The 71,777-nt window shown below is 37.8% G+C and overlaps 6 protein-coding genes across 9 annotated transcripts in view; 2 read left to right on the top strand and 4 right to left on the bottom strand.

The window, feature by feature from the left end:
- Nucleotides 1-3,402, top strand: part of LOC107706221 (polypeptide N-acetylgalactosaminyltransferase 1-like) — a 111,930-nt gene extending 108,528 nt beyond the window's left edge. For all 3 annotated transcript variants that reach the window (XM_016509856.1, XM_016509874.1, XM_016509865.1), the window contains one exon: nt 365-3,402. In XM_016509856.1, the coding sequence (XP_016365342.1) occupies nt 365-511 (147 nt within the window). In that variant the 3' untranslated portion in view covers nt 512-3,402. The remainder of the gene's footprint in view (nt 1-364) is intronic.
- A 3,650-nt stretch (nt 3,403-7,052) lies between these two features.
- LOC107706205 (transmembrane protein 245-like) lies at nt 7,053-24,490 on the bottom strand. Its single transcript, XM_016509833.1, has 18 exons — nt 23,821-24,490; nt 22,215-22,332; nt 22,014-22,109; nt 21,804-21,926; nt 20,441-20,632; nt 20,190-20,359; nt 18,635-18,658; nt 14,387-14,491; nt 14,184-14,266; nt 13,983-14,073; nt 12,653-12,751; nt 12,436-12,567; nt 12,232-12,354; nt 12,003-12,148; nt 10,456-10,556; nt 8,697-8,871; nt 8,281-8,475; nt 7,053-8,180 (listed from the first exon to the last, which is right to left on the bottom strand). Exons 1-18 carry the CDS (start codon nt 24,412-24,414, stop codon nt 8,135-8,137), a joined length of 2,613 nt encoding a protein of 870 aa, XP_016365319.1. The 5' UTR covers nt 24,415-24,490; the 3' UTR covers nt 7,053-8,134.
- Nucleotides 24,491-26,405: 1,915 nt separating this feature from the next.
- On the bottom strand, nt 26,406-30,229 carry LOC107706214 (DOMON domain-containing protein FRRS1L-like). The gene is made up of 5 exons (XM_016509845.1): nt 29,865-30,229; nt 28,616-28,700; nt 28,226-28,364; nt 27,902-28,148; nt 26,406-27,054 (listed from the first exon to the last, which is right to left on the bottom strand). Exons 1-5 carry the CDS (start codon nt 30,052-30,054, stop codon nt 26,882-26,884), a joined length of 834 nt encoding a protein of 277 aa, XP_016365331.1. The 5' UTR covers nt 30,055-30,229; the 3' UTR covers nt 26,406-26,881.
- An 18,065-nt stretch (nt 30,230-48,294) lies between these two features.
- On the bottom strand, nt 48,295-50,071 carry LOC107706481 (alpha-1,3/1,6-mannosyltransferase ALG2-like). Its single transcript, XM_016510204.1, has 2 exons — nt 50,046-50,071; nt 48,295-49,716 (listed from the first exon to the last, which is right to left on the bottom strand). Exons 1-2 carry the CDS (start codon nt 50,069-50,071, stop codon nt 48,858-48,860), a joined length of 885 nt encoding a protein of 294 aa, XP_016365690.1. The 3' UTR covers nt 48,295-48,857.
- On the bottom strand, nt 49,798-55,394 carry LOC107706186 (alpha-1,3/1,6-mannosyltransferase ALG2-like). Of its 2 annotated transcripts, XM_016509807.1 has the most exons (4): nt 55,150-55,394; nt 54,826-54,927; nt 52,062-52,387; nt 49,798-51,137 (listed from the first exon to the last, which is right to left on the bottom strand). In XM_016509807.1, exons 3-4 carry the CDS (start codon nt 52,368-52,370, stop codon nt 50,238-50,240), a joined length of 1,209 nt encoding a protein of 402 aa, XP_016365293.1. In that variant the 5' UTR covers nt 52,371-52,387; nt 54,826-54,927; nt 55,150-55,394; the 3' UTR covers nt 49,798-50,237. The 2 variants fall into 2 exon arrangements, with proteins under 2 accessions (XP_016365293.1, XP_016365284.1); XM_016509798.1 differs by lacking the exon at nt 54,826-54,927.
- Nucleotides 55,395-55,515: 121 nt separating this feature from the next.
- LOC107706198 (protein transport protein Sec61 subunit beta-like) lies at nt 55,516-58,995 on the top strand. Its single transcript, XM_016509820.1, has 4 exons — nt 55,516-55,629; nt 56,335-56,432; nt 56,727-56,831; nt 58,717-58,995. The coding sequence occupies exons 1-4, from the start codon at nt 55,627-55,629 to the stop codon at nt 58,802-58,804; spliced, it is 294 nt and encodes a 97-aa protein (XP_016365306.1). The 5' UTR covers nt 55,516-55,626; the 3' UTR covers nt 58,805-58,995.
- The last annotated feature ends 12,782 nt before the right edge of the window (nt 58,996-71,777 follow it).

Raw genomic sequence — 71,777 nt, 5'->3', positions numbered from 1 at the left:
TTGATGTCCTCATTTGTTAAAAATGTTAAAGAAATAAATAAATCTTGAATTTTTACAATATTTATTATAATTTTTTCTTTAATTATTTTACTTTTGTATTACTCTTTTTATTTTTATTTTTTTTATTTTAGGAATATACACTACAGTAATTATACAGTAAAGTATGTAATTCAACAAATGTGGCATTTTGTGACAACTGCTGGGTGATGATAATTGGGATGCCATTTGTGGAACTTAACATACAGCATAGTGAGATCAATGTGTATTATATAGCAATATATATAGCAACAATTCTGTTCTAAACATAGCCGGTGTTTTTGCTCTGTCTCACTCACAATGTATGTCTGTCTCTCTCTTCCTGCAGAAGCTGAGCCTGGTACACGTGAACAGTAATCAGTGTTTGGATAAGGCGTCTGAAGATGACAGTCAGGTGCCCAGCGTCAAGGACTGCACCGGAAGCCGCTCGCAGCAGTGGCTGCTCCGAAACGTCACACTGCCCGAGATATTCTGAGCTCGCACACGGACGGACAGATGGACAGACTCTCACACCGTCGCTGATGGAGAGAACGTGAGAGAAAGGACTGCTTTCCTCTCAATCCTGGTGGTCTGCCTTCAAATGATCTCAAAGAACAGAACCGCATACAGTATGTATATGAATCTCCCCATCACTCCACCTTTGCAGAGGAAAAGAACGAACGATGGAGAGAAAGACTCGTGGAGAAAGAAACTTGAGTTTGATGCCGTTATCCTCGTTCGAGGGGCAGCGGGCATTTTGGTTATGTTTACGAGAACGCCTCCCTTTTAGAGTATCAGTGTGTGTGTGTGTGACGGGAATGCGCGAGTCAGTGTTTTCCACAGGAGTTTCGCCCTTTTTTAAGTTAAATATTTTTCAAGCCTTGTAGAAATGAAGGGTATCTAGCACATGAAGGAGAGGCTGAAGTGTGTCTGAGTGCATGTGAGATTTCAAGTGTGTCACATCAGGATGGATCTTCTGTCTGTGGACGTTACAGTGATCTGCCATCCGTTTGAAGCAGGGGCTCCCCCTACTGGCCACCGACACACACTGACCTGTCTATCAATCTTCATCTCAGCCAGTGGACTACCTACAATCAATCACCGTATAGAGCTATAATCAATGAAAAAAGGATGACTGTCTGACCAGGATGTTTTTCATATCATCAGTGTTCATGTAACTTTTACACCAGAGGTTGATACTTTTTTTTTGGTTTCTGCATTTTTGAGTGCCACGTACAAGCACTTTTCACTTGTTTGGTGTTGTTTTTTATGTCAAGTCTGTCTCTTAAAGATATTATTGTAATTTAACACGCGATTTCAGGACAGTCCTGAACTCGCCCCGAATTTGGGTTCCAGCCCTCAGCTGACATGGTTTACCCATAAGCACGTGGGTTGATCGGGAAGAGATGGATCATCTTCTGTCATATCATCCAATTGTACAAGGGCTCGTTCTCACTGTGTACATGCACGAGAAAGAACTCTTTCATCTGATATCTTTCTTTGTTTACGTTCACTTTAAATTGTTACTGGCTTTTGTGTAGAATTTATTTATTTCATCACCTCATTTGGCATCTGAAGGTGAAAGAAGGCTGCTTGCCACATTTCAACTGATGTCTGATAGCCTAAAGAGATTGTCCTGCATTTCAGATTCATGAGATTTCATTCTTCTGATTTTATTTTCAAATGGTCTGAGATTTCATTTGAGCTGTGATGGTTGAAGATGGTTGGAAAATGAAATTGAACCCCTCTGTTTTGAGATTTGTCACGTGGAATCAGGATTTTTTTTTTCCCTTGAAAACTCTTGACCCGGTCTAAATACTTTAAATGATCTGTACTCTTTTTGTCCTACTGTGTACCAAAAAATTAATTCTGAATTGTAAGATTCTAGATTCTAAAACAAAAGATTCAAAATAAAGATAAGAAAAGGTCAAATGTGAGTTTCTAAATTGTAAATGCACATTAGAGATTCTTAAAAAGATTCAAGACTCTATAGATTCAAAATTTTAAATCTCTAAATATAGATTCTAGATTCTAAAAAAGATTCTAAATATAGTCTACATTCTGAAAAAAAAAAGATTCTAAGTAATGATTGTAAATTGTGAGATTCTGAATTGTAAGACTGTAAATACAGATTCTAGATTGTAAATAAAAGGGCAGTTTCCTTGCAGACTCAGAGGATGGGTGAGGATCTTGCGAGTATTTGGACAGGGCCTCAAGATCATCTGTAGAGATGTGTGAGTGTGAACAAGTGTGTGTGTTTATATTTGTCAAAGGGATTTCTTTTGTTTTTGTCTTTTTTGTTGAATTGATGAGGGTCTGGCCTGCTGATTGGTGGGTTAGAGAGCCCTGTGTTGAGATGATCCACAGGCTAGAGAAATAAACCACAGAAAGTTTACAGTCCAACTTCTCTATTAGCCTGTATGATCTTTGTTCATGTGCACACATGCAGTTTCATGGTTAAAAAAGTTGTATTGAGAACTGTGCAGTTGGTTTTAGTTCCTCGGCAGTGGTTAATAGGTTTTTGTTGCACAATGGGGCACCATGCAATGCAGGGTTGTTAAGGTATTGTGCTGGATTTTGTACTCTCAGGCTTAAGCATTATCAAAATTATCATAACTTTTATAATTCTTGTGCAAGTGCAAGGTTCAAGTTTCATAGTTAGAGTTTTGCCTTGCTTTGGTTTATCATTTGGTGGCACAGTAGATACTCAACACTAAGATCTCAGACCCCTGCACTCACAAGACTGAAGTACTGACAAGAACACTTGCAGTTACTCTAATGATCTAATTAGCCAGTGTTTGCCTTAGAGAAATAAAATTGGAGAAAGTCATTAAAATATATTGTATTTTCATATTTCATTGTATTTTTACTTGAAAGATTACTGTGAAAAATTTTTTTTTTTTTTTTTTTAACCAGGTTATATTTCCAAGTATATTTCACCAAAGCATTGCAAGTTGTTGAAAATAAATTCACACATTTAGTTTAGCAAATGAGTGATAAATGCTGATTATAATAAATTACCAGAGGAAACCTTGCTTTTGATAAACAGTATACCCCATTTCTGAGCGTGAACGTCTGGTTTCCCAGAATCACTTAATCTTTTAAAACTGCTGATTGTTCTCAGCAGTGCTTCACTTGTGTTTCGAGGCAGAATATAAAAGACTAATTGGCTGACGGAGACTAATGAGTGGTGTAAGGTTTGGAATGTAAGGTCATGTGGGGCTCATGCTATGCCTTTAAAATGTACAGTAATTTCAGCATACAATAATTTACCATGCATTGAGCATTTTCATATATTGGTCACGCAAGCGCGATCACATGCTAATATATCAGGTTTCATAATGAGTGAGCAGTATATGTTATTTATATAATTGCTATTATTCCATTTAAAAAATGCTTTGAAGCATCAACTTTGAGCACGTAGGAACTTGACTACAGATCTATGTTAGGAATTTAGAAAAGCATTAGGCTATTTCATTTTTAAACAGTTATTTCATTTAAATTAGTTTTTTATTTTGATGTGATAAAAATAGGGGGGAAAATGGAACACTGGAACCTTACAAACAAAAACGAAAGCCTCACAAACCAAAGCTGCACGTCTACTGCTCATTTATCAGATGACAGACTCAGCGATCAGGCCGCACACTCGGCCTTCTCACATTCACTCACACTGTACCTGAGATAGAGAGATAGTCAATAGCCCGGTTCAGTGTAATTGAGCAAAAGTGAATGGCAATCGATTTCAATCCCACCTCAATCCTTTCTGAGGTGGCGCAATTTATAGCTCTCTGATATGACAGTGTGAAGAATGGCAGAGAAAGTGTGAACTCATCAGAGGGCATCTGAGGCCAAAGGTAACATTGTACGCAAACAAATCTCGAGCTCATGGTCATTGTTAACTAATAACAGTTAAAAAAAAAAAACTAACAGTTAATTCCAGTCCTCAAATTTGATTATTTAAAGGGGTCATGAACTGAGAAATCAAAATTACAAGAGGTCATTGTGCAAATTATTATTATTTTTTTTTTTGCAAGTTTCAGAACTATAAACTTTCTTGTTAGTTTAAAACCCGCTGGAATGCTCTACTCTATGATGTGATAGCGTGGATAAGCACCACCTCCGCAGAAGAAGAAGAAGACTCCTACATCACTGCCTGTTTAGCCCCGCCCACCGATTTGCGCGTGTAGTGGGTAATGACAACAGCGACGACCGCAGGTCTACGTAGAAAACAAAACGACACATTTTATTTAATAAACTTTATATTTCAAGACCACATCAGTAAGGACTCGGTCCTTTGTTCACTTCACTTTACCGCGAATTTGTTTACAAACAAACTGAAATATGATGCTGTGCCGACTATATTGGATTCGACAGTAATGTCGCAACACAAGTGAGCAATTGTTTTTATTATGTGATCACTATTGCTTTGTCTGTTATTACAGATCGTTTGATATGTACTTAGTATTTATGCGTTTTTAACCTAAATCACAGCACCATCCATCTGAAGGGTTAGCCAATCATAGCAGCGGGTCAAAAACAGGACAGAAAATAGCTTATTACTTCTAAATAATGTTTTTGATGTAAAAATCTTGATAACATAAGTGGACCTCAGAGAACAGTACAATGACAGAATTTTCATTTTTGGGTGAACTAACCCTTTAAGCTTATCAAGGCTGCATTTATTGAATCAAAAATACTATAATATTGGGAAATATTACTACAATTTAAAATAACGGTATTCTATTTTAATATAATTTAGAATGTAATTTATTTTTGTGATGGCAAAGCTGAATTTTCAGCAGTCATTACTCCAGTATTTAATGTCACATTATTCTTCAGAAATTATTCTAATATGCTGATTTGCTCAAGAAAAATTCTTATTATTTATAAAAAAAAATACATATTTCCATGCATTGAGCATTTTCATATATTGGTCACGCAAGCGCGATCACATGCTAATATATCAGGTTTCATAATGAGTGAGCAGTATATGTTATTTATATAATTGCTATTATTCCATTTAAAAAATGCTTTGAAGCATCAACTTTGAGCACGTAGGAACTTGACTACAGATCTATGTTAGGAATTTAGAAAAGCATTAGGCTATTTCATTTTTAAACAGTTATTTCATTTAAATTAGTTTTTTATTTTGATGTGATAAAAATAGGGGGGAAAATGGAACACTGGAACCTTACAAACAAAAACGAAAGCCTCACAAACCAAAGCTGCACGTCTACTGCTCATTTATCAGATGACAGACTCAGCGATCAGGCCGCACACTCGGCCTTCTCACATTCACTCACACTGTACCTGAGATAGAGAGATAGTCAATAGCCCGGTTCAGTGTAATTGAGCAAAAGTGAATGGCAATCGATTTCAATCCCACCTCAATCCTTTCTGAGGTGGCGCAATTTATAGCTCTCTGATATGACAGTGTGAAGAATGGCAGAGAAAGTGTGAACTCATCAGAGGGCATCTGAGGCCAAAGGTAACATTGTACGCAAACAAATCTCGAGCTCATGGTCATTGTTAACTAATAACAGTTAAAAAAAAAAAACTAACAGTTAATTCCAGTCCTCAAATTTGATTATTTAAAGGGGTCATGAACTGAGAAATCAAAATTACAAGAGGTCATTGTGCAAATTATTATTATTTTTTTTTTTGCAAGTTTCAGAACTATAAACTTTCTTGTTAGTTTAAAACCCGCTGGAATGCTCTACTCTATGATGTGATAGCGTGGATAAGCACCACCTCCGCAGAAGAAGAAGAAGACTCCTACATCACTGCCTGTTTAGCCCCGCCCACCGATTTGCGCGTGTAGTGGGTAATGACAACAGCGACGACCGCAGGTCTACGTAGAAAACAAAACGACACATTTTATTTAATAAACTTTATATTTCAAGACCACATCAGTAAGGACTCGGTCCTTTGTTCACTTCACTTTACCGCGAATTTGTTTACAAACAAACTGAAATATGATGCTGTGCCGACTATATTGGATTCGACAGTAATGTCGCAACACAAGTGAGCAATTGTTTTTATTATGTGATCACTATTGCTTTGTCTGTTATTACAGATCGTTTGATATGTACTTAGTATTTATGCGTTTTTAACCTAAATCACAGCACCATCCATCTGAAGGGTTAGCCAATCATAGCAGCGGGTCAAAAACAGGACAGAAAATAGCTTATTACTTCTAAATAATGTTTTTGATGTAAAAATCTTGATAACATAAGTGGACCTCAGAGAACAGTACAAAATAATAATAAAAAAGGCCGTTCATGATCCCTTTAACAGCTCTGGGACTTTTACTATTTATATCACTCTGCTTGTATTGAGATATGTCCAGCTGCAGACCCACAGCGCCATACATGACAGCAATTTTAGACCACCATTTTATAGCAGTCAGTCCAGATACCTAAAACTCAAAGAAAAGTTACTTATTGATGGACACAATGTGCACTTTGAACGTCAATCATTTCAACATGACTGTGAAAATGGTTTAAGATCAGCTCAGGAATTGCAGTCTATAATAGCAAAAATATGTGCAGTGGGTTGCAACATCCAATTCCCTAAATGAGCCTGATAAAACAATTCAATTTTACACAACCAGAAAGACAGCGTATACAGATGTACCCAATTAAAAATTCAATCAGTTTTATTAAAACAATTTAATAGTGCTGCGTATGAACAAAAACACTCTGGTCTTTTTTGTATTTCACATTAAAAAAAATAAAACCATGCTTTTTTTCTTTCACATATAGCTATCACCACAATTAACTATAAATCATATTTCTCTTATTTGGCTTGAACCGAAAAAGTGCATACACTTTCACTCTTCAGTGACGTCTTTAACAGAATATTTATTAAAATAAAAAGGAAACAGCAGAGTACATTGTCTATTCAGTGCAATTCAAGCTTGACCTACAGGTTCTCCTATAAACAAGCTGATATAATTTCTACCCGCAGCATTTGGTCATTTAGCTCTATCTAAACTGTATCTCGTCTAACTGGTTAAAAGATGATTATTTATAATGTTTGAGCACTGAACAACAGTACTGTATTTACAAAGAGGAATAACCACATACATTAATACAAAACAGGGATTTTAACATCCTTCCTAAGCAGGAAGCTTTGCAAGAGATGTGAAATAAAATCCAAACTGATATAGAAATGCATATGTAAGAAAGAGTAGTACATAAACATTGCAATGTACTTTACGCAAATTCAGTCTATAGCCAACAGAAACAAAAAACTTCATGAAGATGCTCGAGGAAATATGAACGTAAGCTGGTAAAAAAACACAAAAATGACAAATACAGAACTGCAGAGATGCAAAACTCAGACTAGTTTAAGTTAGTTTCACATTGTTATTGTCGAGATAGAATTTGTTCATAAACAAAAAAAATCCTCAGCCTGAATAAGGATATTTGTATAGGTCAGCGCTGCTCAGTCCTACTCCTGGAGAAAAAACTCTGCAGGAAGGTACAGTAGATCTCCAGGAACAAAGACTGCATATGTATGAAAACAGAAAGATAGAACACTTTAAACAGGTGTTTAAATAGTAAAATCTGAGAGTAAAGTCCTTTCATTCACACAAACTTAACCATTTACATGACAACAATGCCAAACACATCCACAATATGGGATAAATAATCAGTATTACCAGATAAACAAAAAATGATCAGTGATCTATACGCTGAAAGCATGCTCCACTGAGTGGGACCCTGGTGGATTGTTACAGTAAAGCTCAATGTAAACGTAGTATTGTTAGTGTGCTAACTGACGCCAGCATCGTGACACTGGCATAATTCACCAGTACAGTGCTAGACAACGCACAGGCGTGCTAACTAAACTTTGCACTGGAGTGTGCAAGCGGCATAGCTTTTTTGAGCCCGGTATCCCAGCATTACCCAAATTTAGCATCACAGTGCTAAGTGCTAAATGAACTGTTAGCACAGAGGTCGACATCAAGGGGCATCAATATTCTAAGTGCTATGAGAGCCACAGATATCTTAGGGTGAAGATATTAAAAGACTGCCCTCTTTTAAAGTGTATGGGATACACCAGAGAAGGGGGTGCTGTTAACAAGTGTAACAGGCTGCTGCTCAAACGCCTTTCATTCATCGCTTTTCCTCAGCTGCATTGGGGTTTCTGTGAATGACCTGAGAATTGAAGAGAAAAAGAGTTTGAAATTACAATGATTAAGTAGTTAATATAGGCTGAAAGCAAATAAAACGATAAACAATAATAGACTGTTATCACCTGCCAGGGTGTACAGGGAAGTGGCTCTGCACTGGTGTTGGCTGACTGCTGCTAGGGCTCATTAGCATTGCGCTGTAGATGTTGGACGCTACCACCAGTATGCACAGCAGGATGGGCCCAAAGATGGCACCCTCCAAACCTAAATAGTACGCACCACCTGCTACCGCGAGGCCGGTCAGATACGGGTGTCCACCTCTGCAAATTATGGAAGGGTGTGGTATACAAATATATACAAACAAAATGAGAACAAATGTTGTTGATAGACACTGACAGATAAAACCAAACTCCCAACACACATATAAAAAAAACACAATCAAAGAGAATATTCTGGGTTAGTGAATAATGACGTAATGGTAAACTGTTCGTTTGGCTGACATTTGGATATCAAAAAATCAAGTAAAAAAAGTCAAACACACCCTGATATATCAGAGTATATGGCCGTGTCAACAAAGTATGTTGGCAGCAGATGGCAGAAGAGCAGCAGCAGAGCTTTGACTCCCTCTGCCTGTGCCAGCCACAAATCCAACACCGCTGGCAGTGCCGCCCAGTACGTCCCCAAAAATGGCACCGCACCTAAGATTGCTGCCATTGCTGCAGAGAGACAAAGATAGAGAGGCAAGACAAAGATGAGGACATAAACTTGGGGTCAAGCAAGACTTTTTAATGTTTAAAGTCGCTTAAAGGGTTAGTTCACCCAAAAATGAAAATTCTGTCATTAGTTATTATTCTTCAGAAATTATTCTAATATGCTGATTTGCTCAAGAAAAATTCTTATTATTTATAAAAAAAAATACATATTTATAATATATATATTTATTATATATAAAAATTTATATTAACTATAAAAAGCTGAAAACAGACTAGTAATTTTGTGGAAACATGATACATTTTTCCAGAATTCTCGGATGAATAGAAAGTAAAAAAAAACAAAAAAAACTGAAATAGACATAATTTTCCTCACAAAATGAACAATAAGGACTGTTTTACACCACATGCAAATAAATTAAAAAAAAATTTTTGTCACCTATATTTACAGTATACAGCCTTCACACTGTGTGCATAAGCAGCTGCAGGCAGTTTTAAAGGTGCAGTAGGAGATCTTGGAAAAAGCTAACTTTAGCCTGATAGCACTGAATGCGAACGTCCCACCCTCCCCGCAAATCGCCGTTCAAAGCCACACCCTCTGAACGCATATACGCAGATCAGACGATCAGAGACAACATTACTACAATACATCATGTGTCATTCACCGGTGAGAAAACTTTATAGCACAGTTAGTAAAAGTACTACAATACCAGCAAGGAAGATCGGGTTGTTGATGTTTGCCTGCCATTCTCGCTCTATCTGCAATAGCGTACGTGACCGCGCTGATGATGTATCCTGTCTGCGCGAACCGGGTGTGCAGAGGTATGCAAATACACATGTTGACAGGCAGGTAGGAAAGTCAATTTGATTGGACGAACATTTCTTGGTCCTACACCTTCCACAGAATATATATATTAGTGCTGTCAAAATCGCGAATAATCGCATCCAAAATAAAAGTTTTTGTTTACATAATATATGTATGTGTACTGTGTTTATTTATTATGTACTGTATATATAAATACACACACATTAAGTATATATATATTGAAAATATTTACATGTATATACATTTATATTCTATATAAATATATTTAATATATAAACAACATATTTTTCTTAAATATTCAGGCATGTGTTTGTATTTATATATACATAATAAATATACACAGTACACACACATATATTATGTAAACAAAAACGTTTATTTTGGATGGGATTAATCGCGATTAATCGTTTGACAGCACTAATATAAATACAGATAAATACATTTGGACCACTTAACTTAATGATTGCTATCGGGGTGTGAAGAGACTTTCAACCAGCATAACAAAAAATGTTTTTGAAGACAATCACCTATTGCACCTTTAACACAGCCATTTTTTCAGGTAAATTTGATTCGCAACAGACCATACTTATAATGACTTATTTAATATAATAGAAATACTCCAAGACGACATCCAGAAACTTGATATTTTCTGTTCAGAGTTGCATCACAAACACTGCCAGTGTGAACATGCAGAACATGTGGTGTGAAACATGCCTAAGACAGGAAGAGGAGAGTCTTTTATGTCTGTGTTTTTTTAGTCTTACCTGAGGGGATGAAGACAATGTTGATGCCAAATATTGTGTGAGTAAGCCAAGTATAAAGGCCATAGAATCCAGCCATCTTCAGAGAGGCATCAAACACACCCCTGTACAGAAAACAGAGTGAGACAGAGCAGAAACATAGAGGGCTTTTCTCCCCTCAGCCTAATACTGACTGGAGTCAGAGTGAATCAGTCTCTCTGTGATAGCGCTCATGAAAATGGGTCTAATGGAACATCTTTGTGCATTCTGGGTGACGGCAGCATCAGCACACACACTGAGCTGAGTTAGGAAACAGTGAATTCCTCTCCTCATTTCACTTTCACAGCTTCTGACATTGTCTATGAAGGGAAAAGTGTGCTTGTGAATGTAACGTTTTTATCCAAGTCAATTACATTATGCTAATTTCTACTGGAGAAACCTGAAGTTAAGCATCATGCTCAAGGACACCACAGTGCTACAGCAGATCTGTGACCCCATTCATTCTCCATTTTCTGGGTCACCCTTACCTGCAGATGAACCCTCCAAATTTTTAACCAGCATATTATTCCCAGTCAATTTCACCCCCATTTCAGTTCCGATCATGATTGCTGTTAAATGATCTGTTCAAATGGCAAAATGGCAGAAAAAGCAGAACAGTCTTGCCCTCTTGTGGTGATCACGAAGTACAGTATATTTTCCTGGTGTTAATGGCATAGTTCAGCCAATAATCATTTACTCACCCTAGTGTCATTCCAATCCTGTACAAATTTCTTTCTTCTACAGAACACAAAAAATATATTTTGGAAAAAAACAACAACATTCGACCCAACTGACTTTCACTCTATGGAAAAAAAAATCTTCTTTTTGTGTTCCACAGAAGAAAGCAAATTATACACATCTGGAATGACATGAGGTTGAGTAAATGATGACAAGATTTTCTTTTTTCTTTTTTTTTGGGTTAAATCTCTATAATATCACATTTCTGCTTCTCTCCTGTATATATAGACTTCTACTGCAAGTGCATTACAAATTATTGCCTTTGCTTTTACAAACTGATGGACGAGTCAAGAGTTATTACTAGTGGGGACATGCTTGTATTTTACTTTTAATATCCCTTTAAGGCTGTGGTTCTCAACCAGGGGCCGGGGCCCACTAGGGGACCTCCGCAAACTTCCAAGGTGGCTGCAGGATGATTTAAACATATTAAAATAATCAAACTTAATTAAAATGCTAAAAATGATTAATTTACCTATACAGACACTCCCAGCTTCTGTTAATATATATTATCACGGGCGTTAGATTTTTTTTTTTTTTCTGATAGTGCAAGTAATGTTCATTTAACCAAGAAAATGTGACTGGGACATGAATTTACATTTGATAAAAAATTTTTTTTTTTAAAAAGATGCCTCCTCATTTTGGAGCGCCACCGCACACCACTGATATATAGGCCTATATATATTATCACTTATTTTTATAGTTACAGCTCTGTTAATATTATATTATATTGAATATTGTGTTGGACACTGGGGGGTATTTGAGACAAACCAAAGATCCACATGGACATGGTGTACCTGATGGCCTCTTCCACAGACTGTCCTATAATGTTTGAAGAGGGTCCAGGTTGGGAGAGGGGTGTGAGGCTGATAACCCATTTCACAGGTTTATAGTATTCGCCACTGGAGCTCAGCAGGTAAAAAAGTGTGGTCAGGAAAATCACCTATGCATCCAGAGAAACAATGAATATTTAAATCAACCACAAATATCCAATCCCATCAATCCAATTGTGTCTGTGTGCATTACCAGAGACAGGGCAAAGTTGAGCAGTGCGGTGCCGCTGTGGAACAGAACGGTGAGCAGCGTGGTTGTTGTGGATATCAGCAAGCCAACATTTCGACTCATCACCACCCACAGAGACTCCAATATCTAGCGCAGAAGACAACATATTCATCAATCTGTCAAATAAAGACACTCCCCACCACACATAAACACACACTGGAGCCTAACCGAGAGCAGCGTCTCGATATTCTCCTGAACGAATGAGGCGATGTCCTGCCAGTCCAGTATGTCCCCCAGCCAGCTGTTCTGCCTGTGCATATGTAGCTTGTGTCCACGGTGTCGTCCAGTGTGAGTCACGTTCTACAACACAAAAACACAGACTGGAATACAACAAAAAAACAATAAGTCAGTGAGTGCGTGTAACTGAGTAAGGTTTTGTTATTACCTTCACAATCCAGGACTGATAGAGACGGTCCCACAGTTCCAGAACTTGTTTCTCAATCACAGCCGTGTTGTTTACTTTATCACCCAACATCTTATGAAGCTACAATACACACATACTAAAAATCACTCACATAATAAATTATTATTCAGCTTTACGGAGACATACTGTAAAACATAAATGGTTAAAGGCATGGACATAAAATTTGATTTAAAGATTTAATTTCATAATTAAATTACTTAAATATTGTTATTTCACAAAAATATATATTTTTTCATGTTTAATGAAAATGCAATAATGTCACCTCTGAAACAACTTTTTAAACCCTACTGTTTTTACCTTTATGATTTTTTTCCTTGTAATTAACCAAGACGGGTCACATTTGAATATGCACATCCTTGTGAAAAAGAAGTGCACTAAATTATTGTACACTTGTAGCGTACTTAAAATCTTAAAAGCATATTTTTAAAAACTGTACTTGCAGCTAATATAATTGAAATAAATGAAATAAAAGGCCATTTAAGTTTACTTGAAAAGAGGACATTTCTAATAATGTCAAATTAAAATATTTGCTGTAATGTACATTCAAAATCATCTTTTAATAATCTGTAGTGTGTTATTCGATACTGCGTTTAAAGTGAATATATTTTAAATGTACTAAATTGCAGTTTCATCATTACAAATATATTTCAATACATGACAAACAGGTTTCAAGAGATTCAAATATATTTTAGTACAATATAGTGCCAGTACATTCAAAAGTACACTTTAACAATATTTCAAGGACAAAATAATTATGAAATTACATACAGTATAAAGATGTTACGTGGATAAAAAAAAAAAGCACCCTAAAGTTTGGCAAATTGCATTAAATATATATTTAAGCTATAATATATTTTGAATTAATTGCAATTAACATGCAATTAAGTGTCCAAAGACATTAAATTCAGCACACAGTATGTATATATTTTTAAAGTATATTATTTCCATAATTAGTAATCTTTTTTAAAAGTAGCCTATGCGAAAGTGCTCTTCTTTTCCATAAGGGCGTATTCAAAATAACGCAAACAACATTTGAGGGCAATGGCACATGAGAACATTTTCAGTGAATAACTTGCAGTTGGTTTCTCTCCCAAAGCAACCATATTACTTCAGAAGTCTTGGAATATAGCCCAAGCTTCATATGAATTACTTTTATGGTACTTGTAATGGTGCTTTTTTTGTCATGTCACAGCCCTTGGTCACCATTCACTTTCGTTTTATCTGTCTCTTCAAATGTTATGAATGTTGTTCCATTTAGTCTTCAAAAGCACTGTCATCTCTTAACTCTGACCTTATGTGTGATCCATTCTCTCCCATGTTGGTAAACATTTGTGGCAGCAGAGTTTAGAGCCTTCTGGACAACTTGGGCCTCTGGGAGCCAACTACACAACACACACACACACACACACACACACACACAAACAGTCAGTTGCGCAACATTCCGAGAAGATTCCTAACTTCCAGTGTAAGATAAGGGTGTGTTTCAGCTTACTTGGCCCACTCTGGGTGGTTGGACACGGTCTCGTTGATCAAGTTACTGGTGACCTCTATGATATGAACACTCTCTTGGTGCACCTGTGAACAAAAATACAATTGGTGAGAGATGATGCGTACGGAGCATGGGATCAGTCACGGATCACATCCGTCATGCAGTGGAATAATCAGCCCAAGGACAGTGGTTTGGAAACACAGTACCATAGCTGTGAGCAGCAAGGCCATGAGCAGTGTGCCAGTTACCAGCAGGAAGATAATGAAAATACTGATCAGCTTATCCAAAGAGCGCTCCAGCCACACTATCATCTGCAAAGAAAGAGAGAAAGAGAGTTCAGTTTCAACAAAACAAATCGGATCATTCATGCAAGTGTGTGACAACACAGAAACCTGCTTCCCTCTGCCAAACCTGAGGAACAATGTTGTGTTCTTTGGTTATGAATACCTAAGAGTAAAATGCTCACCTCTTTCCGTGAAACAATACAGTTCACCCAACAAGGAAAAATAGTATCCTTGTGTTTTTCTCACACTATTTCAAGTCTTCTCAAGCCATGCAATTGCATTGTGTGAGGAAGAGACAGAAATTAAGATTAAAGGGGTGGCTGACTGCTTTTTTCTAGGCTTGATTGTGTTTATGGGGTGCAGTCTAGCATGTGTTAATGCTTCATTAAAAAAAAAAAAAAAAAACATTATTTTTCCACATAATTTACCTTTATTCTACACCGCTCTGTCCCTTCTCCTATAAACGCTCTGATGATTTCCTGGTTTTATGAAGCCCCTCCCTCAGAAATACGCAATGGGCTCAGATTGGTTAGCTGGCCCATTGTGTTGTGATTCGCTAAACCGCCTAGTGCAATCCACAAACGTCACACCTCACAGCCTCGCTCCCTTTGTTGCATGTTCCCAGGGGACATTTCAGGGTTTGTGATGTCACCAACCCAGGAAGTAACTCGTTGTAGTCCCTACCAGCAGTAACTGTAGGCATTAACCTGCCATAATTTTAAAAGACAATATCTCTGTTTGTTCATGCTCAAACAGCAACATTACACATTACCTAAAGTTAAAAAAAAGTTACATTTACAATCAACCACCCCTTAAAAATAACATTTTGGGGTGAAGTTTTCCTTTAAAAACTTAACAGAGGATCCATGGATCAGTTCTGAGCGTCAGAGTTCAGGTATGCAGCCTTATTTGCGTTTTTAGACATAACCCTGTGAAAATATTAATAGTAAACATTATGATTAAACTCACACATGTAACTGACTCATAAGCCAAAATCATGCTGACTTTCCTTTTTAAACCGCTCTGACACCTGCTAACCTCTTGGATGACTAAGCAAGACTATCTGCTGAGTGAATGAGCTAACAGCACTGCTGATGATCATCTTGTCAGGAAACAGTGAGGGGTTGTAAACAGGAGGAGGTGGGCATATTTTTGTTTTTGGCAGGTGGACTCGGTTTCTCTGCTCACCCAGCTTCTGTCGGCCCTGTGGGCGGCACTTGCATGTCTAATCCTGTTCTCTGGTTCCGTTAGTGCTAAATGTTAACATCACACACAAACCTGGTAATGTTGATGACGGATTAGTACAGAGTTTACGCTGTTAAGAAAACTGAAAAAAGACTAAAGACTAAACGAAAAGAATTACTCCTTCTCTAAGACTAATATGCAGTTTAAAAGCAATGCTGGCAAATGCCGCAGGATTCCTGAGGGGAGGGACATACTATCAGACCTGAAAATAACTTCTTCACCATCTGCTCCTGATGAGCCACAGTCAGACTCATCTTAATCGGACACAACCCATGAGATGCTACTGTACATGGAACATTTACAACGGCATAAATCAGAAAACATACAAACAACAAAAACAATTATATTCTTTGACAGAACATTCTAAAGACTTATATTGGTGATGTCAGACAAGAAAAGCTGTTTCAGAAGCTATTATTACAGAGATTACAAAGACATTTTAAACTTTGTAACAACATACAAATAACCATGCATAACAGGACATGGAATGCGCATTTAAAAGGTTTAAATTTGAATATTATGGTGAACACTATGTTTTAAAGGCTTTGCTATTAAGCCATTAGTTCCATATGATATTCTTCACAGAAATCCCATAATTCATTGCAGCAATATAAACTTAAGATGGCAGACAAGGCTAGAGAACTGTACACTTGTGTACAAAAAGTTTGGGGTTGGCTCATCAAGGCTGCATTTAATGGATCAAAAATACCGTAAAGTAGTAATATTATAGAACATTATTACAATTTAAAATAACCTTTTTTTGGAACTTTTTAATATTTTGAAATCCAATTTATTCCTGTGATGGCAAAGTTGAATTTTCAGCAGCCATTAATCCAGTCTTCAGCATCACAAGATCCTTCAGAAATCTTTCTAATATGCTGATTTGGTACTCAAGAAACATTTACTATTAACATTGTTCCCCAAAAAAGTAAAATACTTGAAAAGTCCACACACTCTCAAAAATCAAAACGTCACAAGCGAGATAAAAACAGTAAGAAATTTATTGAAAACAAAAAACAAAAACAAGGCATCAAGGCAAATGTTTCGGTCACATGTTGACCATTTTCAATGCCAAGCTCCAATTTGATGTATATTATCAATTGCTTTAAATGTACACATGTTGTGGTCATTTTTTTTCTTTCTTTATTACTTTATATTTTGATATTGTGTAATTTAATATGTTGAATAACTGATTTTGCTTGTTATGATTGATCATGTGATCTCCTAAATCATCATGGGATTTCTTAAATCAAGATGGCTCCTAATTCCAAGATTAGGTGCGTTCGACTTGAAGCACGGCTACAGACGGCGATCAACGAGAGTAGCCGCTTGCAGTCGGGGGTGGAGTTGAAAACGGAGCCGTCAAGCCGGACATTTCTGCTCCCGTTAGTGACGCTCTCGCGGTGTTTGCGTACTCTATCGCAGATGAAGTGAATTAAATGCAATATTTGTCAAATATACAGACGTTTCAGAAACGTTTTCATGAGAAACAGATATATACTGATTATATACGACTTAATACATCGCCATCTGTTCAAGAATAAAGTTCAACGTTAATATATACTATTTAAATACTAATAAAGTGGGGGAATATATGCTTTCATCAGTGTTGTATGATAAACGTGACTCAATATATCATTGTGACTACAGTAAAAAAAGCTTTTACTGTTCTAAAAACACAGATTTGTAGCTATTATTGGAATTGAAAAGGTTAGAATAAACCCAAAAACACACGTGATAGTTGTCATGCGGTGAATCTGGCCAATCGTGAAATGGCTGTGTCGTCATCAACGCTCCTGCAGCCGCACTGGATAAACTGCGCCGGCTGCTCTCGAAACGCTCTCGCGGTGCTTTGATGCCACACGTGAATTTCCATACCGTGAAAATTACTAACCGGCATGCACTGCTTCAAGTCAGATTGCGATCGATCTGCGCAGTGCTGCATGAAGTCGAATGCACCTATTGTTAGCTTGGCATTGAAAATGGTCAACATGTCACCGAAACGTTTGCCTTGTCTTGTTTTTTTTGTTTTCAATAAATTGCTTACACTGCTTTCATCTCGCTTGTGACTTAGATTTTTGAGAGTGTGCAGACTTTTTTCCAAGTATTTTACTTTTTTGGGAAACTTTTTTGGTCTACGCACCTTGGTTGGATTGTTTTGAAGGTGCGGTGAGTCTCTGGCTGTTTTTCTATTATCATTGTTGAAACCATGAAACAATTTTTAAGGATTCTTCAATAAATAGAAAGTTCAAAAGAACTGCATTTGTTTGAAATAGAAACAGTTTCAACATTGTCATTTTTAATCAATTTAATTAGGCCTATGTAGTGTGCAGAGTTTCCTATGTAGAGCGCTGCAAAAATCACTCACTCCTAAGATTATCACTTCTACCTTCGAGGGCAGTAGGCAGCTCACTAGTTCTTGGAGCAAAGCTTGTGTGTCTACTTAAAACCAAACCGAAGAAAACCCCTTTACCAAACCCGCCCACACCTGAAATACTCAGCAACGCCACCAGCCTTGGTCTCAACAGACCAAAGCATCCCTTCAACCAAACCTCCATTCCCACTGTCTGTTCTCTTCCTGCATGCATCTCACACACTCTGAAGGCAACCAGCCCAACGCATCTAGAGCTGTGGAACAGACCGTGGACTTCCTCAGGGTTTTGTTCTGCATTTTTTCTGACAGTTAGTACGTCAGCATTTCAATCACATCCAGAGTCACACGCTCCTTTCCACAGCACAAAGCACCACACAGCAGGAACAGCCATAAGCCAGTGAGCGAAGCAGAGCTCAAAGATGGAGGGGTGAAGTGGAGAGGGGGAAAGCATCACTCCAAAGCTTTTAATGGAAGAGCACACGGTCATTCTTTCATTCTCTTCCCCTTTGTTCTTTCTTTCTCTTGTATACCTGCCAGCACAAATAATTTACCTGCTTGTTAAGCCAATGCCAGAGCTTTGTGGAGGGAGACAGAGAGACAAACGGTTATTAGAAACAACCAATCAGAATGCAGGAAAGCAGCAAACATCAACGTGGTTTCAAGGCAAAAACAGAACAAGACCGAACGGTGAAGTTACAAGAAGAGATTCATATTGAACAATAAAGGCCTTTATCAGGGACAAAAGAAATATCTGCTAGGATTGTCCTCTTGTGAGTGTCCTCATCTTTTTTTTTTACCTCCTTTTATTCTTGTGTGCAAATCGGTGGGCGGGGCTAAACAGGCAGTGATGTAGAAGCAGGCGTTGATCTTCTTCTGTGGAGGCGGTGTTTAGCCACACTATTACGTCATAAAGTGGCACATTCCACATCCTGTCTTTTTGGCAGATTGACTTCAATGTAAGCTTTTTTTTAGCCTTACGAGAAAGTTTTGAGTTCTGAAATTTACAGAATGTTTTTATAGCACAATGACCTCTTATATATCAAAAGATCAAGGGAATTTGTATTTCTCAGTTCATGACCACTTTAAATGGACTTCTGATGGTAAATTTTCCACTGAGATCAAACTTAGAAGACACACAACTCACAGCAAATGTATGTCTTGGATTGCTTGTGTAATTTATATAACTGAAGGTCAGATTATATTTCTTACAATTTGATTGAAGTCATGTATTATGTTGTAGTTCCTTGTTAAGTCAGCAGTTACCGGCTAGTAACAGTTTAATGTTCTCAAGTTAATATTACGCTCATTTGCTTCTTGGTGAGTGGTAATTTCGGACCCTGCATGTTTTCAGTACATTTGCTCATAAGAGCATGTGTGACTCAGCATGCTAAAGAATGAGAGAAGGCAAAACTAGGTTACTCTACTGGATTACTATGGGGTCAGGGAGGAGTGGGCAAATGCTTTCTTAGAGGTGTAGGATTTCATCTAGACTGACTGCAACAGTGGGCTTTCATTCTCTTTAGACAGTCAAAAAGATCAAACCCATTAAAATGAAAGTGACATTGTCATTGGGCATGAGTTGTGCTTGAGTTGACTTCCTCATGTCACAAACCTCAAACAATAGACGAAAAAAAAAAACTACCAAACTAGAAATGCAACATCACTGTACACAGACTAAAAATAGTTACTCTTGATTTGAACTGAGTACTTGAGCTGATTTGAGACAGGAAATATGTACCAACTATTAGGTTAATAACATTTCCTTATAGAATTACTCGCTCACATTGAAAACAGATTCTGTTGAACATTAATTTAGTTCCCAAATGCCTCTACAAGTAATGCTATAAACACAAACATCCACATCTGTCCTTCATAGCTTTTATTCTGTCAGTTATGAATACTTCTTGTCTTAGTTGTGTGAAAAAAAAGAGAATTAGCAAGCCACAACCACATTCAGTTCCTCTTTGTAATCACAGATCTGTGTCACCTCCAAAAATAAATGTGTGCATGTGGCGACAACTACCAGCAGGCAAGTGTTGTGAAGGACAGTGGGTCAGCAGACAGGCGAGTGCTTTTGTGTGTGTGTGTATCTATATATGATATTACCTTAGTGTCGACCCGAAGCAAGAACTGAGCTAGGCCTTTGATCGGTCCAGGCAGCATAGCATCCCGTCTGTCTTTGACAAACGTCTCGGAAGCGGCCCACCATTTCACTAGAGTCCGCCTAATGAAGTCCTTCATCCCAAAATGGACAACCATCTTCTTCAGGATCCAAACTGGAAAATATAACACCCATCCATGAAAACATGCATACTATCCCACACTTGTGACCTGAGGACCATGAACACAAAATTTACCAGCAACAGGGATGGGAAGTAACTGTAAGATCCAGAGGTTGAGCCAGATCTGCACCAGCACTATAGCCCACGCAAGCAGCACAAAGTAAATATCACTGGCCTTCTCTTTGGACTGGATACCCCTGAACTCTAGTCTGCTATGCCGCCGGGATGAGGGAATGCTAAAGAGTCTCTTCGGGGGGTCCATTGCTTCTGTGAGGGGAAGAAGAAATCTTTACTAATGATGATAGAATTGTTGTTACTTACCATACAGGAATTTCTAACCTCAGTACCTCAATACCTTGAAAAATACTGACATTTGATACAATTTTCGATATCACAAGAAAAAAACTGCATAAAATTTGATCGGTATCTGAGTGAATTTACTTTTGAACCTAATGTATTTTTTATCAACTGAAACTGTCGGAAATTCCTCAGGTCTGATAGCTCTGAGTGGATTTCTATAATACTACTACTACTAATAATAATAAGAAAAAATTAATAGTATATTAAAAAGTATAGTAAAAACAAATAACAGTATATTAATTATTTTACTTCACGCTGCAGTACAATTACAATAAAGAGCTGGTGGAAAACTGCAAGGAAGGCTATTACTATGAAAACAGGCTTACAAAGGCTTCTCAGTACAAATCTAGTAAAATGCTGTAATTATATGTCCACAGAAATGTTGGAAATTAAATGAATGTAAAAATAAAATTTAACTGGAGAACACTGTGCTCCCAAAATCCATGTTTAAAGGGATAGTTCACTCAAACATTAAACTTTTGTCATCATTTACTCGCCCTCATGTCGTTCCAAACCTGTATGAATTTCTTTCTTACGCTGAACATAAAAGAAGATTTTGAAAAATGCTGGTAATCGAAAAAGTTGATGGACCCCATTAACTTCCATAGTATTTCTTTCCCTACTATGGAAGTAATTTGGGACCAACAACTGTTTGGTTTTTCAAAATTCTTTAAAATATCTTTTTTTTTGCGTTCGACATAAGACAGAAATTCATACAGGTTTGGAACAACATGAGGGTGAGTAAATGAAAAAGAAAAACTATTTCTTTAACTCACAGCAAATGCAGAAATCAGCTCTGAGACACTAAAAACACTGGATCATGAGCTTCTCACATGTAAAAGAAAACAGTGCCACGCTTCACTCTGAAACATGCAGCAAAATAGAATATATGCTTATTAAATAAAAATGCACACTTCTGAAAGTCAGTCGACCCACACAAAATCTTGCACATTTAAATAATTTCTGCAGAATCCCACAGATTCTCCCTCAAAGAGGGAAACAGCTCTGCAGATAACTTCAAACATCTACATGACTTTGAATTAACTCAGCAAAAGTGGTCTGTTCTCTTTTTTGTCACCTTTGGATTGTTCTTTGGTGCTCTTCTCTTCCTGGATCTTTTCAGCAATGCTGACGTTACCGCAAGAGATTGCCATGAAGATTGTATTAGCAGCAAAGGAGAGCACCTGACCAGAGAGCTCACCTATACATAGAGAAGAGAGCAGCAAGAGTCAGAGGACATCAAGAACAGAGGCAAATCAAGTGAGAGCTGGAGCCTCAGCCTCTTTACCTTTCCCTGGAACAGCAGGTTTCTCCTGAGAACCCACTATTAGCAGTAACACCACCACCACAAACAAAGGCACACGCCACGACCCTGTCAGAGAAACTAGGAAAAAGAGAGGCTTTTTAGCATTCCTTCATTGACAGGATTGTAGGTCAATACTAAAACCCAAACAGAGCCATTCACCGGTTCAAAACAGAAAGGTCTTACCCAGGTAGAAAATAAGTGCTGCCCATACAGGCACAGCCAGTGTACGCAAGTAACCTTCCATGCCAGGTGTCCACTTAAACGCCACAGCCAACACGTAGCCCACAACTAAAGTGCCAACCTGAGAAAGAGAAAGACATCTCTGGTAACCACTGTGCCTGCAACCAAACATTTGCCACTGATCTATTTATAATCACAAAAACCCTCAGTATGTTCACAGTTCTCACAGGCACTGCGAGAGTGTTTTCAACACACACTTTAATTAAGTGGGTCAAAGGAATTGTTTTACCAAATAAAAAAGTCTGTCATAAATTGTCATAATTATCAAAAAAATTATATAGTATATAATTTTCTCCTTCCTGTTCTTTTAAAATAGAGCCAGTTTCACTGCCAGCTTCTTGAATAAATCAGCACCTTAAATTTTTCTTGTTATTAGGTGATCACAAGGTTCTGCTGGATGGGGATTTTGGGGCCAATAACAATTTAGACTAATAATAGACATCACATGGCATGTAAGAATTAAATTAAGCACTAGAGAGAACTAAAACAAAATCAGATACTGAGGTAATTAAATTGAATGTCAGGGTTTAGTCCTTTAGAGTTCTTGTAACCTTTAGAAGAACTTAAAATATGTCTTATGATCTATCATCTGGCCTGTGTGTGTAGCCTAAGGGACATATTTTTAGCATCTTGGGATGTCATGCTCCAATTCCCATTCATATACTGAACATGAGTTCTAGATATGTAGATACTTCACATGGACAGTTGTGTTCATGAATAGTTTTCTATACAAACATATTTGCACATGGTTAGGTTGTCCAAAGCCAGATGTGGTAATACAGAGGTTGACAGATTTGCAATGTAAATATATGATTCTCTAATGGATGAAAGAGAGACAGAATGTGACAACCCATGATAGTGCTCGACACTGACATAAAATTATTTAGCTTTAAACACTATAAGATATATGTGACCCTGGACCACAAAACCAGTCATAATGGTCAATTTTTTGATATTGTAAATATATAAGCTTTCCATTGATGTATGGTTTGTTAGGATAGGACAATATTTGGCCGAGATATACGACTATTTGAAAATCTGGAATAACACAGGCTTGAGGGTGCAAAAAAATCCAAATACTGAGAAAATCGCCTTTAAAGTCGTCCAAAATAAAGTTATTCGCAATGCATATTACTAATCAGAAATTAAGTTTTGATATATTTATGGTAGGAAATTTACAAAATATATTCATGGAGCATGATCTTTACTTAATATCCTAATGATTTTTTGCATAAAAGAAAAATTGATAATTTTGACCCATACACTGTATTGTTCACTATTGCTACAAATATACCCTTGTTTTGTGGTCCAGTGGGTCACATATATGACACTATATATTATAATACCAAACTTTGTTGCAAAATGTAAGTTTCAAACAATTATGAATGTTATAAAAGCATCATTACTAAATGTACATAAATTCATGAATTATTCTGTTATCCAAGTAGGAATGAAGTTCTAAGTCCCTGTCCCACAAGTTACCACTCTACCACCTGTGCATTGTCTGACAGGAGGCGTTGTCTCTGTCCCATTCACAGACAGAACTCACCCACGCCGCGCTGAAACAATCCAGGCCGAGACAGATGACCGTACAGACGTGACTGAGGATCACCTGCATGCCAATGACGCTCCAGAACAGATATAGGAAATAAAGCAGGGGTACACCGGCCCCAACTGCCAGCAGTACATTGAGCCGATCTACGACCAGTCCTCCCAGAGTTTCCACCCCGTAGTTTACGCACCACACCGGCACCAACAGAGTCCCAACCACTATCGGTGTGCCGCTGTCTTGCAGGCTGCTGAGCCAGGAGCGGCCGAGGCGGGCGAGCGAGTATTTGAAGGGGTGCAGGAAAGTGCCGCACAGCACTGCCCAAAGCAGCGGCCGCAGAAAAGCCTCCAGGATGAAGTAGACCAACACCGCTGCTCCGCAACAGATCGCCACGAAGATCATCGCTCCCGTGTTGTAGAAGGCCTGTTTGATGTTTTTGTCGAATTTCAGGGACGTCTGCTGGCTCAGTAGGTGGCTCACCATCCCGACTGCTGGCTGAACGGTCTCGCTGAACGAGACGTAGTGTGGCCAGCTGGTGCGCGGGGTGTCCGGCTTGGTGGCCTCGCCTGGACCAGGGTCCTCTGTGTCTGCCATGCTCGCTGGCGTCGCTGCGCTTCAGTCCGGAGGATCCACCACATAAGGAACTGCGGGCTGGGCAAAGAGTGACGTGGCGTGTTGGATGAAGTCTGGGAAATGTAGTCAAGTTACAACACTTGTATTTCTGAACGAATGTTTAATTCATAAAAAAAAAAAAATGTAGTCAAGTTACTGTGTTTTACAGCCTACCACCACCCTTGTATGTTTTTTTTTTAATGTAGGTGCTGGTGGTTCGTTATCTTTTTAAGGGATAGTTCACCCAAAATTAGAATTATCAACATTTACTCGCCATCATGCGGTTCCCTATAATACAGTAGAAGTCTACGGTAACCAAAACATCTACTATAATACAATGGTTAACAGCGCTCTTCAAAAAATGTTCTTTTGTGTTAAGAAAAAGAAAGTAAGCCAAACAGGTTTGGAACTGCATTTAAATTATGTGAATAGTATCAGTTTGTAGTTTGAAAAGTCACAAAATGGAGTGAAAATGCTGAAAAAATAATACTCTGTGATAATCTGATTATAAAGGATATTAAGTATGGATTCAAAATAATATACTAGAATACAACTATTTCTTTAATGAATCGTTTGCGTGAATGAGTGAGTGACTCGCTCGTAGCACAACAAAAAAGACAGTCACTTATCGCCATCTACTGGCGTAACAATCTAAACTAGAGAAAAGATGACTGGATGAATTTGTGAACAAATATTTTATTGATTTTATTTACTACTATTCTTCAGGGTGCCATGTCATGACAAGTACATCAAGTTCAGACCCCGGCAAAACGTTCTCAGTTTATCCAGACAAATATGACAACGGTACACATTTTCAGCTGTCTTTCATAGCTTTATTAAAAAGTGCAGTACGTGTTGTGTTCAGGACCATCAAACAGGTATCTTTTTTCCAATTAGAGCAAGAATTCACAGTAAACTTGTCAGAATGTATGTAAGCTGCTAATGATGTAGGAGATTGTATGACAAATGTTTAAAATCCCAATGGTTCACAGTCCTTCACTATGCACACTCATTATTGCATATTCTCTAACACTGTCAATGTCAAAATTTCAGAAGTATATTAAAATATAACAAACATATTGTTCCTTGACCACTGGCATATAATGTCTCCATTCATGCTACATAACATGATTATCTCTGGCCGGCACACATCAAAAACGAATCGCATCACTCCTCCAAGTACATTTCCTCATTTACCTTAAGGTGAATATAACAACGTATTTAAAACTAAATACCTTTCTAAACATCTTTACGTGTTGCTCTTCAGTCTGCTATACAAATGTTATTACAGAACATTTTCAAAGGACGCCAAATAATTAACAGAAAACAATCACACACTAACTGGTGTGATCCAATTCCTTCTACACAGGCAGCAATCAGTTCTTGGACTATTTGTATGTTTTACAATAGCATGAAGTCCTTGGTATAGAAAGTCTTCAATTCACTAAAATGAAAACCAGATGATTCTCTCCTGGACTGGTTCTGTTCCTGATCTAAATGGCTCAGATGAGGCTGGTTTGCTGGCATGCATCATCAAATACTGAGCTGGCAATGCTGGCTAACTGGAAGGCAGTGATGTTTTATGAATTCTTTGCATGTGTGTTTGTGCTGTAGGGCAAATTATGTACTGCTGTTAGTTGCGTAGTCAGTCACACAGGCATTCATTAATTTACATCACTCTGAAATCCACAGCCTTAATAAATGTTAATCAGAACTGTAATATACTAGAAAACACTGGATAGCAGGCAACTACAAACAGCAGAGCACCTCTACTGAGATTTGGCTAAACATATTCCATTCAATAGAACGAGGCAATTCACTTCTCCGTAGAGTTCTGTAGTGGGACATTATGTGTCATGATATGTGCCACTGTAGAGATACTGTCACACTTATCATTGTTCAGCAAGTTTTTGTTGGTAAAATTCAGTCATTTCAATAGGAATCATTGTTTTGGAATTTCACGTGAGGGTGAAAGATTTCCCCATACAGATTTTGGATTCACAGCTTTGACCAACAGAAAGCTGATGGTCTGACAATGATATACAATGGACTTTCTTGAACGCAACATTTTACTGAACGTTCACTAATGTGACTGCACTTTAAGTATACTGAATATTAACATTAATTTGGCTCAGATTGTTTCAACTATTGTAGGCTATACCTACCATAACATACCACTTGAGGTTTCTCTACTCTTTCATCAAAATAAAATATATTGTAATATATAATAAGTGTATGGTTGACCTCTAAATGAGAATCATTGCTTGTATATAACTGAATATTAATCCACAGTCCAAATACCTTTCTAGTGTACGTAGATTGAGGATATTATAGAATTACAATTTATTGCTGCCTGTTTCTAATACTGTTAAGTTGGCACGCAGTCATGCTATGGTGGCTCCATAGTTTGTTGTATTCATTTCTTCTCTCAGTGACATGGCTTCGCTGGTTATGGTGTGCCCATCAGTAGGTAGAAGGTAAGAGCAACGATGAGGAGGAGGCAAAAGGGAGAGGAGAATGTCTGATAGGCTGTGGCGGGCATGAAAATGTCCTCATATTTATAGATGCTAATCATGCGATCTGACACCGGTGGGGAGTCGATGTCATGCCTTGTGATGGAACCTGAGAAGAACAACAGAAGAACAAGATCCTCATAAATAGGGCAATATTACATTTGTAGCCCTAAACGAATAGTTTAAAATGAAAATTTGCTGGCACTTCACTCAATCCAAGACGTAGATGTAGATTTGGAGAATTTTTTTATTACATAATTTCATACAGCATTACATTAACTTGCTCACAAGTGAATCCTCTGCAGTGAATTGGTGCCATCAGTTCAAACAGCTGACAAAAGCATCACAATAATCCACATGACTCCAGTCCATCAATTAATGTCTTGTGAAGTGAAAACTGCATGTTTATAAGCAACAAATCCATCATTAAGGAATTTATCTTTTAACCATCACTTCTGGCCAAAATACCAGTTATATAACCAGTTAATACCAGTTAATAACGCTCCTCCAATGAGAAAAGTCTGTCCTCTGTTGTCCTCTCACATCAAAATCCACTGAATATTTGTTTAGAACTGTTTTGGACTTTTTTGCTTGTAAAATGTGTGTATATTTCTCTCATAATTCAGACTTTTTCACTGGAGTAAGCAATATTACGGATAGATGACTCTTATTTTAGCCAGAAGCAATAGTTTAAAGTTAAAAACATCTTAATGATGGATTTGTTTATTAGAAAAACACACAAGACATTACTTGATGGAGTAAAGTCATGTTATATGTTATTGTGATGTTGTTATCAGCTGTTTAGACTCTAATTCTGAAAACACCTATCATTGGATCCATTAATAAGCAAGTGATGTAATGCTAAATTTCTCCAACTCTGTTATGATGAGTAAATTTTCAGCAAATGTTCATTTTTGTATAAACTACTCTTTTAAAACCAGGCTGTATGTCTTTACCTTGAATGGCAGGTCCCCAAGCGAACAGATAGTACCAGCTGAGGTGCAGGTCCACCAGCGTCTCCTCCCGTGGCACGTGAAGAGGCCGTTTGAAGCGGCACGTGACGCGGTTGTTTTCAAAGATGCCCTCCTCATCCCGCGCCGGGTTGCGCTTGATCTCTTTGGCCCACTGGCCCACGTTGTAGAAATGATGTATCCGTACACGTCCGTTATCGTCATGAACACAGCCCATGACATCATCACCTCCCTACAACAACAATATCATTGTGTATTTCTTAGCAGGCATTCACACCAAATATATATATGTAATCCCTCTCTCCTTACCATTTTTTTGTCAGAGGAGAAACCGACAGCAACCCATCCATCAGTGTCTGCACTCATCTCGAATTCCACATCTGTGCCAATGCGTCTGAAACTCAGGAAGTAGTCACAGGTCTCTGCGTCACAGCCTGGTTTGCCATATCTACAGCAACAGAAGAGAGACAAAGTGATGACTTTTTATTTTTGGGTGAACTTACCCCTGTATGAACAATCATCAACACAGACCTACAAAGATCCATGATGTGCATGTCTATTTTATGTATATATTATGAGTGTACCAGACAGCATGGCAGACTGCAGCTTGATTCTGCATTACGGCATGCAACACACAGTTTGATGCCACAATAACCCATTGTTTATAAATTAAATTGAACCTTTATTCCATGCACTCACCTGATGCATCCTTTGGTTATTCCACAGTCGCTAACTTTGATGCGGGCAAATGGGTCTACAGGGGGTGCAGCTGGGAAGGGGTAACCTATTTGAGACATTAGACAACAACACATTAATCAACTGGTTTCAGCTAGTCCTACTACTTAAATAATAATTAATGATGTCATATATTTGTGTTACATTTGAATTTTACTTAATACATTGTAATGCAGGAGGGGCAACTTAACCTTAGCTTTGGGTAAAGTTTTCGTAATATAGTATGTTGTGTAATACTTTTTTTCAGACACAAACACACACATACACACACAATGGTAATAAACAATAATTTACACTGTCTTGCATTTTATATTATTATATGACATGACATACACTACTGTTCAAAGGTTTGGGATCAGTAAGGTTTTTTTAATCAAAAGTGGCAATAAATACATTTACAATGTTACAAACGATTTCAATTTCAATAAATGCTGTTCTTTTGACATTTCTATTCATCAAAGAATCCTGGAAAAAAAGTGTTCACGGTTTTCACGAAAATATTGAGCTATTTTCAGCATTGATAATAATAAGAAATGTTTCTTGAGCACCAAATCAGTGTATTTGAATTATTTCTGAAGGATCATGTGACGCTAAAGACTGGACAAAAACATTAAAATCTTACCAACCCCAAACCTTTGAATGGTAGTGTATTTTCTATTGTTTTGTACATTATACATGATACTGTATATTCACACATTTGTACTTTTAAGAACTATCCAAACATGTGTTACACAGCTGTACCTACAACACTCGGCCAGTCATGTGGCAATAAGAGTTTCTATTCTATTCTATTCTGTTTGATGTGTTGCGACTTTATGAATCACTGTCTGAGTATCTGCAGTTTATTAAAAAAGTAGATTACAAAATAGGGGGGTTGGAAAAGCCTGTGGGTAATTGGTCTGGAATGGATGCGAGTTTCACAGGCTTTTGGGGTGCTGACCAAGGTGCTGATGTTGTACCATATGAATGCAAATGATTATATTAGTGAATCAAAACCAATCTCTTATAAAAGTATTGCTAATAATTATCACTAACAGACAACACTATTAACCTAATTAATAGGCCTGTGGTCGAGGGAGGGCATCAGACGGTGACCATTCACTGCATGTATTCAGTGCTCCTAAGAACTGCACTCATGTATACTGAGTGAGAAACAACACAAAACCAGCATTCATGACTTGAAATTAAGCGCAATCGTTTTATTCCATCGTACCTTCGTCTGAGAGGTATCTGGACTCGAGGAACTCGGAGGCGAATGTACTGTAGGAATCCTTATGGGGTTCTTCATGCCCCGGCTCTCCGTGTTCTCCATGACCGGCCCGCAGCACATTATCATCGGTAGGGCTGGCAGAAACCGCATCCAGCAGAACAGAGATCTGCAGCAGCGGATGCAAAAGAAACATGACTGGATGCGTTGGACCTAATGATACGATAATTGTTATTGTACGCGCGAAGAGACTCGGGTCTTATTTACTAGTCGTCGCATTCCAGTACTGATGCTTAGATTGATAACAAATAATAAAATGTAGCTAATTAAATCGCCTTCATGATAAAACGTTTCGGTTGGTCCGCGGGGGAGGGGGGTGCTGCGAGGCGAGAGGCGAGAGGCTCGGGTGCAGTTAATGAATAGGGCCAAACCAATCCGTTTATGGTGAGATTTGTAACCGATAGTGATGTTGCTTGATAATGACACGACGCTCAGTGATAGTATCAGTATACACTATTTAGCAATAGTATGTCTTTCTCTATTATTACATTATTGTACATTTTCTGAATCATTAGGACCATCGCACACTGATTTGACACATTATGTCTCCCCTCTCTGGTCGTGTTTTCTTCGCCTTGCACGTCAATTGACAGAGATTGCCAGTATTGCGTTCCAATAGCATCGCACTACGTGTGGAAATCAATTGTCTCAGACACACTGTATAAAATGTAAATGTTTAAAGGGAAAAGAATGTAAAAACAGTAAAACATTCTAATTGGTAAATGTAAGTTCTAAACGTTTTAACATATGTTAGAGTTTTAAAGACATAAACAGGCCTGATTCTACTGTAAAATATCGTAAAATGGTTTTCTAGTAAAATATATGAATAAACTTATCATTCACAGTTTAAAAGGGTACTTTTAACAAGGCAATAATTACATTTATACGATAAAATATTGTTACAGTGTGGTTTTATGAAGTAAGAATCACCTTATAATTAATGTCAAATTAAGGGTTATTTACAGAATTATTTCCAAAAAAAAAAAAAAAAGTCAAATCTTATTTTAGTTCTCAGTTATGTTGTTTAGTTAATGTTTATATGATTTTTAGTGTCTTTATTTATTTGTTTATTTATTGTGGGGGATGATTTTTAACAATTTTGGTAACGTTTTTTATTTTGTTATTGGTCAGTTGCTGTGGAGCCAATTTAAATGAATTAAACGTCATCATGTGACTTTTCTTTGTACCACCAGATATATTATTATACATTTTACAGTAAAAAACAGATTGTAGTAGGTTTTTTATGACATAGGCCTAGGCCTATAGGTACTAACATAAATAGCCCTTTAATTTTCTTGGAACATTGTGATTGAATTTATTTTATGGAAAAATTCTGGTAACCCATTCTTAGATTTAAGTTTTTAAATCTACAATAGCAGTTTTTTTTTTAAATGTAACCTTTTTAAACCAAAAGCGTTTGTGCTTTTCACAGTGACAGTGGGGGAGAATGTAAACCTCACATGAACCACAAGATGGCAGTGTTTAATTTCTAAACAGAAAAGATGTGGCGAAGGCTTCATATGATGTGGTTAATATACTTCACCATGAATCTACAACTTTTGAAGTTTGAAGAAATATGGGGAATTATGATGCTTATACAATATTGAAACTATTCACTATAGTGTATATTTAAGTTGTCCTTTTAATTTTGGTCACACTGAAACAGATTTGCTTGTATTCCCCTATAAAATTTGCACCATTCGTTCCTTCTCATGTTATAACAACCCCCTCTGTCACATGACACTTACAATTTTCAGGAATTACTTTTTCATATGGTGGAATGTGATTCAAGATTATCATTAAAGACACCAAAATCAGTAGCAATTTGCCACCAAGTACAACTGCAACAACCACACTAACAGAAAACAATAAACTGATGTCTCAGTAGTGCTGATCCTTCACGTTAAATCGACGAGCTATTTGTTCTTGGAAAGAGAATGTCTAAAATGAAGACCACATGGAGGGAGATCACAAGGCTTGTTGAGTTACAAAACAGAGTAAAGATCAAGGATAGAGCCATGGATTTAAAACAAAACAAAACAAAACAGAATGGATCATCCAAAACAGAAGCTCTGGAAACTGTTAAACAAAAGCTAATACTAGCCAGAGACACAGCTCAGACACTAACTACATGCTCTCTTCTCTAAAGAGCCATCGAGAAGGTGCTCACAGCTGCAGTACATAAGCGACCACAAACAGATACATGAAGAGCTAAAAATGAATCATACTGGGAAAATTATGGGAAAGAAACTAAAAACAGAAGAGCAGTTCTCACTACCTAAAGACCTTAGAAAAATTTGTGATATTTCAGAAAACAAATACATCCAAAAAGCAGTCAGGTTACATCAACAAAGGTCATTTTTATGGGTTAGAACAAGTAATAGATCCATAGGTTAACAATTGCTCATGTGTGATTCTTCATAGTCTAAAAATATAATATAATATAATATAATATAATATAATATAATTACTATTAAGAATAAGACGGCCAGTATTATTAGAGGTATTTACAGTATACTCACATATCCATTCCTCACATTCACATTGTGCAGTTACAGATGCCAAGTGGCACTAGCCACAATTTACAGCTTAAAATACAACCCTGCAAGGTGTCCACTTAAATGCAGGCACCTCTAAATCAATCTCTCCGATTTTCTCAGGATACGGCCAATTACCCACTGCTTAGCAGAACTATTAAAGTCTACCTAAACCGACATCAGCTTTAATAGCCCTATCCCATCAGCACGCATTTACACACCGATATAGATGTGCTCTCATACACACATACTGTGTCTTAAAGTTATAAGATTCCATCCTCCCCCATTGGCCACGCCACCATCCCCCCTCCTGCCATCACACAGGCATGATCACTCTGTGTCTAATAGCCTTACCCAATTACGGCCACAGTGCTAGAGGAGAAAGGATGATGAGATCCCCTAACATGTTAATGAAGAACCTACGGCATACCTGCCTTATCTTAATAACCTAAAACACACACATACACTCTCACACTCACACACACAGAGCAATCAGCCAAATGTCAATTGTGTGTCTCCTGGGTATGTGTGAGAGCGTGTGATTGACACAGAGACAATGGCCGCAGGTCCCATTCATAAACGCAGAAGGGAGGCGAACTGATGGAGGGAAAGGAAGAGAGAAAGACACGGAGGTAGAGAGACAAGTATTCTAATGTTTCAATGGAACCTGCTTGACCACAGAGTTTTAAAACCAAAAAGGTATCTGCAAACTAACATAATATTAATTTGAAATTTTCAAGAAAGACTATTTTTAAGGCATGTTGTGCATTTTAACATACACAAACTAAATTTCAACATGCAGTGCTGATAGCAAAGGATGTCTGATTTTCACTTGTTAATGAACATATTCAAAAAGACTAACATTAACAGGTAAAAAACAGGTGTTTGAAAAAACAGGTAAAAAACAGGTGTTTGTCTACTTTAAAAAAAGTGATGGCAAAAAATTTGCGTGGCTTTAAAATTTGAATTCATTTACATAATTATTCAATGTAAATGTCACTAAAATGTCAAGCTGCCAACATAAAATCATTCATGTCATCATTCAAGATAAAGTATTTAAGGTATCAAAATTAATTCTATGCAGAAAGTTCCCTTTGTTTGAACGGTTTTAACTTCTATATTATGTGTACATCAGAATACATGTCAAGGAGAGCGAAATGCTTGCAATTAAGTCGAGATGCAATGGAAGTATCTTTTCTTCTCTTTTGCGATGTACATCCAATTGAACAGGATTATCATAAAGGACAAAACTTGACTTGGTTGACTTGGACTTATTTCAGTTGTTAAGGAGGCAGATCTGAATGGAACCTTGCACTTGATAATAAGAAAAAGGCACAATTTTATAAATGTACACATTTTGTAAATGACTAAAGAAGTCTGGCCGGCATACGTTGACCAAAGAGAAGATTTTTCTAAGTAATGTAGAAAATAGTGAATTTTCATTACTTGCCAACTTTAAACTACTGACATCGTTATGAGGCCAAAAACAATAGCCTATAAATGTTAAGAAAAATAAATGTTAAAAAAAAAAAACTGAATAGGAAAAAAAAGGTAAAACAAAGTAACCATAATTATTTGTGCTGCAGTGCATTGCTGGAAGAGGTAGGTTTCTGTGTGCAGTAAAAAAAAAAAAAATGCATCAGCCCTCATCAGATCACTTGCTGTGCTTGTTGGTTCAACTTAAAAAAAACTTTTAAAAATAATTTTGCTGTTAAAAAACTGCATAAAGACGCATTACGTGATCATAAAAGTTGCAAGCTTTTCAGAGTAGTAAACAAACAAACAAAAAATCAATCAAGTAAATTATTATTATTGCTTTTAAAGGAGAGCGTGTTCAACCCCTAATGTCCCGCATACTCAAGGAAACATGCAAAGTTTACAATAAACCAGATTCACATCCCACAATGTGAATGCCTGCTGAACTGTGTTAATCCAGGCCACAGTTTCACCTCCAGGGCTTTCTTTTATTCCCACATTATATATATTTTACAGATACTATTTGAGTGCGAACACACACCCTGAAACACTTCATGGTTATTGACAGAAAGAAAAAGGGCCCTATTGTTCCTGAGAGAGCTTGTGTGTGAGGCTTCATCTTAACCTGTCAACAGTCCTTATGTACTGTCAGCAGAGCAAGCACTGGTGACATACCCATCACTCTTTCCCTAGCTTTGAGTCTAGTACACTGAACAGACACGCACACATCCAGAAGGATCGATAGGCTTCTGTGTTGCCCACTGAAGACGGGACTGTCTGCCGCGGCCTAATCTCCGCGTCCCCGGGAGCACATTATGGGCACGTGCCGGGTGTTAACCCATTAATCTGGCGATGGTCGGATGCGTTATGTTCCCTCTCCCACGGGACTGAGTTGTGCTGATAGATTGAGCTCTATGTGTGTGCGCACACAGCAAAGAGTGATCTTCAATTCTTAGTTTGAGCAAATAGAGATCGAGGGCGAGCACTGTGAGCTTTCCGTTTCTCTCTTTGTGTCTCTGGCGCTCATTTGGAGTCTGGTCACAGATATCTATGCTTTGTCTGACTGCCGCTTGATTGCCATTTGATCCTCGAGCGAACGCGGCGTTTCTCTTGCAAGCTCATCCCGTCAATCTGTTTGCTTTGCGCTATTTGTTTCCGCGGTTATACAGGTGTAGCTACTCAGCTAATCTGATTGGTTTGACAGAGGCTGTTAGAACACAAACAGCCGCGTGTTCCAATCAATAGCGTCATTAAACGTGAATTAGCGCTAACTCAATCAAACTACCCAGTTTAGCACCAATCTCGGTCGTTTACCTTGGTTATACAGGGAGGCCATATTGCTGTTTGCTAACTGACGTGCGGATCTTTGTGAATCGCGGCAGGAGCAGTCAGTCACTCCGGCTGCCCGCAGGATGGATGCCAAGGGATGATGGAAGGAGTCTCCATGGTCTTCTCTAACATATCTAATAGTGAATTTTTGCAGAACACTTCAGATGTTTTAAAATCCAGGGTATGTTTGCTGACTGCGCTTGTCGATGTGTTGTTTGACAAAATGCTTTGTCTGGGTCAGTGTTACTCATTGCGCGGCTCGCGAGCCTCATGCGGCTCGCCAAGCTGGCTCTCCGATTGACTTTGCCCTATCAGTGCGGCTCCCATGAAAAAAATAGTGAAGACCACTGGTCTGGGTGATTAGTCTGTCTACAGGTACACACACACTGATCAATCACATCTCCATGCCATGTGTGTCAAGATGCATTATATGTCAAATACATATGACATTATGTTTCCTTCCAGCTGGTGCAACCACAGGCCTTCAGGAGAAAAAAACTGTTTTATAAAATCAGAAAGATGACAACATAGAATGTTGAACATAGAAAAGCTGTCTAAAAAACGCAAGTGTTGTTAAATCTAGATTTTGTTACTATTCTCTCTCTCCCTCAGGAAACAAAAGAGTACAACTTTACAATTCGTATCCTGTCTCATGTAATCGCTCAGTGTTTCAGCCACGCAAAGACGTCAGTATAACGGCTTGTAAACAATGACACGTAATGTCACATTTACCTCAGAAAAAAACACATTCGGTGACCATAAACTCATTAGTCAGATAGAAAAATAAACTGTAGAGAGGGGCATTTTGCTAAATATATGCACCATATAACATATTCATTATAATTTGTACTGTTCTTCAATGTTTAATTTATGTTTGAATAAATCCAACAAGTTTTTGACAGCCAACATTTAAATGTTTATATTTCAAAAAACGAAATGAAGTAGAAGTATTATGTAGCTAATTGTAACTTTATTATTTTAGAAACTTCATTAAGTGTAATTTTAGCAGTTGTATATTAGCCTACAAATCAGTCAATTTTAACCTTCAATATTATAGGAATGTAGTACCAACTGACTCTCATGTGTATTTTACAGCATAGTCGAGAGATTTTTTTTCCTTGTGAAAATTTGGCATGTACTGTACCTAATATGTATCCAACATAATCGATATTGAATCGAATCGGTAATTGAATCGAATCGCAAGCTTGTGAATGAGAATCGAATCGAATCGTGAAATTTGTGTCAAAACCCAGCCCTATTAATTACTCACCTTTATCTCGTTCTAAACCCGTAAGACCTTCATTCATCTTTGGAACACAAATTAAGATATTTTTGATGAAATCCGAGAGCTCTCGGAACTGACACGTTCAAGGCCCAGAAAGGTAGTAAGGACATCAGTGGTTCAACTGTAATTTTATGAAGCTACGAGAATACTTTTTGTTCACAAAGAAAACAAAAATAACGACTTTATTCAACAAATCTACTTCAACTAACAAGAAACTGATTTTTAAAAAGGGAACTTCTTAACAGTGGCCTATGTCCTTGAAGACTATAAATGGAAATGACTCCTTGTCTCTAACCTGCTGGAGACAATATAGTTATTCAAGTGAGAATTATGCAGAAATGAATAGGCTATTATTACTTGCACAATTATTACTTTTTATTATAACATTATTACTTGCAGTAGCAATGCATAATAAGAATCAATATACTTGAACAGCAATGAGAAACATGTGAAATAAGTGTAAAAATTAAATTTAAAAAAAGTAAAAATGTTGCTTTTAAGAAACTTATACTTTGATTTTGACCAGTAACAAAGTGCTACAAAGCATGACAATACCATAATAACTTTTTTCTTTTACTGTTGCTGTGACAGGATACAACATGACTAAAAGTCTCACATGTCACCTCTTCATGTGTCCACCTAATTTTAGCCTTTGTGTGTGTGTAAAGTATGCAACCAGCACATGCACTTAATTCAGCAAGCATAAACTGCATTCTGTGCATATGGATTTGATATATTAGGTTTTAGACACAAGCCCCCCTGCTCTGCCTCGTGGACAGATTCTCCTAATGAGAGACCAGTGCATTTGTGTACTAACATCATTACTGTAATCACAGACACTGATGAGGTTATCATTATCATGATGTTTATGGTCGCACACACAAACAGTCGCACACGCACACATAAATAATCTACTGTCAGAGTGTTTGTTAATGTAATTGATGTAGATATGAAAATAACCTGCAATTCCTGCTGTAATTGGTACATATAAAATGTGATGAATACATACACTACATAATAACTCTTAATTAATACATGCACACTGTATAAAGCTTCACTGCGGATATATATGAATCTTGTACTACAAAACATTTCTTTATATAGATTTATACTGCTGTATCTTACATTAAATCTCATTATTGCAGTAAAGAAAAACAGTCATGGTTGCAAACAACAAATATCCTGCTCATATATTAAAAATGAAACTAGAATAACAAGGGTGAAATATACTACACAACTCTTAAAATCTGAACAGATCAAATACTCAAATCAAATACTACCAGATTTTCTAGCTGTTCCGAATGCAACAAACTCACGCAGAAATGTGCCTCATTGCAGGAAGATGCATGATATGTGTTCTAAAATTGATACAAAATATCAAAAAACTGGATGGATTCGTAGTTTGAAGCCAAAAATAGTTTGAAGCCTAAAAAAAAGTCAAAGTCTTTGCTCATCGTACACCACACAATGTTCTGCGCCCAATATCTGCAGACTGGCTCTGATTTTTGGCAACTAACCTCGACTCCTCTAGATTGTAAACCAGGGCAAAAAATCTAGGCAAACGTTGTTGTGTATTCTTGCCTTAAAGGAATAATTTGCTGAAAATATACTCACCATCAGACCATCCAAGATGTAGATGAGTTTGTGTCTTCGCTTGGAACCGATTTGAAACAATGCAGCATTACTTAACTTGCTCACCAATGCTCTGCAGTGAATGGGTGCCAATGAGAGTCCAAACACTAACAAAAACATCACAATCCACAAGTAATCCACACAGTCCATCAATTAACTATTGCTTCCAGGTAAAATGCAAGTCTTTTATCCATAATTTTACTTTTTACATTGAAAAAGTCATCTCATCTGAATCAGGAGAGAAATATGCACATAGATCAAGCACCGTTTACAAGGAAAAACAGTCCAAAACAGTTCTAAACAAATATGTTGGTGGATTTTAATGTGAGAGGACAACAGGGATGGACTTTTTTTCTACTGGAGAAAGCGTTATGGATTAAAGTGCCTATAATGGATTTGTTTCTTACAAACACACAGCTTTCACTTTCACAGGACGTTAATTGGTGGACTGGAGTCATGTGGATTACTTGTGGATTGTTTTGAAGTTTTTATCAGCCGTCTTATTCTGACGGCACCCATTCACTGCAGAGGATCCATTGGTGAGCAGGTGATGTAATGCTAAATTTCTCCAAATCTCTTCCAGTGAAGAAGCAAACTCATCTACATCTTGGATGATCTGTGGGTAAGTAAAGTTTCAGCACATTTAAATTTTTGGGTGAACTATTCCTTTAAGGCTGAATATGCCACAACTTTTGCTAAGATTTTTGGCCCAATCCACAGTCTGTAAACTATTCCTTTAACAAATTCAGTTTTAAAAAAGAGAAAGTCTGAAAAAAAAAAAATAGAACAATGGTATTATGGGAGGAAATGACACATCCAAGTGTCTTTGTCCCGTTTGACCCCTCTCTATTGAACTTCAGTATCTCAGCAGCTCCTTTGTGGATCACGGTACAGATGTTTGCGGTGCCGCGGTGCGCAGTGATTTCCCATGTGTTCTCCCCTCCCTCCACCTTCCTTTCTCTCCTCTCCTCCATCTGATATAGATTGCTGGCTGGGGTTCATTTGCTAATTGAATATGCTATGCGTCTGTTCCAATGACAGGAAATGGGGGAATGATGATTAAGAGATGAAATCAATTCAGCTCAACAGCTGCTGTTTGCTGTCAATTTCATTATAGGCATTCAGAAAAAAAGGACTGAGATACTTACATTTGTTAGCACATTAGCGGCCAACTTTCATAGTAAAATGCAGCCGTAACATCTGTTTAGCTTCCTGGATGTGAAGAGGATGCTTGTAGAACAGTCAAATTAAAATGTCGAATCTCGCTAGGTGGGGCTATTCGCTTACCTGAATCCATCGATGCTGCTTTCCTAGCATTTCCACATTCACACACACATAGAGTTTACCCTGACAGGCCCCTAAGCTGTGATTATCTGCACAGGCAGCACAGGGATCTCTCATAAGGATCCTAACCCCTACCTGCCAATAATTATCCCAGTTAATTACAGCCCTACTGCAGGTTAAGCTATGGTTAGATACCCTCACACCCTCAGGTACACACACATACACACTCGCACTATGGTTAGATACCCTCACACCTTCAGGTACACACACATACACACTCGCACCTCCCGAGACCGGTTTTATGAGCTCAGTGTCCAGAGCTGAGCCCGAGATACCCTCACACCTTCAGGTACACACACATACACACTCGCACCTCCCGAGACCGGTTTTATGAGCTCAGTGTCCAGAGCTGAGCCCGATCAGCGTCAATATTGTAACTGACAGCTGACAACATCGGCCCTCAACACTTGCATACACACAGCAGGCGCGCGAGCAACAGGGGGGAGCGCGGGACGGAAAGATTAAGAAATGGCTTCGGGTTCTGATGTACTGGGGGGACTGACTCACTCTTGTTTCCTTTGGCTGCTTGCCTTTTACCTCCCTCAAATTTCTTCCTATCTTTTTTTTCTTTCTCAACCCCCTCCTTTTAAGATATAATTCTTTACCTTCTGCAGTAAAACAATTCCGACATGTGATTGGTTTCATGTTGAGTTGCAAAAACTCAAATTAGATTTTTGGAAATATGCTGTGAAAGCTATGCTTTAGCATTACCATTTTTCTTAATGGTAGTTGCTTGGCTGGCGCAGGATCTCCAGAAGTTGTGACTCAGTAGCCAGGTTGTTTTGAGATGTGACGTCAAAGACTACGAAAAGACTACGTAAAATTTAAATCCATTTCACACTAGTGTTATTTTGGCATTGTTTATGTACTATTATAGTATTTATTCATATTTAGAAATTGCTTTTATTTTTATGTGTCTTAGTAATACTGATGTGCTTTTGTTATTTTTAGTTTTTTAAAATTTCTATATACAGTAGCTATAATTAAATTTTTTTTAGTTTTAGTAGTTTAAGTATTTAACGTAATTAAAACTTCAGTTTTTAATTACAAATTTCTTTTAAGATTTTCATCTAAAATTTGTATTTAATTTTATTTCAGATTTAACTGTTTATTAGTCATTTTAGTAGTTAAAATAGGCAACATTTCTAATTTTCATTTAAGTTTTTGTTTTTTAGTTTTTCATCTAATATTTGTATTTTGTTTTATTTCAGATTTATTTCAATTAACAAAAATAATTTTTAGTTGTTGTTATAACAACAACAACACTGTTTCAAACTTCATCAAAACAGGAATCTGGTAAAATGTATCTTGTAATATAATAAAATATCTGTAATTTATATAAATGTTACTTACACTTTTTAAAGACCGCCAGTGGATATAAATGCTTTTTGGGCCTAGATGGTAAAGTTACCACTTCTACTAGGGCTAATGTGATACTAATACGTGTCAAATTTCACTTTGGTTGATGAGGCATGGCAAAAATGGGGTCATATGGATTGTAACAATACAAAAGTGGATGTGAGAATGTTGGGTGAGTCTACCAAATGGCGCAGCATTGATTTAGTTTAAAATAAATTATTTTTGGTTAATAATCAGCACAGGTTCATCAAATCTTTTCATGAAAACTGTGTGCTCTTAATTAGTCTCTTACTTTCAGAATACTGTATGTGTTTTCATCATGGGCTTGACAGCATCATTTCATCAAGCGCACACAATCACATTCACAATAGCTGTAAACTCTGTTTCCTCAGTGAGTCATTAAAATCTTATAACCTTCATCACTCTCATGGGAATCTGAGTGATAGCTGGCCATCCGCAACAACACAATTAACCATTAGAGATCAGTAATGAGCCAATTAGCAATTACACACTCTTTAAGAGTCATCAGTGTGTGCTTAATTCACACCTCTGGAACATGTTAAAGTTGTGTTTTTCATTCAGCTGGCCCATAGTTCCTCTTTCCCATTCTCCACGCAGTCAAAGGGACTTAGACAGCACTCCTTTGGCATTCTGTTACTTTCAACCATATATTCATAACCCTATCGAATATCAAAATGGGGAAAAAATTTTAAATACTGTGAATATTCAATAATGTAATTTGTAAGATCACTCTATCGCTTAGCCCATGTTCATCAAGTGTTATGCCAGTGTAATCCTTCGCTGCTTGAATAGTCCCCAATGACCTTATTATCCTGAATTATGCTTCCAATGAAACGCTTCTACACATTCACTAAACACACCCTCAGTTAACAACATCACCCTAAAGCTCTGGGGATGGCCAAGTCACCCTTTTACAAAGTGTTAGAGAAAGAAATCAACAAAGATGCATATGTACAGCTTGATGACTGCAAAAAATCATTTTCTTAACCAGATTTTTGTCTCGTTTTCTGAAATAAATAAATAAATAAATAATAATAATAATAACATGTAGAACAAAATGTACTTGAGAAGCTAAATTTCTTAACACTTCTTCAAAATTAATAGCAAAGTTTGGTTATTTATTTGACATTTTGTTCTTATTTTAAGCATTAAAACAAATAAAAAAACATTAAACATAAAAAAAAAAAAATGTTTTTTTAAATCTTTGCCAATGCTTTACTGGACATCATTTACCATTGGCAAATTATTTTCAATGGTTTTAAGCATAATTCTCAATGTATTTAGATACACACACATGGTTTACGGTGACTCTCCATAGGCGTAATGGTTTTTATACTGTACAAACTGTATTTTCTATGGCCCTACACCAACCCTACACCTAAACCTACCCCTCACAGGAAACATTGTGCATGTTTAGGTTAAAAAAAAAAAAAAAAAACCTTCTGAATGATTTTTAAGCCTTTTGAATGACGGGAACACTGACAGTGTCCTCATAAATCACCTTCACGTTGTAATACCTATGTCATACCCATGTCATTATACACACACACACACACACACATGTATGTATAACTACATTTCTAGAAAACAAGCCTAAATATGCTTCTCAGTTTATTTTAATATATATTTCATATATATATTACTGAAAAACACGACAAAAATAGCTACATCCATTCTCCAAAACCTCTGTGTCATGGGAGAGCCTAAAAATACAGACCAAGAAAATTATTTTGTTGTAGGCCTATAGATGTTATCTCTCTTGGAGTTACATATAAACAGATGCCCGATTACTAATACATCAGTGGTCCACAATGTCATTATCTCAACAACTGAGTTTCTCCCTCCCTACCCAACAGCTCAGCTCACCCTGTTGACTCTTAATTAAATCCTTGGCACGCATATTCCTTTACCTCTCCATTTGCGCGCGCACACACACACACACACACACACACACACTCGCACAATGAAGTGTTGTCTTACTCGCGAGCTGATAGCTTTTAAGGGTGGGTGCTTTTATTGAGGGACCGCGCTGTGGGTTTATCAGAGCAGTCTGTGAATAAATGGCTGACCCTCGTGCCCTCTCTCTTGGCCGTCTCTGTAATTCCGGCGCTTCCATTAGCTGCTGTATTGATAACGGTCATTAGCATATTTATGGTGATGGCGGGAACGTTATTGTTTGTGTTGGTTATTAATCTTCCCTCTGAGCAACTGCTCTGACAGCTCAATCTATTCTGCCATCGCGACACACACCCGCTCACACGCGCAGCGCTTTCAAGTTGAACGCCGCTTTTGTTTGAGGGTAAATAGGCGGTGTCGGGGGGCGCGCGGGAAGCAGGACGGGATGGGTGATTGACGCGACCCCTCCTCAGGTGAGCGCTGATCTCCAGCTGGGCCGAGAGCTCGCTGGCATCACTGTCACTCTGCCAACCGCTGCCAGCGTCACGCGATCGGTCCTCCTGATTACAACTGGATCTAAACGCACAAATTAAAATGCGTTTACTGTAATCACAGCCGCAATACAGCTAAACGCTTTCTAGAGTGGGACAGTTGAAGTCGATGGGCATGAGCAGTGCTTGGTTTGCTAAGTGTGTGTGTGGTTGACTCTGAGGGGAGTTGTTTTTGTGCCCGAGGAGCTGAGCATCTAATCGGGGGTCCCAGGTGACTGGTGAATATGCCCAGTGTCACTCTTTCTGTTTGAGTGACAGCTCGCTGATTAAGGGCCAACTGAGGGCTGGAAAGCAGCCAGGATCACTGAGGGCAATGAGCATCTCCACCACACGTTCTCTATATCAAACCACACACACACACACACACACACACACACCATCTCAATAAACACATGGCACTCCTACATCAGAGCAAAACACCTGGACAGGGAGGCAAAAACTGCAGGGGTTGGTTAAAGGTCTTGCGTTCTTGTTTGGGTCAACGTTTATAGTTCAAATGATATCCAATGTTTAACAAAGCCGTGTTTTCCTGAATAAAATTATCTCCTGTCATAGCACTAGATATGAAATATCAATAGTCTTTAATGGCATAGAAATAACATTTTCTAAGCTTCCTGCATGGGTCATGGGGTCAAACAAGATACATTTTCTGAAGGCTTGTTTTCAGAATTAGGTTTATTTTTTGTTATTTATTTGGCTTTTTTTTTCTTGATTTAGGCATTAAAACTAAAAAAAAAAGATAGTTGCTTAAAACAATAAAAAATTTATTAAAAATCAATTGAAAATTATTTAAAATTTGGCAAATTGTTTTTACTGTTTCTTTTTTTTATTTTTTTATCTCAGTACATTTAAAGATTGCATTTAATGACTTAATTCAAGATATATCATCTGGAAATAAAGTTGTAATAGGTTTCTTAAGGGTATTTTTCTTGTTTCAATAATATTTATTATAGATATTAAGTTTATTTCTTACCTAATTGGCAAAACAGTTTTCTGGCTTTAAGCATGAACGTAAGTTTTTAAAGCATTTTGCCAGTTCACATGGGTTAGGACAAAGAAACTTTCAATATATAATACAAATCTCTTAAAACAAGGAGGCCAAAACTGATGATATCCAAAGCTTCAATGGTCCACAAAGCCACTTTTATCTGAATAACATTGGTCCCTGATGTATTTGATATAACAGTCATACTCTCTAACACTAGTTATGAAATACCAATAGTCTTTAACTGCATGGAAATTACATTTTCTAAGCTTCCTGCATGGGGCCGTTGTCTATTATAAATTTGACATGTAACATTTCTTTATCTTTAGCGATAAATAATTGGTTTTATTGAGGCTATCATTTTGCTCATAACTTGCCACGAAGAGACGTTATTGATTGCTATTTTAAAAACGGAGCAAGATTTTTATTTGTTTTACACCACAGATGTAAATCAAAACCCACCCCTCACAGCACACCAATAATCCCCACCAGATATATGCTAATGTGCTGGAATATTTTATTGAAGCCGTAAAATCTGAAATCATAATTTGCAAGCGTTTCATATAAGAAAACTCTAAAAGACGGGCTATGAATACAAATGGTTGTAAACTAATATGTCATACAAAACAGTCAAGAGATATTCCTGTCTGTGTGTATGCATCAGGGGGGCAAGATATTATTCCCATTTCCTTTTTCGAACCATTCTACACCAAACAACTGCTGATTTACCATTGGTCAGCAAATACTCAACTGCAAAATTAGTGTCATGTGTCTCACGCAAATATCTGTCAATATAAATGAATGAAATCTGCATCTCTTTCTGCACCATTTCAGAGCCAGTTTGGAGAAAATGTATTGACAAGAGTTTAATTCATGTGCGACTGCAGCAAACAATATGAAGCACAATATGTCTCGCTCATTGTATTCTCAAGTGCAGGCTTGATGAGAACAATTAATTACAGGTCATGTCCATCACATCTGCACTACGAAAGCTAAAACTTTCCTCCATTCTCCTATTCAACAATCATATCCAAATATCTTTAGCTCTAACACAGTGAGAAGGTGTGAATTTTTTTTTTTTTAACAAAGCATTTTGCCAGTGCATAGGTAAAAACAAAAACAAACCTTCAATATATAATTCAGTTTTCTGAAAACAAGGAGGCAAAAACCGATAAAACCGACCAAAAGCCACTTTTACCTGAATAAAAATGATCCCTTCTATATTTGATGTAAGTCATATCCATAACACTAGTTATAAATTACCAGTAGTCTTTAATTGCACAGAAATCACATTTTCTAAGCTTCCTCCATGGGGCCGTTGTATATTATAAATTTGACACGTAATGTTTCTTTATCTTTGGTGATAAATAACTGGTTTTATTGAGGCTATCATTTTGATCATAACTTGCCACGGAGAGATGTTATTGATTGCTATTTTAAAAAACGGAGCAAGATTTTTATTTGTTTTATACCACAAATGTAAATCAAAGCCCACCCCTCACAGCACACCAATAATCCCCACCAGATATATGCTAATGTGCTGGAATATTTTATTGAAGCCGTAAAATCTGAAATCATAATTTGCAAGCGTTTCATATAAGAAAACTCTAAAAGACGGGCTATGAATACAAATGGTTGTAAACTAATATGTCATACAAAACAGTCAAGAGATATTCCTGTCTGTGTGTATGCATCAGGGGGGCAAGATATTATTCCCATTTCCTTTTTCGAACCATTCTACACCAAACAACTGCTGATTTACCATTGGTCAGCAAATACTCAACTGCAAAATTAGTGTCATGTGTCTCACGCAAATATCTGTCAATATAAATGAATGAAATCTGCATCTCTTTCTGCACCATTTCAGAGCCAGTTTGGAGAAAATGTATTGACAAGAGTTTAATTCATGTGCGACTGCAGCAAACAATATGAAGCACAATATGTCTCGCTCATTGTATTCTCAAGTGCAGGCTTGATGAGAACAATTAATTACAGGTCATGTCCATCACATCTGCACTACGAAAGCTAAAACTTTCCTCCATTCTCCTATTCAACAATCATATCCAAATATCTTTAGCTCTAACACAGTGAGAAGGTGTGAAGGTTGTGCATTCTGACCTTGTTATTGTGCCCACTTGATTTACATGTTCGCTGGCCCCATAACCCCTCTTTTTATGTATGATTAAAACCCAATCAGTGCACGGCTAAAAATAAGGTCCTCATCTTTAACGCATCGAGTGTTAATGAGGAAAAGCAACAAAAACTGCTCCCAAACTGCCAACAAAACGGATGTGACGCTAGCGAGGCAATACATCTGACCGTCTGCGATACAGAATTAAAGCCTATTTAAAACACCCCCCTACCCACCTTATTAATTTAGCATGCGAGCCCAAGTGCACTGAGGTTATCGCAGATATTGAGAGATTCATGTGTGGACGGGCCGTTTAAAGCTGTGGTTCTCAACTAGGGGGCCTCAAGATTTCATTGTATGCACAAAAACAGTTGAAACATTTTTCAAAATATCTTTGTGCGTTGTAGATGAAAGAAAGTCATGCCGGTTTAGAAATGACATGAGGTTGAGTAAACGATTACAGCAGATGGCGGGCCAGAACATAGTCAAAGGATAATTTAAGAAATGAATTGATAAAAAATGCAACTAGAATTGCCTGTGACAGACTGTTACAGTGTCTTTTGTAACTGGCAGTGAGCTGTTACTCTTGTGTTAAATCCTGTAGGAGGACAGTCATTAACAAAAAGCCACATTTGTGTGGTGGTGTCCGGCAGAGTATGTGAGCAGAGTGGAGCGTCAACAATTTCCCCTCCGCGCTCCGAGCATTTAATTATCACTCCGCTCCGGGTTCACCATTTCCCGCTCCATTCCTCGCAGAAAAAACCGCTCTGCGGCTAAAGTATTTCAGTATGTTTGAAATATCACAGTTCTGTTCATAACGTATATTAAAAAGTAAAATGAATAAAATAACAGCAGAGTTTCAAAGTGGCTTATTGGAACAATAGTGTTCAAACATTTTTCCTACGACAAGCTAATAACATGGTTAGTCAGCATTAGAAGGTAGGCTATAATTGCTGCTTTTTGCAGTGCGAATTTTGTTTGTAATGAAAATAACAGTACGTTTTCGTCAGTTATTTTACCTACGGATCGATGCATTTCTTACAGATTTCTGCTCATTCGAAATCGGATACAGATGAAGTAGGCCTAGCACTGTAAGATTACATTTGTTTGAATGTATTATTGAGAGAGCGGTTGCGTGTGAATAAGTGTTGTAGTACTTGTTTAAATCATGCTTTCAGCTGAAAATATTCAGTATCTAGAAGGAACAAACAAATTCCTTGAGAACTATAACTTCCCGCTCATGTCCATTGTCGTCATCATAGCCTCACATTCTTTCTGATTTGAGATCCTTCTCTATCAAGCTAGCTAAATATGTTTAACATGTGATTTCTTGCCAAATATGCAGTCATATTACGGGCTGTTGGCATGAATTGTACTCGTGATGGAGCGGTGGTGGAGCAAGTGAAAACCACGCTCCGACTTTTAAAAAATCCGCTCCTCGCTCCAGTCAAAATCACACCGCTCCACTCCGCGCTCCGCTCACATACTCCGATTGTGAGTAACTGTTGCTGTCATGACAGATCAATTTCAGAACCAGCCGCTATCAAAATAATCTGGCTGCGGGCGCGGGCCAGATATTATTGCTGGCGGGCCAGTTTTGGTTAGAATAGGACTCAGTAATTGGTTTATAACTGGTGTTTTGGGAAATTCCGCTCAAAGCCAAAGTATAAAACGGGTTGTCAAATGAAATTAAAATAGAAATGTTAACACAACAGTGATCTGTTCTTAATTCTGGAAATGTAAACAGGCCACTGTTCTATCAGGTCAGCCTATATCCAATATATCCAAAAATAAAAGCTCCAAGAGACAAAGACAAACAACACAGGCACGAAGCAGCATCTCATTTAATCAGGGCTTTGGTCTCGTATCAATAGCATGAGGAGATACACAGTCAGTAACAACCTCAAACCCAATACAGCATATGACCTTCAGTGTCCTAGGAAAACTTGTTTTCTTTTTCTACTCAAACAAACATCTTTAGTTTGAGACTTTAATAACTCTTAACACCCTCCATTGTCATCACTAAACAAAAGCAGAGACACTGGCAAACAGAGCAGGGCACAGAAAACTTCTCTATCGATTTCTGCCCGAGGAACTCTCTAATAGGCCTTTGGCATAAAAAAAAATATACACATATATGGTCCTCAGGCCTCGCCGTGACACGCTTGATCAATGTGGCTGGCGCGCAATAATTCATTAACCTCTCGGTCGGATGGGTGCTCCACATTCTTCAAGGCTTGCATTGAACTCTTAAGCCATGTTAACTCCCACTGCTCTTTTCTTTCATTAGAGATGACATACTTTCATTAGTCCCACCATGGCAACCGGACTGGCAGAATGCTTCCGATGTGTGCTGATCTGAAGCAGAATGGCCTTTATGATGTCATAATTGGTTATTGGGTAAGGTTGATGATGTGACTGTAGAGCTGCTCGGTGAAGGCCTGCAGCGAGAAGCGCTGCTGTACCCGCTCTCTTCCAGCCAGTCCCATACGCTGCTTGAGTTTAGGGTCCATAACAAACTTCTGCATGGCTTCGGAGAAGCACTCAGGGGTAGGTTTGCAAAGGAAGCCTGTTTCGCCATGGGCCACAGACTCTAGCGGTCCACCTGAGTTGACAGCAATAACTGGGCAATGTGAGTACATGGCCTCAATGGGTACGATGCCAAAATGTTCATTGCTTGGAGTGTACAGTACACAAGTGCTGCTGTGCAGCAAAGACAGTTTTTGTTTGTCTGAGAAGGAGCGCAGGAAGGTGACTTGGTCCTCCAGGCCTAGAGAGGACGCTAGTGAGCGCAACTCTTCGTAGTGCTCTACATTCTCAACCACGCGCTCGTCGTAACCCCCCGCCATCACGAGGTGCACGCGCTCCCATTCCCCTGCGGACAGACGCTCTTTCAGGGCCGCTAACGCTTGTAGCGCCAATGGCAGGTTCTTTTTGCGTTCATAGCGGTTGATTGACAGAAAGGTGAGGCTCCGCCCCTCAGGGAGCAGTCCGCTGAGGCCCTCTACTTCAACATCGAAAGCTGACGAGTTCAGAGAGGGATAAAGAACGTCGGTTTGAATCTCAGCCAGTTTGGGGAACGTCTGTTTGAAGACTCCTGCAGTGAACTGGCTGTTGACCAAAATGCGGTCGGCCATGCCTGTGGTCAGTTCCTCGAACCAGTCGATGGGGCCTCGATATATGCGCTTCAGAGTCGAGTGACGCTGAGTCAGTAGTTGGTCAGGAAAATGACAGTAGAATAGGACTTTCTTTCTGTAGCATGAGGAGATACACAGTCAGTAACAACCTCAAACCCAATACAGCATATGACCTTCAGTGTCCTAGGAAAACTTGTTTTCTTTTTCTACTCAAACAAACATCTTTAGTTTGAGACTTTAATAACTCTTAACACCCTCCATTGTCATCACTAAACAAAAGCAGAGACACTGGTGAACAGAGCAGGGCATAGAAAACTTCTCTATCGATTTCTGCCTGAGAAACTCTCTAATAGGCCTTTGGCATAAAAAATACACACATATAAGGACTCAGGCCATGCCGTGATACGCTTGATCAATGTGGCTGGTGTACGATCATTCATTAACCTCTCGGTCAGACGAGTGCTCCACATTCTTCAAGGCTTGTATTGAACTTTTAAGCCATGTTAACTCCCACTGCTCTTTTCTTTCATTAGAGATGACATACTTTCATTAGTCCCACCATGGCAACCGGACTGGCAGAATGCTTCCGATGTGTGCTGATCTGAAGCAGAATGGCCTTTATGATGTCATAATTGGTTATTGGGTAAGGTTGATGATGTGACTGTAGAGCTGCTCGGTGAAGGCCTGCAGCGAGAAGCGCTGCTGTACCCGCTCTCTTCCAGCCAGTCCCATACGCTGCTTGAGTTTAGGGTCCATAACAAACTTCTGCATGGCTTCGGAGAAGCACTCAGGGGTAGGTTTGCAAAGGAAGCCTGTTTCGCCATGGGCCACAGACTCTAGCGGTCCACCTGAGTTGACAGCAATAACTGGGCAATGTGAGTACATGGCCTCAATGGGTACGATGCCAAAATGTTCATTGCTTGGAGTGTACAGTACACAAGTGCTGCTGTGCAGCAAAGACAGTTTTTGTTTGTCTGAGAAGGAGCGCAGGAAGGTGACTTGGTCCTCCAGGCCTAGAGAGGACGCTAGTGAGCGCAACTCTTCGTAGTGCTCTACATTCTCAACCACGCGCTCGTCGTAACCCCCCGCCATCACGAGGTGCACGCGCTCCCATTCCCCTGCGGACAGACGCTCTTTCAGGGCCGCTAACGCTTGTAGCGCCAATGGCAGGTTCTTTTTGCGTTCATAGCGGTTGATTGACAGAAAGGTGAGGCTCCGCCCCTCAGGGAGCAGTCCGCTGAGGCCCTCTACTTCAACATCGAAAGCTGACGAGTTCAGAGAGGGATAAAGAACGTCGGTTTGAATCTCAGCCAGTTTGGGGAACGTCTGTTTGAAGACTCCTGCAGTGAACTGGCTGTTGACCAAAATGCGGTCGGCCATGCCTGTGGTCAGTTCCTCGAACCAGTCGATGGGGCCTCGATATATGCGCTTCAGAGTCGAGTGACGCTGAGTCAGTAGTTGGTCAGGAAAATGACAGTAGAATAGGACTTTCTTTCTGTGGCGTGCCAAACGCAAAAAGGGAATACATGCTGAAACCTGAAAGAAGGGGGAGATGAGCAAACAAAATGAACCCTTGTGGTTGTGAGGAGAACGATTCTCTTGATTCTGACTGGTCAATCACAGCATTGTGCGGTCTAATAAACTGTTGTTTTGACCAATGTCTATGGCATCTTTTATAGTCTGGTCATATATTATATCTCTTGATGGCTTTTCTGTAGCTCAAACTGTACAGCATGGTGCTAGCAACACCAAGGTTATGGTTTTGATTGACAGGGAATGCATAAATTGAAAAATATTAACACTCGCAATTCAGCGTTGCTTTGGATAAAAGCATCTACCAAATGCATAAATGTAAATTTAAAATGCATTACTTATCTCGTTCTTCTCACATAATAAAATCATTTCAAGTTTGTAAACCTATTCAGTTCATCAAAATAATGATTCTTTCATACATCGGAGATCGATCGCTACAATGCTTCAGAGAAGGTCTAGATATCTTCTAGACCTTCTCTGAAGCATTGTAGCGATCTCCTTCAGTTCAAATTAACAATGAACATTAGTGGAGCAAAATTTTGATAATATGCTTGCCAATGATTCTCAGTGCTTTATTAAAGTCCACCACTGGAAAAAGAGAAGTGTTGTTAGGCTGAAATAAAATAAAATATTGGATGAAATGTTGCTGTGGCAACTACCTGAAATAAAGAAGTTTAAGTACCAAAAATTACTAAAACATTAAAAAAAAATTACTAAATAAAAATAAATTAAAGCTAAATAGAAATATGAAAAACAAATAAAAAGACAAAAGCATGTAAAAAAAAAAAAACCTACATTTAAAAATTTAAATTAAATTTTATACTGAAAATATAAAAATAATAGATAATACAAAATATGAATAAATACTTTAATACCAAAAAATAACCCTGATAATTAGTAGCTAGTGCTAGTAGCATTAGTAGTTACCTGATCACAGAAGACAACATCGAACTCCTCCCCACTAAAGAGCACAAGATAGAGAGTTACATAGATCATGCGCAGATATGCACAGAGAGCGTGGAAATAACCGAACACGCTGGTGGGCAGCCAGTCGCCCACACACACCACAGGCAGGTCAGGTGAGAGCGTCTCAGAAAAGCAGTGCTGGGGATCATAGTGTGCCGTCCAGATCTGAACGCTGCATCCACGAGAGCACAGAGCTACAGCTGCATCCACCACCAGACGCTCAGCTCCACCAATACCCAGATCAGGGTGCAGGAACACCACCCGAACCATCCTGTCCCGACCAGAACCTGTAGAGTCAAAAGCAGGTCAATTGAACATTACACCTTATTTTTAAACTCAAGACAAAGCAACTAGACTTTCCAGTTGCTGCTGTATAGAAATCCTAGTAATCTGTCACACACATACTTGTGTTTACTTAGCTATCTAGATGAAGACACTTCTTAGACATCTATTGTTTTTTTATACCACTGGTTATAAATAAGCTCCTAACAGAGAACTTTATGATTTTTTACAATTACATAAAATTAATCAAGTATTTCATGCCACTGTGTTGTTACAACAGGCCAGCGTGCACACGTCTCTGTTCATGTCACTGGGTCACAATCTATCATAAGCTCTATTACATTCATACATACATATGTGACCCTGGACCACAAAACCAGTCATAAGGGTCAATTTTTTTAAATTTTTGAATAAATAAGCTTTCCATTGATGTATGGTTTGTTATGATAGGACAATATTTGACCGAGATACGACTATTTGAAAATCTGGAATCTGAGGGTGCAAAAAAATCTAAATATTTTAATATATAAAGAAAATCAACTTTAAAGTTGTCCAAATGAAGTTCTTAGCAATGCATATTACTAATCAAAAATTAAGTTTTGATATATTTACAGTAGGAAATGTACAAAATATCTTCATGGAACATGATCTTTACATAATATCCTAATGATTTTTGGCATAAAAGAAAAATCTATAATTTTGACCCATACAATGTATTGTACAAATATACAAATATAATACATTTTGTGGTCCAGGGTCACATTTGTGTTTATTATAGCATTAAATTAGCTATATTATCTAAATACTATGCATACTGAAGCCATCTGAGGCTAAATATGAACAGTCCCTTGTCATTTGAGGTGTAACATTGAAATTGCATAATTAAAATGTTGGGAATGCATATGAAACGGTCTGTAAATTATTTATTTGCCAAACAACTGCAATTTTCTGCAAATCTGAGACAGTTCCAGAGGGATTCAGATGAGTGGATCCACATCAGCTTTGGCGTCTGCGCTCTCTTGCTATGAATTGTCATTATTGTTCTGTGTTCTCATTGGTTTGTTGGCATGTTGGTGATTTCACGTGCATTTAGGAAATCAGTCTGCAAATTACTCGCCCAAGCGCGAAAATGTGAAACATTTTAACTGTATATTGTCATGTTTCCTCAACCAAAGAATTTCGAAACTTCACTGAAAACTCTTTTTAAAAGTATGACATCACATTACTATTTATTCCCTACCACTCCCTACCATTTAACCTAACCAGTATATACATCCTACACTGACACCTAACTGTAAGGTTTTACCAGATGGTCTTAGTATAATTATCTTTAATTATCTTTAATATTATCTTTAATATGAGGATATATTTACTTATCAAGTAAACTTTAAAAAATGTAAAAGTTCAACCATCGCTTTCAGAGAAATGTATCAAAATTTAGTGAGATTGCTGCTTTAATAAAGCAAAAACACCTGCCAGTGGTTTATAAAAATTACAATAGAGGATATTATTAGTATTATTATTATTATTAATAATAGAAAAATAATCTGGCATGTTTTAGTCCAGATTAAAATCCAAAAATGTACAAGGGTAAACAAAAGTATTTGGTGTTGTTTGATAAACGCCGAAGTGAATACAATACTGAATATCTGTTTGAAAACATTTAAATACTGTTGTGACTTCCTTTCTTGTCCATCAATGTCAGAAATGTCAGAAAAAGAAAGTTTGTGTACAGCAGTAACCATGGTTACCACAGTATTCCTTCTGTCCCATAAGCGCCACCTACTGTCAGAGAGTGAACTTGCATTTCTATTCAGCCCTGATTTTGCTCAGACCCACAGCAAACATGCAGTGTTGTAAAATGTAACTGGTCAGTGGAAGTTAAGTTAATGTGCTTACTAAAAATCCAAACAATTCAGATAATAAGGTATCTAGATTTATTAACCTATCTTGAAGTGCCCACGATAACACAGTGCACCGCTGTTTCATTGACACAGCGTCTTCAAAGCACTCGTGAATTCAGAATTAAACCAATAACATCTTTTCCTCTTCTATGTCTATGAAACGTAAGTCAATAAAGAATTTTAAACCATGGCATTTAAAGTTTTGAACTAAAAAAATAATTGCAACCATATAGCCTTTGAATGAATGAAAATGCATATTTTTCAATTAAAGAAAACTTATAGAGAGTGTGGGCTGCTTCTGGTGCTTGGATTTGTAATTTGAGAATTTGTTATTGATATGGTCTGGTGAAAATAATAATATGGGCTGCGAGAAAATTATAAATAAAAAGAGCGGGGTTGCTATGAGTGCAGGCAGTCTAGGGACAGCATCACTGATCTATATATAATATCTATTATAGATCAGTGGACAGCATCCATATTTCAACCCCAGTGGCATGACAACACCGCGGCCCTCGCGGCCAAAAAACAGACCGGCCCACCTGGAATCCTCCCGGTGCTCCCGATTAGCCAATCCGGGCCTGGTCCTGCAACATTAAATGTCTGCAGGTATCTATAAACACGCGGGGCACCTCAGCTCAGAGCTGAAAAAAAAACATCAATATTCATTCTCAATGTCATATATTTAGTAAAATATCAATCTAGACTCAGTAACTGTGTTACCCTGCTACATATTAAGTAGTAACACTGTAACATCATATATAATGTCATATTTTGTTTACACAAACTCAAATTGTGCTTACAGTGTTAGTTAACAACCAGACAATATGTTTTTTTTTTTTAAATCGTGAGGAGAACACACTCACCTGTACTCTTACGATTACTGACACTCAGCTGGCTCACAGCTCGCGATTTCGTGAAACCGGCTCCCTGATTGAGCCAAAATGTCTGCCCTACTCTGTACACATCATCCATCGCACATGACACGTCACTGCACTCCATTGAACTGCCTTTGAGTTTCCCAAATGAAATTCTGAAGCTAAGCTACTTTTACTGAAATTATTCGTTTTTATTATTACCTGTTTTGAGGTTGTATGTCAAATCTAGGTTCAGAAACCATCCTAAAGGTGTTAAAAAGTAACGCGTAGGATCACAGTTCCAGTCAGGCACTCAGCTTGCTCCTACGTGGGTCCTTTCTGTAGCTGTCGTGGCCTTCTCAGTGAAACGTCATCAATAGGCTTTCTCTTGTAGTGGTCTGGATCGGCTGGAGTTCAGTTACAGAGGCAGTCATCTAGATTCATTCTTTTCCCCGCAGACTCCTGAAACATATACTATTGAACAAAATGGTAAGTTTCTCAATGCAGTTTTTCGTGGTTGGGGAGCTTTATAGTAAGTATTTTGCGCGTATTTACAGTTATATCTGGATTGCTATGTGGTAGCCAGTCATGCTCGGTAGTAACGTAACGTTACCGTTATTGGAATACGTTAGTTAACTTAGTTCTGCCATTTACTTGCTTAGCAGCTACTTAGATTTGAGTTTCAACTCCTGGAATTGCTGTTTTGAATAGTATTTAGTTATATGCTAGTAGATGTATAAAGTTTGTAGGGTTCATTCGCTCACTAGCTGCAATCACCGCAGTTGTATGGGAGACGTGGCTCTTTTAAGTTAGACCCCCACACCAGCTCTACAGTCTAAATCTGACTCGCTGTCTTAGTCTGAATACTACCTTATAATATATAGCCTATGTGCCATTATTTGACTGTTATATAGGTTTGAACATCTATTGATCTATATCTTTTCTAGAGGCTTTTAATGAGAATGTATTGTGCTTGCATTCGAGTTATTTATAGATACTTAATATATGGTAACGTTATATTGGTGGAACATATTAGCTAAGGTGTTTGCTATAACATTATTAACTTATTGTTCTTCTTGTAGTATGTTATATCTTAGAGATGGACGTACAATTTTTTTTGTTGATGCAGAAAAACTATTAGATCAATTACTGTGCACTTGGTTTACTACGCCCTCTATTCGTCCCTCTATTCAGCCTGGACCCGCAGCTAGTGCGACAAATGTTGGTGCCTCCAGCCGTTCCCCCAGTAAGACAGTGGCCCCCCGCACCGCCGGCACCTCAGCCCGACAGAGGTAAGGAAGGACCTCGCAAGAGTTTTGTTTGGGCCTTAATACACCATCAAGCTGGATCAAAGAGCTTTCTTTGTGTTTCTGTGATTTGATCAGCAGGCCTGAAAGATATTGTTCATTTAGATAAGTCAGAAGTTGACTGATGAGGCACTAATCAGTGTTTTGTCCTGCAAATTTGACGTCATCAGGGTTTGATTTCATTGATTTAGCTGTGCTGATAGTGAGTGTTTGGTAATATCTGACATTTTGATTTGTCCTGTATATTTAAGCAGATATATTTTTTGTTGATTTGCTCAGGAAAGCCCCTAGCAGCGGTGCACGCAGCGGAGGCCGATCCACAGCATCCGCTGGCACAGGAGGGATGTGGCGCTTTTACACTGAGGACTCACCAGGACTTAAAGTGTGAGTATTCATATTCACACACAATACAGAATGGTTTAAAATGCTTTTCACTCAGAGATAGAACAAAATATTCTAAAAATCTAAGAAAAATTGTTACACTACTGTCTTACTGTTTTTTTGTTTTTGTTTGTTTTTTTGAAAGAAATACTTTTATTTACCAAGGATGCATTTCATTTATAAAAAGTGACTTCTGAACTTGAAATCCTGAAAAAAATGTATCTTGTTTCCACAAAAATATTAAGCAACACCAAATCAGTGTATTTCAGTTATTCTGAAAAATCATTCACCTTTGCCATCAGAGGAATAAATTGCATTCTAAAATTTTACAGTAGAAAGTTATTTTTAATCTAATAATTAAATGGAACTGTATTAAGTTATTTTACTTGGAATAATATTTCACAATATTATTATTTTTAAATGCAGCCTTGGTGAGCATAAGACATTTTTTTTTTTTAATATTTAAAAAAAAATCTTACCAACCCCAAACTTTTGAATAGTAGTTTATGTACTTGAATAAGATTATAATTTTTTATTAAATGTATTCGTTTAGCAGAGGTTTTCCTAAAAAAAATTACTGCTGAGGCACCATTATTGTTCAGTTATTCATTTGCATGTATTTGAAAATAGACTGCAGAAATAAATAATAAAAAAATTCAGGTACAGTCAGCCAATTTAGATTAAGTCATATCTTTAGATGTTGGTCAGTTTTCTTTTTCAGATTTTTTATTCAGTGCTTTTTTTTGTAATAAAATCATATTTTGATGTGTAATGCTCTAATATACAGTCTTTATTTTTCCTTTTTATTGCTAGTCATTGTTTTTTTTTTTTAAACAAAAGGCTGTGTGTGGGAAAAAAATCTACTCGCTATGAAATCATGTCAGACATTTTTATTGCATTTTATTGCTTAATTTAAGGACAAAATAAGCAAAGGTTATAATTTGAGATACTTAATGTGCAAAGAACCAACACAGATGCTCATTTTTAATTCATCCCCTCAGCTCAACAGGAAGTGACACGAAAGGGAGGAGCAGAGGGTTCTGAGAGGTTTAGCATTTATAAGGATAAACATGAAATTTTAACGACAGGAAATTGGCCTCATGGGCTCAACCTCCGTCTTTATTTGATGTCTCCCCTGCCGTTTCCCCTCCTACAGCTGTGTACATTTGTGTGCTGTAATTAATGCCATTCTCTCACTGCAACCAACTTCTATAATAGTGTCTTCCTTTTTTTTGTTTTTAAAGCGCTGTTCTAGATCGGTAATGTTACATCTGTTCATTCCATACGTACAAATAAGCCGAGCATGTCAGAATGGATTTGAGGGAGTCTACAGTGGCCGTATTTACAGTCAAGAGTCTCTTAGAGTAGGAAAATCTGTGTGGAGTTGTGTGTGAAGTATTTTTCACTTTTTAGGTTTTGTGTGTGTGTCTGTGTTTTGAGCTTAATTAAAGTTCCCTCAGAAAAGGTCACATCAATTAAAACCTGAGGGGTGGGCCTTCAGTCGGCATGGTTACGCAGCTGCCTAGCGACCCAAGGGATGGTCAGTTCCTGCTTTAATAAAGCCCCACATTTTCCGACTAGCTCGTTAACAGTATCCGACTCGCCAGCGTTTAGAATCCTAATTAACTCGTCTTCTATCACATGATCAAGACGAGCAGTCCCGATTGGCCCACTGGGAGGAAATTTGTGCTGAACTGTTTTTTTTTTAATCCCCCTCATATTGAAAATGAAATTTGAGAAATAGTTACTGAATTTAGTCGGTCTGTCCTCCACTAGGGATCCCTCTGTCCTACTGTTTTTGTTTTTTAATGTTCATAATGGCATTTTTAATGTTCATAATAATGATTTGGCAGTAATTGCATCTATTCCTGGTTCTCTCTTGTTACAGTGGTCCGGTTCCAGTTTTGGTGATGAGTCTGCTCTTTATCGCATCTGTATTCATGCTGCACATCTGGGGCAAATACACCCGCACCTAAACCTGCATGACCTCTGGACTCCGACCCTGAAGCCTGTCACTGAATCTTAAGCCATTGGACTTGGACCAAACTCTGACCATCAACACCCCAATCCCTTTTTTCTTTATTAAAACCTCCATTTCAAGTTTTTTGTTTTTTTTACCCCCATACAAGTTTACGCAGCCACTACAACCATTTGGTAATTTAAAAACCATCAGTTTTTGCTTGTTTTGTTTTTTTCCCCCACTCACCAGATCAGGACATCTCTTTTTGTTTTTTAAAAACTTGTGTACAAACTAATATGTAAACTGTACAATAAAATGCTGTAAAACATCACCATTGTTTTTCTTTCATCTACGGTGGGGGAAAAAAAATGGGAGGGTGTGATTTGTGTCACAGGGCATAATTTGCATATCTTCAGTTTGTGGCATAAGAAGGGGTTGTATGCAAATGTGCATTCCAGACGTGCTGTTAGTGCACAAACCAGATCAGCTACACCCGTCTCTGAACGTGATGTAATATTTGCTATTACCCCTATTTCACTGAGCCTGCAGCCATGTCCCATCAACACACCTGTGCACACCCTAAATCTTTCTCTGCAACACAATTGTATACAAAAGGAATTTTAAAAACAGAATTTCAATCAGAGCTATTAATTAATAATTTAAAACCGCACAATAGGTGGTTTTGCTTTAAATTGCCTGTAAATGTCTCATTATATATTATGTGGCTCTTTCTTTTCGGTCTTATAAAATTACTGTTTTTTCAGTATTCCAGAAACCAGAAAATCGGTAACTGCAAGCAAGAAACAGAGTTTCGCTATTGAGCGTCTTATATGACTTTGGGCATGTTTAACTTGCAGTCTGTAATGCAGGGGGATTGAGTTTGATACAAGCTTAAAGTTTGTTGAACATAAATATGGAGATGTGGTTGATGCTAGAAGAACTGTTCGAATAAAAGGCAAATGGCAATGAAAATGTCTGTAGTGATTGGCAGAATCGTAATATGCATGCTAAATGATTTCAGGAGGGAGGTACTCGTTTATCTTTTGACTGAAAAACACGTGTACAGTAACCTCAGCTACAGTTGAACAGAAATCAGACTTGATTGAAAAAAGGATGTGGATTCTTACACTTGCAACACTTAGCAAACTTACATAAAATGACCTATTTTTGTATATCTCATCACCTACAGGACATATAACCTGCTGCACACAGTTTGGTCATGTTCAAAATCAAACCAGGCCAGCTAATTTCGTCATTTACCTCAGTGCATGTCATATACATTTTGCTAAAGACATAGATCACCCAAAAAGTAATACCCTTCAAAATTTATATTGTGGGTTGTACTAAATTGTTTTTGCTGATAATATCCACAAACACACTTAAAACTGAAGGCGCAGCTGGGATTTAATTGTTGGCGCGTATTCATAAAACCGAACGTCAATGATGTAGTAGATGAGACTGTAGGAGGCGCTGTGACCCACTCTTAGTTAAACAGCCTCTCAGTGTGTGTGTGTGTGTGTGTGTTTGATTCCGAGTCTGTGTTTTTCATTATTCATGTCCTAACTGAGAGTAAGGTTTCCCTCTGGTTCACTCTAATCCCAACAGCTAACAACGCAGTCAGAATTATTCAGTATCATCTTAAAAATGGATCCATATGGGCAAGGACTGGTGCATTTGAGTGTATGTGAGAGATTTCATGAAGTGTGTTTTAATTGTTGTCCACAGGGCTCTATGTGCTTTTTAGGCCGAAATCCAGTGTTTATGACTTATGCATTAACATACAATAATTTCAGATTATTTGACTCGGATACAAAAAAGTGTGATCAAGAATGTTGCATACAGTATATATTAAAAGCACAGTCTGCAACACATTTAAAGAACAAAGTGTCAAGTAATAACTTTTTTAAATACTTTCTCTAGGCCTATATTTTACCCCCTGATATATTGCACCATTGGTGTATTTTTGCCCACTAGCATATTAATGGACAAGAAGTTATCACACTGAAAGATTTTCAGAATTCTATGAAATTTGACGAGTTTAGATGAGTGTGTTCACACCTCAAGATTCAGAATATATTTCTGTTCATATATTTTTCTTTTTTTTCTTTCTTTCTTCTAACCATTTCCTGAGCTCTAACCACTGCCTGCATAGAGGGACAGCCCCGTAGAAACATGCTCACAGATCACCAACAAGAGCTGCATGCACAAGTCTCATATACACAGTTTCAAAAGGCCACATGGCTCATTGTCAATGCAGACACTCTTCTTTCTTTCTCTTTCTCTTTCTCTCTCACTCACATGCACATATATACAGACTTCCTTCCTCATTTCCTCAGAGGACACACACGGTCAAGCGTTCACCGCTGTCCCTTAGTGATATCAGTTTCAACACATTTTCTGTATCAGTTCAGTTACATAACTTCAGCTATAATTAAAATTAGAATAAAATTATTTAAAGTCAAAGGGTGGTGATGAGGAGGAAACCATAAGTGGAGCGGATCTGTTTGGAAACCCCAGGCTGGCAGTGGCAAGTCAAGGTGGAAATGCAGGTTTAGCTCATTTTGAGAGGATGTGGTTCAGGAAAGAGGAACCACACGTTTGTCTCCACCACCCCCAAAAGTTGGTAAGGTGGACCCTTCCACTTGGGGAAATTCTGTGTAATATTGGAACAAGAAAGAGGGGGGAGTGGTCAGGTCTAAACACAGGTCTAAACTGGGTCCAAAATGCTTTGTGATCTGATGACTCAAACCACGTTTGGAGGTAGGCAGAAACGCATGTTACGACATTGTAGTCGTAGTGTAAATGCAAATGTGTTGTTGATTAAAAGTTTGCCTACACAAGTGTCAGACATCCATTGTGCTAAAACAAGGGTATTAAACATTGTCGGTAATATATGATTGATATATAAAATAAAATTCCCGTAATGGAACACCTGAGATGGATGATAATACCAGGTGCAAACAGGCCTGGTCATGCTGAGCTTTAATCTGCCCACTTCAAACCGTTCTGTCAAAACAAAACATGCTTCATACAAACCTTTGATTAGTTCAGTAGTTATTTGAAACACTGTAGAATCGCATTTAGCATGCAGAGTAAGCCAGGTGTGTCACACATTACAGCAGCGTCTGTGACATGTGCCTGTATAACTGTGAAATCAAATCTGACAAGTGCGGTTTGTCTTCTTGAAAGAGAAATATAGTGTGAGGACAAGTTTGTAATATCCCGGAGGTGATGATACAGTGACATTTGCATAAGTAGAGCAAGACACACAGTAGTAGCAAGCCACTCCTTGTCTGTGGGAAGTGGGCCTCCAGCATTCTTTCATTTTTGGACTTACATGACATAAACTTTATTGTGATCTGTGCCAAGGCGATACACTGTTCTTAGGAAATAGATAATAATTTCAGAATTGTTAGCCTAAATGTTCATGCGTCTGCTCACATTAGACGTCTAAGTGAATTATTTGTCATGACCCAGTGCATACACATAGATATGGGTGATTTTTGCTTGACTTCTTCAAACCATGTTTTATTGATGTTAAAAATGTGTATCAAGGATATTGGAATAAGTACCTGATAAAGGGGTATACATTTTTCTAAAATATTTCTGTAAGATTACATTTCTGATCTTCAAACTGTCATAATATCTCACTTATATTGTTAACTAAATAAGTTTAATAAATATATAGTTCAGTCATGAAACTCTAGATGGCGCATTCTGACGGGGTGTTAACGTAACTGATGATATTCAGAGAGTTAAAGGGGTCATATGATGCGATTTCAATTTTTCCTTTCTCTTTGGAGTGTTACAAGCTCTTGGTGCATAAAGAAGATCTGTAAAGTTGCAAAGACTAAAGTCTCAAATCCAAAGAGATATTCTTTATAAAAGTTAAGACTTGTCCACACCCTCCTAAAACGGCTCATTTAAACACGCCCCCACATGTCTATGTCACTGTGTGGGAAGATTTGCATAACACCGCCCAAATGTTCACGCAAAGAAAGAAGGTGCAATACGCAACTCATGGATGCAACAAATGCCTCGTTTGTAATGGGTTATATTGTTTTCTCTCGCCATGCCGGGAGACGGCATCACAGTGTGTTAAGGGGCGTAACATTTCCGTCACACGCTTGAGGTATTCGGCCCAGCTAGATAAGGAAACGGTTTTCACTCTGTTTTCTGTGCATTATTGCGTTCGTCAGATGTACATTTTTAAACTAGAAAACATATAAGTTGTAAAACTACGTGCAGGTTATTCGTGTGAGGAGTAATTACTAAGCATGTATTGTTCATATAACAGCAGTGGCATTAGCAGCAGCAGCAGCAGCAAGCTTTTCCTAGTTCATGAATGTGAGCATACAACGTCAAGCGTCGCGGATTTTAGAACAGTAAAGTGAATTAGGTGTTACCTTATTTGCACGAAATCTCCAATGCTTTTAAAGGGGTCATATGATGCAATTTCATTTTTTCCTTTCTCTTTGGAGTGTTACAAGCTCTTGGTGCATAAAGAAGATCTGTAAAGTTGCAAAGACTAAAGTCTCAAATCCAAAGAGATATTCTTTATAAAAGTTAAGAGTAGGGGCCACACCTCTATTTCACTCGTTACCTTGGTTCAGCGATAGTGAAGAGTTTATAGCAGCAGTATGCATAGCTATTCAGATCGCAATTTTTAGCGAATTTAATAGCAGCAGAATGGCATAGCAAATTCAGATGCATGTTAGAAATAATATTAGCAGCAGTCTGCATAGCAACCAATTATTATTGTTAATATAGCAAGGGCAGCAGAAAGTATTTTAGTTGCATGAAATTTCAGCGATAATGCATGGATGAGCTGCAGCAATTCTAGTACTTTCATGGAGTGTAGCAGCAGTATCCATAGAATTTCAGATTGCGTTATTAGCTAATTATTAATAGCAGTATGCATAGCAAATCAAATTATGCATTTAGTTGCGGCAGCAGTAGGTAGACTGTAGTTTACAGTGACTTAAAATGCATGGATGAGCTACAGCAATTCTAGTACTTTCACGGAGTGTAGCAGCAGTATCCATAGAATTTCAGATTGCATTATTAGCAAATTATTAATAGCAGCATGCATAGCAAATCAAATTATGCATTTAGTTGCGGCAGCAGTAGGTAGACTGTAGTTTACATTTACATTCTTATTTATTCATTTTACAGACGCTTTTATCTAAAGCGACTTACAATTGCTGAAGTTTCAGTGACTTAAAATGGTAGGTGAACTCCGAATAGGCATCATTTGTGTTTTGTTTATTTAAAAGGGGCTTATAGCAATTCTAAGTACCTTTGTGCAGCTGTAGCAGCAGTATGCATAGTATTCAGGTCGCATGTAGCTAATTTAATAGCAGCAGCATGCATAGCAATTTCATATGCAATATTAGAAATAATATTAGCAGCAGGAAGTCAAATTATTGTTGCTAATATAGCAGCGGCAGCAGAAAAGTACTTTAGTTGCTAGAAATTTCAGTGATAACACATGGGGTAAGTAACTCTTTAAAGTGAAATGGGCATTTTATTTATTTGCTTCTTTTAACAGGGCTTACAGTAGATTGTGAACTTTTCTCAAAGCAAAATAGGCATTATTAGATTGTGTTTGCTTAAAAAAAAATAGCAATTTGAAGTACTTTTGTGCTGCTATAGCAGCATCATGCATTGCGTAGCTATTCAGATCACTAGTTTAGTGAATTGGATGGTAGTGAACTTTTTAGGTGAAATAGGCATTTTATTACTTTGCTATTCAGTTAAACAGGGTTTATAGAACTCTTCAAACTAATAAGTTAAAGGTAAATATTTCCACTGTAGTAACGTTGATGTACGTTAATGAAAAAAAAAAAAAGACAACTCTTGAATGACAAATTTAAACCTATTTGCTCAGGCCGCCTGAGCCAGGTGGTTGCTGGGGGTTACTTCATCTATCCGCCTACATTGTGATTACTGTTTGTTAATGACACACATAGTGCGCGTTTCTACCAAGGTAAGTTTGAGTTATTGGCTCAAGTACATATGTCTTGGCAATAGATCTGCTTGTTCTGGGGGGTTTTATCTTTTATATTCCGTCTGCCTTATAGGGATGATTTTAAGTACTACCGCAATAACCAACAGCAGCAGCAATTCAGCAGCAGCGTAGCAGATCTGTTCCGCCAAGACCAAATACATTAACATTGTCATATCCATCACCATGCTAAAATGTTCAGAGAGTTGTCATGATTGAACTAAATATAATTTTTTTTTGCAGAATGTTTGACGTGATGGTAATGACAGCAAAACTGGGGACATTGTAGACAAAAACATTTTTTTACAAAAAAAGTTTACAAAGAAATGTAGACAAAATCACTTGTAAATATAATGTTAAGATTCTTTGGAAAAAGTGAAAAGTAGAATTTCCCTTTTTAAACACTCACTCACTCACTCACTCACTCACTCACTCACTCACTCACACACACACACACACAGAGACAGACAGCACATACAGTGGGTACGGAAAGTATTCAGACCCCCTTAAATTTTTCACTCTTAAAAAATTAACAAATGATTTTAGCAAATGGCTGCAATATAACAAAGAGTGAAAAATTTAAGGGGGTCTGAATACTTTCCGTACCCACTGTATATATGTGCTGCCAAGGACAAGTTAAAAAGTCTGGGTCTGGGACAAATCCAAAACAAAACACAATGAGACAATAATGAGTGAAAAGTAGACAATAAAAAGTTTGGTAATACTTTACATTAAGCTGCTATTAGTTACCATTAGTTAATGCAATAATTACAATTAACAATGAGCAATACATTTGTTACATAATTTATTCACCTTTGTTAACATTAATAATAAAAATACAACTGTTCATGTTATTCCAAGTCATTTAAATAATAGTAACAGATACCACTTTTGATTTTAATAATGTAGAAAATGTTAATATTAACATTAGCTAAGATTAATTAATTAGAACTATTTTTCATTGTTAGTTCATGTTAATTTATGGTTCCTTATTGTAAACCAACATTACCAATGTTTAAATATATTACAATGCTTACAATGGTATTGCATCCTTTGAAAGAGGTTTTTTTTTTGTCTTTAATTGAATAATCACCCGTATACCACACACCCTTTGTGGTTATGACACCTTCACCCATTTATAGTTCAGAATGAAGTGTTTAAAGTCAAAAAGAAAACTGATTGCTGTCCTCCTTTATTAATATGTCTCTTTGATCTGTGAGTCTCTGATGTTTGGGTGTATTTCTGTTTCAGTCTCTGTCCATTCGTGCCTCAAGTGCACGGTGTGTGTTTGTCTGGCAGTGTAGCTGGGGCGTTTGGCTCATTGGAATTATTGGGCGTATTGGAATTGCCTGCTCTCCTCAGGGAGCCAGAGCGGACAACTGGTGTGGAATGGTGGGAGAAGAGCAGCAACTTCTTGATGGCAGTGTGTGTGTGTGTGTACGGAAGCGTGCTAGGAGAGTGCCTGGTTTTAATAGATCATATGGTTGATAAAGCGTGGAATGGAGAGACAGCCGCTATCGATCCTACACTAAGTCCAATGCTACTGAGGTCCTTTGAGGCACACACACACACTCGCACACACACAAGAAGAACACTGAGTATGTATGTATCATTGCTGACACTGCTTATATATAATGACAGAAATCTTTCTTCATTTTTGACATTTTGATACGGATGTAAGTGAATATTCAGTTCGGTGAGTCAGATGTTGACGCAAAACCTGTCGGCGAGTGAAAAATCGGGCTAAAATCGTGCAGTGTGAACTCGGCATAACGTGCAGTATCCTTCCTTCAGGATTCGTCATACTCAAACTGATAACTTCTGGTCTTTTTTAACTAACTGTTTGAACTATTCATTAAAAGAGTCAGGTCACAGGAGTAATTTCTTCACAAATCAGACTATGTGTTTGAAAAGATTTTTAAACCGAGTCATTTGTTTGTCAATTGGACTACACTGTACTGCATGTTTAGATTCACTAAAAATAATAGGCTCATAAGAGTCATTTGTTTGGTTATCAAACTACACTGTGCTTTATTTTTTGATTGACTAAAAAGAACAGTCCCATTAGAGTCAGTTGTTAGGCTATCAGACTACACCATTTTATTTTTTGATTCACTAAAAAGAAGAGGCTCATAAGAGTCAATTCTTCGGTAATCAGACTACACTGCACTAAAAAACAGGTTCAAAAGAGTCACTTGTTCATCAGTTGGACTACTCCGCGCTGTATATTTTGATTAACTAAAAACAGGCTCAAAAGGGACATTTGTTCATCAATCAGACTACATGCAGCTGTATTTGATTCACTAAAAAGAACTGTCGCATAAGAGTCATTTGTTTGGTTATCAGACTACACTTATTTTTTGAACCACTAAAAAGATCAGTCTCATAAGTCATTTGTTTGGCTATCAGACTACATTATTTTATTTTTTTATTCACTAAAAAGAAGAGGCTCATAAGAGTCATTTGTTTGGTAATCAGACTATAGTGCACTTTACATTTTGATTCACTAAAAACAGGCTCAAAAGAGTCATTTGTTCATCAATCCGACTACATGCCATTGTATTTGATTCACTAAAACGAACAGTCTCATAAAAGAGTCATTTGGTTATCAAACTGCTTTATTTTTTGATTCACTAAAAAGAACAGGCTCATAAGAGTCATTTGTTCGGTAATCAGACTACACTGTTTTATTTGTTTGATTCACTAAAAACAGGCACAAAAGAGTCATTTGTTCATCAGTTGGACTACACTGTGCTGAATGTTTTGATTCACTAAAAATATAAAAAAAATTTTGGCTCATAAGTCTTGTTTGTTTGAGAATCATTCTGCACTGGACAAATTTTATGTTGTTTTTGCGTGCAGCCCATGAGGACATTAGAAAGATGTTTCGCACTACACTGTGTTTTTATTGCATCACATTCAACAGATTCAGCAGCTAGAGAACACCACTACCAAAAATCGGTGCAGGAAACACCGCATTACGTAAAGCTATTATTTTACATATTTCTAAATAATAACTAAAACGCAACTAACAGCCTACACATTAATTCCTTACAGACATTGCAATAGCAAACAGAGAAGATGACAACATATACATGCCTAGAAGAGGCCTGCTCCATATAAAAAAAAGAAAAAGAAAAAAAAAAGCAGTTTAATAAATGCCAGTTTTGATCAGTCAATATCATTAATGAGGAAGAGCCCGGCGGCCATGTAGGCAAGAGAGCAGAAGACAAGCAAACGATCGCAAGCCAATGAGCTCAATATCATCATCTGATGTGAAGTGATAACAGTGTCAACACGTCTTCATTTTGAACAGTGGCACGTGGCCAAACGTCAGCTGGCATTGTGGCGGTTTAAACCAAACCCAGCCGATCATCTGGAACTGTTGTAACTCTGGATGCCCGACAGACAGTAAGTTGGCCTAATGTGATCCCGTTGGCAGCGAGGAGCGAATACCCCCCACCTTTCTTTCTCTCTTCCTCTCGATTTCTCCACCACTGTCTTTTTCCAGGTCCAGACAGACCGAAATAGCAGGGAACAGAGTGCTGAGGAGGCAGCAGCGCAAGCAGTGATGATACAGCGCGTGTGACTGCCGCTGGAATGCAATGTGTGTGTGTGTGTGTGTGTGTGTGAGCGCTTGTACGGATGAACGTGTGACCTGCCGAGGAATGCGCTATGTTCGTGTGACGTTGGGGGGCACGAGGAGATCCCAAGTAACAGATTAAAATGGTGCAGGCAAAGCAGTCGGTGTCCCCTCTTCAAATTACTGTATGTGCTTTCTAATATTACCCCCCCACCTCAACCGCATACGTTCTGTCCCATCCCTGAGGTGGGTGAGTGTGTGAGAGTTATTCTTAGGGCCTGCTTTTTTCCACTACTGCATCAGTAAGCTCAAGGAGGCCGGTCAGGTGGTGAGATGTGAGAGGGGCTTGCCTAATGAGAGAGGGCCAAAGTCAAGACTACGTAACAAACACTCAGCACTATTACACAAACACACATGCTATAAGTCACTAAAGACTTCGGCATTTGTAACACATGCTTCTGCAGGTACTGGATTAGCTCTCACAAGACAACACACACACGCAGTGTATGTGTCAGGGGGGTACAGCCGGATATAGCGTGTGTAAGTGTGTAATTTGCTTTTTGAGGTTGTACCATGGGTCAGGTGCAGCTGTCACTAGCCGAGGATATAATTCAATCGGTTGAGTTTTGCTGATCTAATTTTATTAAAAGCTGCTTTGTCATTTACACACCATCGTGTACTTTCAAACCCATATAAACGTTCTTTAGCGGGACACAAATTGAGATATTTCTTCTGTTCACTGAAGGTAGGCTGTCATGCTTCAAAATGCTTACAAAAAAAGAGCAAATAAATAAAAAAAATAAACAATGTGTGTGCTGTTTTGTCAGTCAATGCCATGAGTCACACGTTAATTAATTAGATAATTTTAGTATTGTTTTTATTATTTAATTACATGTTTTATGTAACGTTTTTTTTTCTTGTATTTTTGCAGTTTAGTTAATGTTAATCAAAATGGAAATTCAAAAAATTAAAATAATTTAGGTAATTGAAATAGGGTGGAAATAAATACCAGATGAAAAAATATATATATATATATTTTTTTTAGCTAAAAAGTTTTAACTTATAAAAATAAAATATGAAATGTGTCTTGGCTTAAATAGTTGGCTTAAATAGTCTTGGCCTAAAAGTTAAATAAGTCTAAGTACTAAAATTATTAAAAACTAAACATAAAAAATAAAGCTATATAGAAATATAAAAACTAAACCAATGATGAATACACATAACAAAATGATTATTCGGAAATTGGCTGATTCAATTACTGAATGGTATAATAGTACATAAATAATATCAAAATAAGACTAATAAAATACGAGTATTTTCTTTTCATGCTTTTGTAAAACTTAAAAAAGTTCAGAAAAAGTAAAAACAAAACATATGGATGGTTTTTGCAGTCTACTTCTGTTTATAAAGCATGAGGGTGAGTAAATTATGACAAAAGTTTAATTTTGGGGTGAAATATCACTTAAAAATGAAGTGAACTGCAGTAAATATCTAAGGAATTCAGTATCAAAACTGAGGAAACGACTCCCAAGTTCCAACAGATCGAATTGTTCTCTCTCTCTGAGTTTTCACATGTCTAAACAGACGTGACCGTTGTAATGCTTTAGGCACAGCCGCGAGACAGGGCTTATGAAAGCATGAGTGTGCATGTGTGTTTCCTTGCTGTCCCAGCCAGCATCAGCCTGTGCTGTCACAGGACAGGGGAGGGGCGCAGGACCAGGGTGTCACTGTCACGTCTCACACACTCTGTCCTTCCTCTCTCCTTGTGCACTGCAGTACAGTACATCTCTCGCTCTTCTCATTTATCCCTCGTCTGTTTTCTTTGCAAGAAAACATAAAGGGGGGCTACATTTTAGATAAATCTGTCCCCCGTTCCCCTTTCTAAAAACAACCCCAACAGTTATTTTTTACTCTGACTCTGAAAAAGAAACGTTCGGAGAACATGTGTGTATACGTATGCTACAACATGAGTGAGGTGTGTGCATGCTGCATTCTCACATGAACAAGCTTCATCTTGGTCTTCAGTTGCTTACAAGAGCAGATGAAAGGACACTCTTGATTTGATGTGTTATGCAAAATCAGTTCGATTCGTCTACAGTCAGCAGTCAAAGTGTAGCTGAGGATTTTAGACATGGTCTCGGTCGAATACTTTTAAGATGAACATTTCAATGATTTATTTAGTCTAGAAAGTTCTGACTTGAATATCCAAGGATTTGCATATAACTACAGTTCAAACGGTTTTTGAAGGAAATTAATATTTTTAGTCAGTTTTTTATAGTTTTTAAAAGTAAATTACACTTTTTTTACAATTCAAAGAGACTTTCACACTGTTTTTAAATCATAAAAGACTGAATCATATCTTAAATAATAAATTAGAAGCTACTGTTTTGTTTTGTTCTTTTACACACATAAATATCTAACATTTTACTAACTAATGACCACAGCAGTTTTCTGGTTTATCAAGTATATAAACTCACATTTTCAAAAACACAACTGTTTCAAAACTGCTAGAGTACTGTATTTAATTTGTGCTGCAGAACAACCATGAAAATGTCTTCAACTTGAACTGAAAATCCCTATTTAAAAACCCTTTGTCAGTAAACTGCTGTGAAGATGCAAGCCTGAGTGTTTCATGATGGGTGGACAGGTACGTGTGAGGTGCTGGGACATCGCCTTGCCTGAGGTATATAGATCCACCCTTCCCACACATGTTCCGAATGACTTAATCTACACATTTTAATATTTTGTAGAAATGGTTTGGCAGAGTTTGAACCAGCTTTGCTTCTGGCCCATTATTCTGGGCAGACCTTCTCCAGGTTGTTCAGACTAGTTAAACTGTGCTTGTGAGCCACAATGTTGGATTGAGATCAGAGTTTTGACTGGAATTGCAGGGCTTTCAAGCGTTTAAAGACTTTCTCCCAAGCTTCAGGTTTTTCTGTATTTCCTGCAATGAAAGATTTGCACCACACATATTGCTGTGAGTTTTGTCTAAAAGGCTATTGGCTATCACATCTCACCACAAAATATTTTCCCACATTACAATTGGGTCACTATTACGCCTTCTGGCCAACTCCAGACAAGCTTTCCATGGTTCTTTTTGGAGTAACTGGTCCTTTCATTCAACCCTCCCATACAAGCCACTCCAGAGCTCTTGACATGGTTGACTAGTATTTGTTCTCAGCTGCTTAACTCTCCAGCGCCTTCAAGGTGAATGTTGGTCTCTTTATAGCTTTTCTCAAAAATCAGTTGAGGAATGTCCTATTCTAGGCAGTGTCCAGGTGGATTGCTTCCAGGCAAATGAAGCAAAAGTCCCCCTCTGGGACGTCCCAACATCACACTTCACTATTTTATTTGTAATGCTTTGAGTAACAAATGAGGAACATGACAACAAACAAGATA

This window comes from Sinocyclocheilus rhinocerous, unplaced genomic scaffold, assembly GCF_001515625.1.
Source record: "Sinocyclocheilus rhinocerous isolate Xijiao unplaced genomic scaffold, SAMN03320098_v1.1 scaffold1333, whole genome shotgun sequence".
In the NCBI taxonomy this organism is placed as follows: domain Eukaryota; kingdom Metazoa; phylum Chordata; class Actinopteri; order Cypriniformes; family Cyprinidae; genus Sinocyclocheilus; species Sinocyclocheilus rhinocerous.
This window is presented reverse-complemented; position numbering and strand designations above follow the sequence as displayed.

Coding starts and splice junctions, on each gene's coding strand:
- LOC107706205 (XM_016509833.1), bottom strand. CDS start 24,414: ATGGCAGACACAGAGGACCCTGGTCCAGGCGAGGCCACCAAGCCGGAC. Junction 20,360..20,440: donor ACTTCCCATCCCTGTTGCTG/GTAAATTTTGTG, acceptor TATATTTTCCAG/TTTGGATCCTGAAGAAGATG. Junction 12,149..12,231: donor TCAACTTTGCCCTGTCTCTG/GTAATGCACACA, acceptor CTGGATGCATAG/GTGATTTTCCTGACCACACT.
- LOC107706214 (XM_016509845.1), bottom strand. CDS start 30,054: ATGTTTCTTTTGCATCCGCTGCTGCAGATCTCTGTTCTGCTGGATGCG. Junction 28,701..29,864: donor CAGATACCTCTCAGACGAAG/GTACGATGGAAT, acceptor TGTCTCAAATAG/GTTACCCCTTCCCAGCTGCA. Junction 27,055..27,901: donor TTGGGGACCTGCCATTCAAG/GTAAAGACATAC, acceptor TGTTCTTCTCAG/GTTCCATCACAAGGCATGAC.
- LOC107706481 (XM_016510204.1), bottom strand. CDS start 50,071: ATGTGGAGCACTCGTCTGACCGAGAG. Junction 49,717..50,045: donor AGCACTCGTCTGACCGAGAG/GTTAATGAATGA, acceptor CTCATGCTACAG/AAAGAAAGTCCTATTCTACT.
- LOC107706186 (XM_016509798.1), bottom strand. CDS start 55,285: ATGGAGTGCAGTGACGTGTCATGTGCGATGGATGATGTGTACAGAGTA. Junction 52,388..55,149: donor CAGTAATCGTAAGAGTACAG/GTGAGTGTGTTC, acceptor TTGACTCTACAG/GTTCTGGTCGGGACAGGATG. Junction 51,138..52,061: donor ATGTTGTCTTCTGTGATCAG/GTAACTACTAAT, acceptor CCCTTCTTTCAG/GTTTCAGCATGTATTCCCTT.
- LOC107706198 (XM_016509820.1), top strand. Junction 56,433..56,726: donor GGCACCTCAGCCCGACAGAG/GTAAGGAAGGAC, acceptor TGATTTGCTCAG/GAAAGCCCCTAGCAGCGGTG. Junction 56,832..58,716: donor GACTCACCAGGACTTAAAGT/GTGAGTATTCAT, acceptor CTCTTGTTACAG/TGGTCCGGTTCCAGTTTTGG.